The sequence below is a fragment of the Gossypium arboreum genome, chromosome 12 (assembly GCF_025698485.1).
Source record: "Gossypium arboreum isolate Shixiya-1 chromosome 12, ASM2569848v2, whole genome shotgun sequence".
In the NCBI taxonomy this organism is placed as follows: domain Eukaryota; kingdom Viridiplantae; phylum Streptophyta; class Magnoliopsida; order Malvales; family Malvaceae; genus Gossypium; species Gossypium arboreum.
The window spans coordinates 32547105-32619193 of NC_069081.1; the positions used below are offsets into that span (position 1 = coordinate 32547105).

Here is a 72089-nt window from a genome sequence, read left to right on the forward strand (position 1 = left end):
GTTGAAATTTGGTATGTAAACTTTTAGCCATGCGAAAATGGCATAAATGTTCGGTTGGAATTGGTTCTATGATGTTTGGACACAAGTCTTGGTAATTCGGTTTTGGTTGAGTATTGGTTGAGGCCTACTGATTATTATGCCATATGTCATGGCTGATTATTTTCGTGTTAAATTCATGATTTGGTAATAGTGTAGTGGGAGATGCTCGGTGATGATTAGCCTTTGGCATGGCTAGTCATGGTCATAAATTGTGACATGTATGATGAATTATTAATTAGATCAAGGAAAAATCATGAAATAGGCATAGTTTGTTTTAGTAACAGATGCTGACAGCAGCAGTGATGTGAGATTGAAAAATCACTAAAAATAGTAGAAATGGAATTAAATAATAAAAAAATTATGAAATCAAAGCTTGATGAGTCTATTTTCATATGGAAGAAACGAAAAGACCATATGAGCTGTATGTTAGGAGTTAATTAAATTCTTGTGAAACAGGGTCAGAGCGATTTCTGGATCCCCTGTTTTGATTTAGAAAATTGACCGTAAATTTTATCGAGATAATTAGAGGTCGTGCCTTATATGTACAAATTCATTATCGAGTCTAGTTTCATTAGAGACAAACGGCATAGGCATTGAAGCCCTGTACAGGGAGATATTTAAATCGTAAGGTACAGAGGTCAGTGTAGTCGAACCTTGAAACAGGGGAGACTTTAACAAATAAACTGTACTAATTGGCCCAACAAAAAAATTCTACAAAAATTCCCCCATATAGATATATGAGTCTAGTTTTGGGGAAAATTTACGGAATTGGATTTCGAGTTTCAGAACTCAAAATATGATTTTTAAAGCGACCACGATACAGTAGCCAGCTTGCCTGGAACAAAAAAAAATAGGGGGAAATAAATGAAGTAAGCCGGTAACACCTCGTGTTCGATTTCCGGTAACGGCCATGAGTTCGGGGTGTTACAGTAGGGCTGGTACGGGACAGTGTAGCGGTTGGTGGGTTGAGTAGTCTCCCCAGTTGAGCTTGCATTCATTACTACTATTGTTACTTATGTTATCGAATCGGGCCTATGGGCCACATTGTTATGTAAAAAGGGCTAAGGCCTTACATCAGATTCGAAAAGGGCTTCGTCCACTGTATCGTGATCTGAATAGGGCTTAGGCCCAATGGGCTCGAGCTGATTTGGGCTTTGGATGGGTTTCAGATACACCGAGTTTTCCCAAACTCACCCTTTTCTTCCATCCTTGCGGTGAGCCCTAGTTGGTGGACTTGGAGTCAAGGATTCGGAGTGGCCACACGTTTTCTGCAAATTCGTTTTCTTCTGGTGAACTAGATTTTCCATATTTTCGTTTATGGTTTTGGGTTTTTTTTTGTAATAAGGCCGCTTAATTATTTTTATGGTTTGGGTTGTTTCTTTATTATTTAATTCTATTATGATAAAACTTTGATAACTAACGAAATGGATTAGCTCTAGGACGCGTTTTCAAAAACATTAAGTGATTTCAAAATAACACGAATACAAGTAAGACTTCCGCTAAGCAAACGTTTTCAACCTTAATCATTTTCTTAAGATGGACATAACCAAACGGTTTTCTCAAAATTATACGAGATGTTAGAGTGTGGCAATGGCGGTGTGCATGTCTAGGATTGGATCCGAAGGGAGCTTGGTACTTAAGCAGTCCGACAGACTCACCTCCTCTTCTTCCTGGTTTCCTACCTGGTGCACAGCTTCCATTCACTTTAACCTACTTTTAAAAGTGTCTTTTACAACACCAACTAAGTAATATGGAATGTTTTGAACGCTTCGATGTGGCGCATCAGATCCGGTCATAACGTCTAGGCCGGGTTTAGGGTGTTACATTTTTATTTTGTCACGTGTCGAATTGTGAGGTTGCCGCGCATCACCATGCTATTAGTCATTAGTGTCATGTCAGTGTATTTTAACGGTGTTAGTCAAGTACCTAAAAAAGTAACAAGTTGGCTTACAGTTTTCAAGTTTAGGTACTAGTTAGGTCCCAAAAAAAGTTTAGGTACCAACTAGATACAAGTTACCAAGTTCAGGTTCCTCCGTATGTATTAACCCTTTCAGTTTCTTAAAGTTAAAATTTGACGGTGAATTTTTATTAACATAGCTACCTGTTCAATTAAATTGATCTTCGACGTCCTTTTACTTTTTTTTCTCCTTTTGCATATTATTACAACCCATTCACACTCCAACCTAGTTCACTAAAAACAACATCAACAAGATCGTAAACTCAATGCTTTTATTATTTTTTCTAGGTCTAATTGAAACTATTTGAATTATGACTCTATGATAGACCTGTTCATAGGTCAAGCTATCTACCCAAGCCTGAAGTCCCGTTCGAAATTTGGGAGAGTTTGGATAAAAATATTAGACATGAAAAATAAGCTTAAGCAAAAACCAAAGCTCGTTTAAAAAATGAGTCGAGCTTAGACTTAAACATTTAAAACCCGAACCCAACCTATTTTCTAAGGTTGTAATATTTTATATTATGTTATTTTTATATATTATGTCATTTATGACACAAATTAAATCTATAGTATAATATATAATAATAGTATAATGTAAACATTAAAAAGAATTCTTAAGATGGCTACATATAAAATTTCAATAAATAAAAATTATTAAATATTAAATTAAGAATAATATTAATATAATTTTTTTAAATTTTAAAAAATAATATGAGTGGATCTCAAATCGGCTTAATTTAGCCATTTACAAATATGGGCAAGCTTAGTCAAAATTTTAAACTCATTTTGGGTCGGGCCAAACTTGAGCAAATATAAAATGTATTAATACTATGCTTAGATCAGACCCCAACCTAAACTGGCTCATAAATAACTCTAGTCTACGAGGGCTTTTAAACAACTTTATAGGGTAATATCTTCTCTGAATGTATAAATTAAGGGCACTCGTTAGCAGCACCCGAATATAGGATTTTAGACAATACAAGATACGTTCAATTAAACATCAATACAGTGAAAAAGTAGTAGTAACTAGTATCTAAGAAGACAAATTAGCAGCCCAAAAGACATGAGACTATCTCCCACCATCAATCCTCAGCTGGGAGAACACACCACTTTCTGTTGTATCTGAACCATCATCGTTTTCCATAGGCACATCAACTTTCTCAATCGGGCAATTGTTTGAAGGCAATCGTTGGAAAGGTCTCGACGACATGTTGAAAGAAGCATCTATGGCACTGTCCTCGTGCGGCTCTCGGCACACCGCTGTCTGTTGTAGCTGCAATGTGTATTCCAAGTCCCAGCATATGTCAAGCATTGTTGGTCTGCTGGCTCCAGCTGGCTTCAGGCATTTCTCAACTATTTCACTGAACTTTCTCAGTGAATTTGGATTAATCTGGGAAGCCATTGAAGGATCAATGATCTTTTCGAGTTCCCCTTTGTTTAACCAAATCAGTCCCCACTCTGCTAAGTTTATCTCCTCCTTCCTATGTGAGTTAATGATAGCTGGTCTAGCGCAAAGCACTTCAAAGAGTACAACACCGAAAGAATAAACATCAGATTTTTCAGTGAACTGAAGGCATCTAAAATACTCAGGATCCAGATACCCGAAGCTGCCTTTGATGCCGGTACTGAACTCATCTGGATTCAGAAGGCCGGACTTTGAAAGGCCGAAATCTGCAACTTTTGCTACATATTGCTCATCAAGCAGGATGTTTGTGGACTTAACATCGCGGTGAATGATTCCTCCATCCGAACCAGTATGGAGATAATGAAGACCCTTGGCTGCACCGATACAAATTTCGAGTCTTTGCCTCCATGTCAATAAAGACAGTGAAGATGATCTCTCCGGATTCCCTCCCAACTTGTAAAGATGATCCCTGAGAGTCCCTCTCTCCATGAACTCATAAACCAGTATCATCTCAGACCCTTCATCGCAATATCCGATCAGTGAAACAAGATGGCGGTGTCGAATCTTGGATAGAATCATTACCTCAGTTTGGAATTCGGGAAGCCCCTGGCCATGTTTGGACTCACTTCTTTTGACTGCAACTTTGAGACCATTTCTTAGAATCCCTTTGTAGACTTTACCAAAGCCTCCTTCCCCAATCAACAACTTAGCCTCGAAGTTATTGGTTGCCTCTAATATTTCAGCAAAAGGCATCTTTAACTTAAGGTTTAAGTTGGGAACAGGGGGGGGGTTGACTGATTTCGAGCTTATTCCGATATAGGGACTTGCTCCTCCGAAAGGAAGGGTACCATATGAAGGCATTGGCTCAAAAGATCTAGCTTTTCTTCGTTTCTTAATCAAGTATGCCACTACCAAACTACAAAGAACAACAAACCCAATGACTGAACCGATTATGATAAACACTGAATTCTTCCCTTTTGGCTCACTAATGTTAGGTTCCAAACCTGGTTGAGTGATGAACTCCATGATCTCAAGTCCATTCAGGTAAGCAAATCTCTCTAAGTCTTCCCCAGGAACAATGCTAACACTAATGAAATCAGATTCACCTGAGTCAACCACAAACTCATTGTAGAATGGAGCAGCCGTGTTGATAGAATACTGGTAAGGATCGATTTGTTGGCTGAAGTTATTGTATATAGAGAGGCTGAAATTGACAATGTTGGGTGACTTACTAAGAATGTCACAGAAATGGAGTCGGACAAGATGCTGGGCGTTCCTACTGACATTGAAATGCCAAGTAATGTTAGTAGACTTTGAAGACTGCCCATGATTTAGGGTTACAGTTTTGCAACCCATATAGACACGATCGGGGATAAAGTTTTGAGAGGCTGCAATATAGGTATCATTATTCATATCTTCATCATCGTAGTGTAGCTTAATAGTCGATTGATAACTACAATTTTTGACCCAATTTCGAACAACTATGTAGTCATCATCAGCTACCCATTCTGATGCAACGACTGTTGAGTCATTAATGGATGGGGATGGGCTCCCAAAAGCAACTCTATAAAGTGTTCTAAGCAACTGAGAGGGCAAACCCTGGTAAAGACCCTTTCTTCCTGCAGAACTCAGATGAGTTCGGTTATCCCTTAGACTCGGAACAAGAAAAACTTCTATGGCGTTCACAAATGCAATAGATGATTGATGTGCGGGGATGAAGAAGATTCTAAACTTGGATGAAGTAATAGGCACTAAGAAATCCTTAATCACACGGGCAGAAGTAATGTTTCTTACACTGAAATTGGATAGCAGAGACTTACCTGAAGCTGAAACATTGAATAAAGCATCAGCTAGATTAGGAAAAGGAAAGAAATGAAGGCGTACCACATACAGGCCTTTGTCAGTGATATCGAGATCATAGGAAAAAGGGTGTCCTGAAAACCTTGCTGTTTGATACAGACCCGAGTCTGACGATGACTGCTGGCTGCTGTCTTTCACAGGTTTGCCATTTGCGACAGAGAAGGAGTTTGGGTTCATGTCACCAACAAAATTCCTACTACCCAGTCGGAGGGAAGAATCAGACCCACAGTTGATGAAGTATTTTTCAGGAAAAACATAGGGTTTTGAGACAACCAAAATAGGAAACAACTGAAAAAGAAACAAAAGCAAGAGTAGGTTGAGGAACCATAGATTTCCCATTGAAACTGGTTGATGGCCAAGAAGGTGGTTTGGTTTAGTGAAGGAAAATAATGGCTAAAAAGAAAGACCTTGGGCTTGGTTGACGACTTGAGTAAGATTCATGTTTTATGGATACAGTTAACTTCAAAAGAAGATAAGATTAAGGGCCTCTAATATTACTTGGCAAGCGAAATATCCAATTTCCTTGATACGTCTATTCTGATCACGGTGTTTACTGTTCTAAAGAACCCAACGTTTTTTGCTTTTCCTTAGTTCAACAGCAACACCAGTTAGTTGGTTTATAATGAATATATTTATTAATCACGCCGGCTGAGGGTTTCTTGTCGTTTTAAATCAATGACTTTTTTTAGCTGTCTTAATCCATTGCATTTAAGTCTGTTTAATAATTTCACTCATACTACATCAAATTCTGCATTTGAAGATTTTAAGTTTGTAAAGTGTGAAGAAATATCAGATTAAGTACAACATTAGCGCCAAACTTTGTATCCTTTCTGAAAGTAGAAAGTTAGAAATGGCAAATCCTTAAGACTCACCACAAAGAAGAACAAGTGTAGTTTATGCGGCTCAAATGGCTCCACTCAAGTTTCCTATATCCCCCACTATATTTGCAACCCAAATGCAATGTTTTCACTCTACTGTTATTGTTGTTTGAGCAATCTCGAAAAGTGCAATGCTTTTTATTCTGGATATAAGTCTTAAAAAATTGGATTGTACTCGTATTTAAATCCCGATATATATTGAAGTGGTTTTTCCTTAAATTAAATAGCAGTGGTTGTTGTGGCTCTTTCATGAAATTATATAGGCTTCTTCTTTCGAAGTAAATGGAATTATACAGTGTAGTGGTGGGGACGGTGAGATGATAAAATAATGATGTGGTGTTGTTTAAATAAATAAATATAACAACTTTCTGTATTTCCTTTTCTCTATTAGGTTGTTGTAATGATAGACTATACTCAAAGCTGGAAAAGATTGAATCATTTAATAAAGAAAAAATATTCATCCGGAAAATTTGTGCAACTTCTTTCTTTTCCCCAAAACTTGTATAACTTTTGCTAGGAAAAAATATTTTAAAATTTAAATCTAGCAAATAGGCTTGATGCATCAACTTTTTCTAAAAAAATCAATTAAAGATCTTTCAATTTCTTTTTTCACTTAATTAATCCTTAAATTAATAAAACTGGGTAAATAAATCATTTGACTAACGTTGACCATTATAGCGCTGACGTGGTCATTAATGGTATTGACATGGAACACAATAGTTATACTACCACATCAGCAAAAATAAAAATTTATTTATAAAATAAAAAAATAAATGAATGTGTTTTTTTCTGGAATAAACCATGTTTATTCATTCCAAAATTTAATTATTTAAAAAATTAAAAATATATTTTACAAAATTTTATAAATTGTAAAATATTATTAAAATTTATAAAATATTAAAGAAATTCAAAAGTCTTGAATTTTATAATTTTTTAAAAAGTAATTTTTTAACATCGTATTCTTATTCTTATTATTTTGTATTCGTAAACCTAATCGAACAATGAAACTAGATAATCGTAATCCTTAAATTTGTCATTATCACTTTTATTATTTGATCAACTCTATTAGTTGAATTATTTTAACAAAAATTAATTAATATTTATATAATTAAAACAAATATTATAATATAAATTTATTTTATAATGTGACATTGTTGGGGATAAATCCGGTTAAGGAACGAACAACAAAGAAATTGAAAAGATCGAACACTAATATTTTACGTGGAAAAACTTTTTCGAAGAAGATAAAAAATTATGGGCAAATATAATTTTACTAAAACAACAAAAACAAAGAGTACAAAAGATAAAGATAAAACTAAACCCCAAAACCTGAAATAAGAATCCCTCAAAACGTAAACACAAAATTCTTTGAAAGCTTGTAAAAGTTAATATCTAAATGTGTAATGGGCTCAATTTTTTCTAGGGTAGAAAATAATCTATTTATATTCTAAATTCGTAGGTCAAATAATATTAAAATAATCTACACTAATCATAGTTTAAGTGGGAAACTAAAAATAGAGTTTAACTGGGAGAAGAAAAGTCGAAAAATATGAGGCATAACTCCACAAATCTCTACCTTGACTTGCCACAACGCCTTCTTTGCCAAAGTCCGCCACGAGCTTATCTCGAACTATGTAGGATATTAATTGAGTCAAAGTTGTACTTAGAAGTTAAAAGTCTTCTAGTCTTCGACTTGTGCACTACCTAATCAAAACTGACTAGGGTCTGATTTCCACAAACATAGTGCCCTATCTTTTCAAAACCTACATCCAAAACAGAACCTCTCTTATATGAAACGGTTATATATTTTTCCCTCCTATGACCAAGTTGTCTTCGCTTTAAAGGAGTCGACTTCGAATTCTTAACAGACGAGGGACATCCTATTTCATCGGTCACCGTTGATACTTCCAGAACATAAAAACTATCAATCTTTTTACCTTCCATCAAAATGAGGGCCCCACGGGATACCTTAATGTCGTTTGACTAGATGTTAATTATACAACCCTTCAAGTCCAAATTTCCCAAGAAGATAAGATTTTTCTTTAAGTCAAGCACATGTTTGACATCTGACAGTGTCTTAATTGTCCCATCGTGCATCCTAATCTAAATAGTACCAATACTGATTACCTTACAGGGTGAACCATTCTTCATGCGCACAAGTCTTCCTTTAACTGAACTTTATGTGGAGAACCAGTCCTCATTGGGACACATGTGGAAAGAACACCTCGAATCTAAGATCTACTCAGATGTAAGCTCAGAGCTTTCACTTGTTGACACCAACAAGAAATTATCACCCTTGTCATTGGCCAAATTAACACTAGTTAAACCTTCCTCGTTGCTCTCTGCAACCTTTTTATTTCACAGTTTATAACAATCTGCATTGACGTAACCTAACTTCTTACAATAGCGACATACCTTGTCTTGCTTCCTTAGTGCTACCAAAATTGAGACTTGCCTATCTGACTTGCTATCCTAACCAAACTCATTGTCGAGTTTATCTTTGCTCAACATATGACCCTTCACATTCTCGAGTGAGAGATTATCTCTGCCATAAATTAGGGTCTCTTTGAAAGACTTGTATGAAGGGGGTAAAAAACACAATAATAGCATAGTCTGATCTTCATCGTCAAACTAAACCTCAATATTTTTTAAATCAATCAAAAGAGTAATAAATTGACTGATATGACCTTTAAGGTGCTCACTTTCATCCATGCAAAACATGTACAGACGTTGTTTCAACACCAATCGGTTAGCTAGAAACTTTGTTTTTCATAAGGTGAATGTTGTTTTATCCATCAAACCTCCTGTAACACATTATTTTTTAGATATAATTGAATCATGAATAGAGCATTTTTTATCTAACCTATTAGATTCTAATTTATCCAAGTCTACGTGTAACAGCCAGATTTTCAGTGGTGTTGAAAATAGTGGTTCGACACCACCAAATTTGACAAGTAAGCTTATAAATATTATTATTTAATATTTACGAGTCAAATATGAATTTTAAAAAGGTCTTTGAATTGATAATTTGTGTTTTATAATAATAATTTAGGTCAAGTGGTTTTAGAAAATAAAGTATCGAGACCTCGTTTCCATAAATCAAGCCGTAAATATTTTTATAAATATTTATGGAGTGGCATTAAGGTGGTAATAAATTTTCGTTGGAAAATTTTTACGTTTCGATAGTTAATTAATTAAAAATGACTAAATTGAAAAAGGTACAAAACTTACTAATTATAATAATTAAGTGATTAAATGACATGGTTAATAAATAAAGAAGGACCTAAATAGCAGTTATACCTAAATGAAAAGGATGAGGAGGCATAAGAGAAGAAAATAATAAAATAAAGCCATTTAATGGCAAAATGGTAATTAAAATGAAATTAAAACACCCAAATTGAATTTTAAAAGGATTTCTAGACATTTCTTCTTCAATTTCGCTTCAAACACGCATGGGGAGAGCTCCTTGAGCTGGTTTTTCATGTTTGCTTCATTTGAGTCCAATTTTTTCCCATTTCTTATAAGTTTTATGTTTTTGAGATTGTTACAATTAGGTCCAACTAAATCTTACCTTAGTTTTTTATTTTTTTTAAAGATTTTGGATACTTTCATTGATGAATCTATATGATTTTTATGTTAAATGATGAAATTGAGATATTAGTTATTAATTAAAAATATTTTATTAAGTGATTTTTGATGAATTTCCCGATTAGGGACTAAATTGTTGAAATAGTAAAAATACAAGAGTTGTTATGAAATTATTGCAAAAATGGGCTGTATTGAGTGCCATGAATATTCATCTAGCATAGATTTGTATTAAAAATGGTTAATTTGCATGTTTTGGGCTTAGGGACTAAATTGAATAAAAGTAAAACTTTAGGGGAAATTTTGTAAAAATGACCAAATTGCATGAAGTGAATTGTTTTATTGTATAAATTAATATATTGAATGAAATTATTAATTTAGATCAAGGTCGAGTGGAAAATCGAGAAAAATGAAAAATTTCCAAAATACCCCTAAATATTGGTATTTTTGCAATTTAACCAGGTAAGTTCGTATGAACTGTATTTTGTATAATTTTGATTAAAGTAAATGTTAATTGGTGATTGGTAATATATATATATATATATATATATATATATGTGTGTTCTGTTGTTGGAATTGAATTATTGTTGGAAAAATATTATCGAAATTAATACTCAGTTTGGATTGAACGCGGGATTTGAGTACATTCGTGATTTGGCGAATTGACAGCATTGGAGGAAAATGACAGAAAATCACCTAAGTAAACCGAGGTTCAGCATTTTTTGCGAACGCTTGTGTTTTACTTTTTGTTAAGCTCTTACGAGCTTCTGTTTAACTCATATGAGTTTCCGTTTAGCTCTTTGAGCTTCTATTCAACTCTTATGAGTTTCTATTCATCTCTTATGAGCTTCCATTCAGCTCTTACGAGCTTTTGTTCAACCCTTATGGGTTTCTGTCTAGCTCTTATGAGCTTCTGTTCAGCTTTCGAGCTTCTGTTAATGATGTACTCAAATCTGTAAGTCGTTCTTCGAAAGGTAAAATATCGGGAGTTGTCTTGAATGATATATGTATATGAAGAAATGGTAAGATAATGATATGTATTATGATATGTATATATATCAATATCTTGATATGTTGATACATGGAAATTATGTAAGTTGAGACGAGTAATAAACTCAAGTGTAACATGTTGAGATATTAAGGTTATTGATGTTGAAGTTATATGAAATATGTTCACATACGCTAACAAGTGTTGTTGTTTGATGCTTAGGCAAGTGCCAAACTATCGGTTGAATGATAATATGTTTAATTATAAGATACAATGAAATGGTAAGTGCTCAAATGAAAATATACTTGTACTCATGAAAGAGTGGTAAGTATTAAGTTATGCAATTTTTTTACGAAATGGCTTATTATGTTATTAATTTGAAAAGGGTTATGTTTGCATGCACTAGCTTGTGGGTACGGTGGTATGATATGCTTATGACTTGTATGTTATGCATTTGGAATGGGTGTAATAAGTAAAGAAATAAAAATGAGAATAAAAAAATTTGGAAGAGTATAATGTTATTTAAAACTCTACTATAAGTGATGCTATGGATTTACTCATTTTGTGAGTTGTTGAATATGGTTTCTTGAATCGTGTGGTATCAGTAAATGTTTATTCTTGATAAGTGTAAATTTAATAATGAAATGGATTAATTTGATTAAAGTTTATACGAGGTTACTATACGAGGTTACTAAGCATTCATTGCTTACGTAATTATTTTCTTTTACTTTTCAGATTATCGGAAGCTCGATTGTAACAACCCGATTTTGGGGCTAGTTGGAACAGTGGTTTCGGGACTATGAATCCGACATAGAAAAATCCATTTTTCTTATATTTTGATGGTCTACAGTTTTATAGAACTATTTTGTAAAAATCTCGTTCGAAAATTTTGACATTTGGGCACCTAATTCAATATCATCAACATATAATTCAATATAACCAAAGCAAGATAGATTTCAATTAATTTTAACAATAACATGGATAACATGCTTATTTAGTCACACGGACTTACCTCGAATGCAATTCCGGCTAATTACTCCATTTTAGTCCATAACCTCCTACTTTCTGATTTAAGCCCAAATCTCGATTTTCTTGATCTAACATGATGAAATTCACTCATTTAATCATTAAATTAATTAAAACATTCTATAATTCACAATTTTGCAAAATGATCATTTTCCCCTTAGACTTTACAAAAATTACGATTTTGCCCTTAGGCTCGTAAATCGATTTTTTTTGAATTTCATCCTTTACCAAGCCTAGTCAAATTCTTTTTATGACTATAGCAACTCACAATTTCAATTATTTCATACATTTACAACTTATTTTACAACTTTACAAAATAGCCCTTTTTAGGTGTTTTCATGCAAACTTCTTTCACAAAAGTTGTTTATTACACAACCAAGACTCATTTTCTTCCATAAAAATTCAGCAAACAACATAAATTCTGTCATGGAAAAACCCTAGATTATCAACCATTTCACAAAATAGTTCCTCCATTAGCTAGCTCATGCTACAAGGGTTCCAAAAGTACAAAATTATCAAAAATAGACATCTAAATCACTTACTTGCAGGAAGATAGCTTGGCTGAAATTTTAAAGCTTCAAAACCCTTACTTTTGCTGAAAATTTTGGTGAAGAAGAATATGAGAAAGAGATGATATCATTCTTTGATTATTTTATTTTATTTCTAGTCAATTTGGTTACCAAAATTCACCTAACCATTTTGACTATTTTAATTCCTTGTCTCATGGCCGGACATCACTCATTTAAAGGCTTAATTTCACTTTAAAGACCCCCAATTTTGGTTCTCTAGCTATTTGGTATATCTAACTAGTAAAATAAAACTTTTACCCTTTTGTGATTTGGTCCTTTTTCGAAATTAAGCCCCCAAACGCTACAATTAATTCATCAAATTTTTCATGCACTCATATAATCATGCTATAACACCAAATTAATAATAAAAAATTTTCTCCAACTTCAAATTTGTGGTCCCGAAACCGTTGTTCCGACTAAGGCTCAAATCAGGCTGTTACAATGCCCGATCGTCGAACGAGGAAGTATCATTCCAAACATGAAATATGTTTGTATTGGCTAAGTATGGAAATTAAGAATGAAGAATAGGCTTGAATTGGCTAAGTTTTTGTGGATTTAGGTTTGGCTAACCAAGAAAAAAAAATGAAAAGTTGATAGTTAGATGGGATGGAAATCGAACTTAAGTGTCAAGGACGAACCAACACTAAGAAGAGTGTTGACCCGAGGCTTATATGACTTAAGGTGGTTCGGTGATGAAAGATAGGGGACCCTAACCCATTACTTAGCAAGGTAAGAACCAAAGGTATAAGGTTGCGTGAACGCCACACTACGAGAGTGATAAGTTCGAAAGAAGAATCAGGTTGATGCCACTGACTAGCAGATAATTCAAGCTGAGTCTCGGATGAAACTTGAGAGAGGAAAACCTCACAAACAACTCAATGTTCATTCAAATTGGCAGAAAGTCCCTACAAATAGCAAAGAACAAAGTATTTATAGGAAAAACCTAAGGCTAGCCGAATAGGTACATTAGTGACTTAATGAATAAGTATTTCTGCTTTATATGAGCTAAAAAGTTCTAGAAGAAAACCATAAGAATTCCATATCTATATTCAGCCTTTGGAATGCCACTAGACAGCTTCTAGATGAAGGACATTCAGCTGAATGAACTTGGAAGAATTTGGAAATTGACTGGGCATGTCTAGGTTTGGCCATGAGCTTAATTGCTTTGCCTTGATCAGCTGAATGGATGGATGAATTAAATTAGCAGCTAGGCGAGTGCAATAGGCGTTAGAAATGTGAACACTGAACTTGAAGGGCCATCCATGTGTAAATGCACAAAACCAAATAGCTCTCTTGTGTGAATGGATTAATTCGGTTGATGTGAAATCATTCAAGTAGCTTGGGAAAGCTAACTAGCCAACTTGGGAGCTTAAATGTGCAGCTAACCTTTGGCCAAAAAGGTGCTTGGAGAAGCCAAATAATTAGCACACCATGTATTGAAGCCATCCATGCATGTATCTCTCTCTACATTGTAGCCCGCCATTCATGCACCTTGCATTAAATCTCCTTCATGCATTTGGCTACACATAAATCCAATTAACACATTAAATTGATTCATGAAAAGTTTAATTCGGATGAATTATGACAAAATATATTCATGCTTTACTTAGACACATTAATAACACATAATTAAGCTAACACAAATTAAATATTGACATAAAACATGACATATTAATTCGGCTAACATAAAACATATTAAACACATCTAATAAGCTGTAATGAGCTAAGAAATGTATTAATGAGCTGAAACAAATTTAACTATCTAATAGTAGACACTTAGTTTATTCCAACAAATAAGCAAATAAGCTAGAAAGAAATAAGGATGAGCTCAAACGAGCTGAGCTAAGCTCGTGGAGCTGAATGTGAGCTGAGGTCTACTTGCAAGAGATTGCAATGAGTCTTTGTTGAGTTGGTCCAAGCTCTCTCAATATGTTCAGCCAACGTTTAACCCCATACTTGATTGACTAAGGCCGAAATGGCCTCCTTAAATAGCTTGGCTCGAGCTCGTGTGATAGGGCCTTGGGGCAGCTCTAATGGATCCTTGCTCGAGTTAGGTGCACTCTGGGATGTGATCGTATCAATTCCGCATAGCCATATGCCCCTTGTTTTTAGGAATTTTTTGAAAATGACCCTAAACTTTCAGAATTGTTTCAAAGTAGTCTCATCTTGTATTTAAACTATTTTTAGTGTCCCATAAGCTCGAAATTGGGGCTATAAGAGTAACTTTTACTCTGATTTGGAATGAATTAGCAAACTTAAATTAAGTGCATTCTACTAACATCATCGAAGATAAAAAAAATATAGTCAGGGTGTGGACCAATACTCTAATGCTAATAATTGGAATAGTCTTGTATATATTCGACTTCTAGCATTCAAGAAGGAATAAATAGTGATAAAAGTGTAGACAGTGGAAGAACAAGTTTAGCATTGTATAGCATGATACATTATTCGATTTTATAAGATTCTAGTGTGAAAATATTAGATTGACGTTATTCGATGTTTATATGTATATATGTTATAGTTGAATTTAAGTTTTGATATATGTATTTAGTTTTAAAGCTTGATATCCTATGTAGCTAAATGTTAGTTCAATATTGGTAAATTTGGTATGGATGAAAGTTTTGAATGGGTGATGCATTGTTGAAATGTTTGAACATATAAATTGTGGTACCAGTGAGGGTTCATTGGTTAGGCATATTAGATGATGGATTTGGTATATTTTGAGCATGTTTAATCGTGTTTTGAGTAGGTCAAATGATTGTAAATTGAGTTGCTCAGTGTCCAAGTAAGTTAGAAATGGTAAACTTGAGTTTTAAGGTACATATAGGTGCACACGGTCCGCCACACGGTCGTGTGCCACACACGAGTAACACACACAGGTGTGTGCCTTGGGTGTGTTGAAAAATAATATAAGGGCGATTTTCACATGGGCTGACACGGCCTGAGACATTGCCGTGTGACCCAAGTCAGTGAGTTACACGAGCTGAGGGGCTAGGACATGACCATGTGTCTCAAGTCAGTGAGTTACATGGGCAAGGACACGGGTTGGGACGCGATTGTGTATCCTAACTTCGAGAGTCACACAGCGTGGGGCATTTCCATACGGTCGTGTGTCCCCTATTTTTAGAAATGTTTTGAAAATAGCCCTAAACTTTTAGAATTGTTTCAAATTAGTCCCTACCTATTTTTAAACTAATTTTAGGGGCTAATAGACTCGAAATAGGGGTTGTAAGAGTAACTTTTACTCTAATTTGGAATGAATTAGCAAACTTAAATTAAGTGCATTCTACTAACACCATCGAAGATAAAAAAATATAGTCAGAGTGTGGACTAGTACTCTAATGCTAATAATTGGAATAGTCTTGTATGTATTCGACTTCTAGCATTCAAGAAGGGATAAATTGTGATAAGAGTGTAGACAGTGGAAGACCAAGTCTAGCATTGCATAGTATGATACATTATTTGATTTTATAAGATTCTAGTATAAAAATATTAGATTGACGTGACCTGCCCCTATTTACTATAATGTTAATGGTTAGCTTACATGTTTAATTATGATTGATTATTTGTTTTGATTTGTTAGCAATGCCCGTGATCCTAATCCGACGACGAAAAGGGGTTAGGGGTGCTATAGAAAATGTTTAATAAATGTAATGCTAATCCTAGTAAGTATCCATCTAGTTTTATAAAATGAAGTGAGAAGTTAGTTTCCTATGTTATGATAAATGAATGTATGATAATGTCTCACTAGTTCTTGTTAACTTATTATGGATGCCTCTTATTGCAGGACATGTTAGAAAAATGGAAAGCGAGAGAGACGATACCAAAGCTACGCTAGGGGAGTAGCGACTCGTGTTGATATGCATACAGATAAGAGAAATATTGTGACGGGGTTATGATCCACACCCAAGGAAGAATTAGGAAAAACATATGACTAGTTAGAAGTATTGATAACATATGAGTTTATATGAGAAGTCTTATGGCAAAGATTATGTTTGCGCACAAAATTTAATATTCTATTTAGTGATAGAAGTGAGGCTAGAACAATGATTGTATTATTCATATCGTAAGCATGATTTTACACTATGCAAGGAGTTATACATAATAAGTAAAATGACGTATTTCAGTAAAAAAGATTAAAGAAATTTTATCAAGTCATACTCATCTCATTTATCGACAAATACAAAAGTCTAGGCTATATTTGTTTTAGGAGGTATGTAACACCCCTTACCCGTTACCGTCGCCGGAACAGGATACAAGGTATTACCAGAACATAACACATACCATTAAACATAACCGAAATATAAATATGTCATCCAATTTGATAGTGCATCGTATAATATATGTCTTGAACAATATTAGCCAACTTTAATGGCTTGTACAAATTAGCTGGTCGAGTACTGTAACTAATATTTTAAACCTAGACAAATATGACACGTAACAAAATAATTAAGCCTACTATACATGCCATAATTCAAAACGTTTAGTTCAAATACCCTAAAGTATGATAGTGCGGATAGATCTTCACGATCCTTAACTCCCGAGCAAGTCAAGAACACTATAAGACAAAAGAGAGAAACAAAGTAAGCTTATAGCTTAGTAAGTAAGTATGTAAATACTAATTAAAAAAATCTAACATGTTTACACAACAATTCAAGTATATCTACTTTAACTTCACTATTCATTCCACTTTGATTAAGTTGTCTCTGCTGCGTCATATTCACTAAATAAATCATAACTCGAGTTACAAAACTCGAAATTCAAATCCGTAAAATTTCCTTGAATCTAGACTCATAAAGCTTTTTTCTAATTTTTCTATAATTTTTGGTTCAGCCGATTAGTACAGTTTATTAGTTAAAGTTTCCCTGTTACACAGCTCGATCGATCGACCTCTGCTCACTACAAATTGAATTTCTCTCAGTACACAATTCAAACAACCTGAAGTCTGTTTCATTTAAAACTAGTCTCAATAAGGAATTTAGGCATGTAAACTATATTTATTAATTTGCTTTGTACAATTTTTAATGATTTTTCAAAGTTGGAACAGGGATCACGTATTCATCCTGAGCAAGTCACATACAATTGTAAATATCTCAAAATATAGAATTCCTTTGCTTGCTCTGTTTCTTTTATATGAAAGTAGACTCATTAAACTTTAATTTCACATCTCATTCAACCTCTAATTATATTCCTCCTATTTTTGGTGATTTTTCAAAATCACGTCACTGCTACCATCTAAAAACAGTTTTAATGCTAATTTCACTCTTTCACACATTCTTTATGCTAACCTCATTTTATCTTATATATGTATATACCACAATCATTTTCACCACATTTCATTCACCATAAGTGTAGGTCCAAACCACAATATCACCACAAAACCATCCTGTTGAACAATTCGGATCAATCCTCGATATTTAATGGTTTCAAAGACACACCCCACCATCATACTTCGCTTAGTTCGGCTCTCTTGTACACATGGTGAACACTTAGTACCACTCATGCGACCCAACCGATTTGTCTCGTAGCTCTCTTGTCTACATGGTGTCCTTCACTTGGAATCAAGCATGCGACCTAGCTACATTTATCTTTCACGTAGCTCTCTTGTCTACATGGGATACATCTCGTATCACACATGTGACCTAGCTACTCTGTGGTGTCTCGTAGCTTTCTTGTACACATGATGTGCACTCAGCATCATACATGTGACCTAGCTACGCCCTCTATTTCATTCGATCTCTCAGAATGTTCAACCGGATCTCTCTCTATATTTATTTCCATTCTTCCAATAGTCGATTTATATTTTAACATCAGCTAGTATATTTATATAATAGGCTGAAATATAAGAATGTACATGAAATTATTGTAATATTTACATACAAACTTACCTTGGTGCAAAATGTGGAAATTTTGCAATTTAGTCCAAAACTTTTTCCTTCCCTGCTCGAGATCAATTCGCGTCTTTCTTGATCTATAATAACACATTTAGCTCATTTAATACTCATACTATTTATTTTAATCCAAAATCACATCATGGAAAAATTACATTTTACCCCTAACTTTTCAAAATTACAATTTTGCCCCTAGGCTCTGGAATTTAATTTCAGCCCTTATTCTTATATTTTATGATATGCTGAACATTTTCTCTTCTACAACAACATCAAATTCTCACTCTATCATATAGTTATGAACAATAGGTATTTTTACCGATTATCTTGCTTTTACTCGTTTTCACTTAAAACCGAGTAGCACAAGTTATTTAACATAATTTAAAACCTCATATTCTATCATAAAACATCAAAATACACAAACTTCACCTATGGGTATTTTTCCAAATGTGAACCCTAGGTTAAATTATTACTAGCATAAGCTTAATCGAGCTTCCGGATTCCAAAAACGTAAAAAACATTAAAACGGGCTTGGAATCACTTACTATGGAGCTTGAAAATTGAAGAAACCCTAGCTATGGAGAGAGGGAGAATTCGGCAGCAACTAAGGAGGATGATGATCAATTTTGTGTTATTTTTCCCATTTTATTTCATTTAATATCCAAATGACCAAAATGCCCCTCCTTACTAAACTTTCAAAAATTCCTTCCATGTCCTAATTTTTCCATGAACTTAAAATTGGTCAAATTGCTATTTAAGACCTCCTAATTAATATTCCAAAACAATTTCATACTAAAAACTTCTGGGATGCAAATTTTGCAACTTATTCGATTTAGTCCCTACTTTCAATTTAAGTACTTTAGGCATAGAATTTCATCACGAAATTTTCACACAATCATGCAATCATATCATAAACCCCAAAATAATTATAAAACAATTATTTCTATCTCGGATTTGTGGTCACGAAACCACTATTCCGATTAGGCCCTAATTCGGGTTGTCACAAGGTAACACCCAATACTCAGATTTGGTTGATCAAATCGGATGGAGGGGGTTATAGAGTCAATTTGAAAAATAAATCAAGATAAGAAACATAAAAAATATGCTTTGGTTTTTCTAGGCAAATGACTTGAAACATGTTCTTCAAGTTCTAAGACATTATTAGAAAATCACAAAAATTTTGAGCAAAAATCATTCAAAAATAGTGACAAACAATCTATATAAGTATTATATAGACCTGCTCATGGGTCGGGTTACCCGGCCCGGCCCGAAGGCCCGCTCGAAATGTGGGAGGGTTTAGGAAAAAATATAGGCCTGAAAAATGGGCTTGGACAAAAAATGAGGCCCGTTTAAAAAATGGGCCGGGCCTCGGGTAAGGTATTTTTTGCCAGGGCTCGGCCCGGCCTGCCCCGAATTCACTAAATGACAAAAATTCTGCTTATTTTTTTTTTGTTTTTGAATGTTATTTTTCTTGTTGTTTTCTCTCTATTTTGCTACCATATTACTATTAGTTGCTCCTATTTTGTTGTTATTATTTGGATATTGTATAAAACTTATTTTTTATTAATTTTGTTATTATTTTAAAGACATTTGTTAATTTTATTATTATTTTAGAGGTATTTGCTTGTTAAGTTGCATCTATCTTAGTGTTATTTAAGTCTACATATTTTTTAAAATTTATTTTCAATTTGTTGGAAAATATTTGTTTTAATTTTTAGTATTTTGATGTATTATATATATTTAAAATTATATAAATAATATAAAAATAAATATGGGGGGGCCAGTCTGGTTTTAGTATTTTTATTTGGGTCAGGCTTGGGCAAAATTTTAAACCCATTTTTTGGGCCCGACCCGGCCCGAGCACAATGAATGGGCCTAAATTTTTAGTTGAGTCCGGCCCGAACCCAGCCCGGCCCATGATCACCTCTGGTATTATAACATGTTAAATAAAGCATAAGATATATATGTAGCGACATAAAAAAAATTTTCGCTTTTGGTCGCTAATTGAGGCGGTTATTTGAAAATTTGAAAACCGACTTTCGGTTTTATTAAAAAGGGAGTCGCCACTGATCCTTTTTCTTAGGTGTGATCGAACACCTAATAAATCTTCATTTTAACCAAAAGTTTTATTTTTGATAAAAAAAGACCAAATTTGGGTCTACGAAAATCCAGAGAAAAAATAGGGTTCGGGAGTCGGTTACGCACGAGGAAGGTATTAGCACCCTTGCGACGCCCAAAATTGGTATCTTTATTAAACACATGTTGTCTTGATTTTCAAAAATACGAGTTCAATGTAACATTTAATCGTGATCCGATTGAAAAGACGAGAATTTTTAAATTTTGATTTGTTAGAAAGGTGTTCCGTTTTTAACACGAGCCGATGTGATTCACCCAACATAGCGATGAAATCAACGACTTAGTGTTAAACCGATATGTTGCCTCATGTATTGAAATTAATTAGAAAACAAGAATAAGATTCTCGAAGTAATGCAAAGCAAATTGACATGAAATAAAAATAAATAAAAGAAAGAGCTAGAAACATATTGAAGCAAATAATAAATGTGACAATAATATTAAAAACGATAAAGATGTATGCGATATTAAACGTAATATGAGAATTAAACATGAAATGGAAGCAAGTGAATGTATATGTATACGCATATAATAATGGTATTAAGAGTATGTAAGTAAAAAAAAATATATATATATATATATATATATGAATAGTAATAGTGTTAGAAATATACTATATATAGTGTTTGAAGTATATATCTAAGATAGTAAAAATATAACTAGTAAGGTTAAAATATATGCATAATATATACATGTATATATAAAATAAATATTGAAAATGTATGTACATGACATATATGAAAAATATATACATAATAATATTAAAATAAAATGATAAGTGATAATAGTGAAAATAATAGGTATAATAATAAATATAATGATATACTGAAAATAATACTATATATAAAAGTATATATATACTCATATAATAAAATGTATGTACTAGTATTAACAATAAATATGATAGGGATAAAATAGATATAATAATAATACGTACATAATATGGTATTAAAATTTATATTATATATATATATAACATAGTATTTGTATACATACATAAGATGATATAAAAATACATACATGAAATAGTATAAAAATATATGTAACTAATAACATTAAAATACATACATAATATATAAAATATATATATAATATATATATTAGAAATGATAATAATATAAAAAAACTATTCATACGCTATATAAATACACACATATATATATAAATAATAATGATGTTAGAAATATACATAAAATAGTGTAAAAGATGTATAACTAATAATGTTAAAATATATACATAATAATATATATAAAATACAATATTGAAAACATATATACATAATATATACGAAAAATATATAGATATATATAATATAATATTAAAATATTTACATAATATATAAATATTAAGAATAAAACGACTAATAATAATGCTACATAAGTATATACATAAATATATTAAAACATATACATATATAAAAAAATTATACACTAATATATAGTAATCATGATAATAATAATGTTAAAATATAAAAACAAATGTAATAAAGATATTAAAATAACGTAATAAAGCAACACCATATATATAAACATGTATATACATATACGTACATAAAAAGTATACATTATTACATCATAATAATAATAATAATAATAATAATATTAATGACGACAATAAAAATAAAAATAAAAAAATAAAACAAAAATAAAGATAACAATACTAATGCATTAAATTACAAAAATAAAAGACAGGGAATGATAATATTTTAAAATAGTAATAGATTGATATTAACAACAATAATAATAATAGGAAATAGTCATATAAATAATAGCAAAATAATAAAATTAACTACTTTAATAACAAAATAGCTAAACAATTAAAAAGGATTAAATCGAAATTGAAAAAGAAAGTTTGGGGCAAATTTAAAAGAAATAAAAGCAAAAAGTACTAAATTGCACGTGCAAACAAATAAGAGAGACCAGATCGGTCAATTAACCACTCCTCCAAAACGCGCAGCATCACGAGGGACTTGATTGGAATCCAAGCATAATCTTCGGGGAAAAATTAAAACTAAAAAAAGACTTAATTGTAAAATAACGACAAAGCGGAAGGGCCAAAAGCGCAAATAGCCCTTCCGCACAAAAACACGCAGATCCTAGTGGGTCAAAGCCGGATCGGGTCGGGCAGAGTGAAACGGCGCCATTTTGGGGCTTATGAGTGCCAACCAAAACGACGTCGTTTTGTAACGTCTATATAAGTTAAAATTTTTGCTTTCAAATCATTTGTTATCTGTTTCAAAAAAAAAAACTAAAATTTTTTCTTTGTTTTCTCTGCAGGTCCAGGTTTCGGTGAGGTCCCCTGACCGGTCACTGCCGCAGTCTGCCACCGGCCACCGTCGCCGGCCAACGCGTGCGGTGGCCGGAATTCCAAAAGGTAAAATTTTTTCTTTTTTTTTTATTTATTATTTTTTTCTTTTCTTATCTTTTTCTTTTAATACTTTTATATGTACATATGCATAGAAATACAAATTCGAAAATAAATAAGAAATAAAAAGAATAAAGCACCTTAAACTTTTGATATCAGTATTTTGGTTACCCAATGGTGTTGTTCTTGTATTTTTCTTCCTTCAGATCACTGCTTGTATGTATATTAAGATTATTTTTTTGTATTTTTTCAAAGATCCAAAAAAAAAACCCCCTAATTCTTTTTTCATTCGGCTTTTATAGCCTTATTTACAAACTATTTCCTATTATTTGCTGTCTTTTCTTCTTCGATTTTGCAGGTGTAGAGGGTGGTGGATGTGATGGGGCGGTGCTGTAGTGGGCAGGTGATGGCAGAGGGCAGGTGGCCGAATGGGACAAAGTGGCTAGGGTTTTTGGTTTCTGACAAAAGGTTGTGGGATAATTAGTGTGTTAGGGTTTGTTTAATTTAGGCTAGTAGTTTAGGTTTTATTTAGGCTTGAGGATGGGTTAAATATTTGGGTTCTGGGTTTGGGTAGATTTAGTTTAAATGATTTTTGTAAAGTGGGTTAAGGGGTTTGTTATTCTATAGGCCAAAATTGGCCTACAACAATATATATATATATATATAAACAATTAAAGAGTTACAAATATGCTTAAAAATCAAAATCACTAAGCGACTTGTGAAAGTAGGCATAAATGCATTTTTCAACCAAATAACAAAATGCTCAAAATCAATTAATTAAGGCATGTACACTTAGTAATGGGCATATTTGGTTCACATAGCTTATTTTAAACATATTTACATAGAAAAATATCTTGAGACATTGATTTCGTGCATTTAATTCAGCCTGCAATTCTATGTTTTGAGACATTGAAAAAGATATCATAAGAGATTGAGAAAAATCTCTCGAGAATTTAAAGGAGTGTCTCAAGACACTGCACCCTTGCAGCAAAACTTTTATTTCAAATTTTTATGTCTCGAGACATAAAACACTATATCTCAAGGCATTGCTAAAAAATTGCAATATTTTAACTTCTAACTAATTTTAAAGAATTTAAATGTACTAAAAACCTTTTGTATATTTTCCAAGGCATAGATAAACTTGTTGTTGACTTTAGAAACACTTAAATTTTTAAGTGATTAAATTAATTGTTGCTAATTTAATTAAGGGAATTTTAAGAATTTATTTTTATTTTTTTGGGTAAATAAAACAGAGTACTAGAAAATTAATTTCTAGTCACATTATCAAAACTACATTCGTCTTTCAAGAGCACTTGGAGTTCCAAAAGGGGTTCTTCAAAAATCTACAAAGTTTCGCTCCTCATTAAAGCCATTTTTGTCAAAGCATCCGCTACCTGATTAGACTCTCTTGGAATATAATTTAAGGATCACTTCTCTTCAAATGCTAGAATTTGATGAATTCTCTTTATTAGGGAGCTTTTTGGACCATCAGGCTTGCTGTCACAAATAGAAATAACATTTTCAAGGCTATGAGACTGTATAATGACCTCATCATATCCTTGTTTCTGAAGGAGCAGAATTTGGGCCTTGAGCATAGGAGCGGTTGAAGGCAGCTTATAATATTTTGTTGTGCTTGTAAATTTCGTTAATGAAGGCTTGTTTTAATGGTTAAGTGTGCTGAGAAGTGTTGGAGAAGTCCTGAGTTCAAATCTGGACTCTAGCAAAAATTTTGGTTTAAGGTGAATCAAACCTTGGGTGTAGTAGGTAGGCCTTAAGAATATTGTTGGGGAAATTGTGCCACAAAAAGCCTTGTGGTCTAGTGGCAAAGTAGCGCCACATAAGAGGCAGGAAGGTTGCGTCATAGAAGTGGCAAAGAGGTCCAGGGTTCGAATCCCATGGCAAGCAAAGAGTATTTATTTTGCTAACAGGAGACGGCAAGAGTTGGTGTTGAATTTAAACTCTGATGATGGAGGGATCCCACATCGGGAAGCTAACATAAGGAGAGTAAAGGTACCTTTCTTGGCTGATCCCATTCGCTTTATAGCGTGCTCGTTTGGGTTAGGCGTCGACTAAGAGTGCTCGGAGCGTGGATTAACTCCAATCTCCAATCAGGTGTGTATTTCTCGCTACTCTAGCTGTAGGATGGCTACTTCGGGCCGCGATGAGCCGAAAAGGGCCATGTGGGCCCAATGGGCCTACGAGCCCAATTGGATAAGTTGTTTGATTGTGTAGTAAATATTGGACTAGGCTAGGTGAATCTCATATCTGTGGCTAGATTTGGGCTAAAAGGGCCACACGAGCGTGTGGGCCCATTTGGGCCGAGAATAGGCTTTAGGGCCATTCGTATTGTTATCCTTGTTTAGAATACTTTAGTTTACCAAATTACCAAAATACCCCTGGTTTGTAAAATTATTAAAATACCCTTGGTTTATGAAATCACCAAAATACCCTTGGTTTATAAAATCAACAAAATACCCCTGGTTTGTAAAATTACCGGAATACCCCTGTAGGATAGAATTACCGAAATACCCCTGTAGGGTAGAATTACTGGAATACCCTTGTAGGGTAGAATTACCGAAATACCCCTGTAGGGTAGAATTACCGGAATACCCCTGTAGGGTAGAATTATCGAAATACCCCTGTAGGGTAGAATTACCGGAATACCCCTGTAGGGTAGAATTACCTAATATTCTCTAGGAATACCCGTAGGTAGAATTAGGAATACCCTCGTAGGGTAGAATTACCAAATACCCCTATAGGGTAGAATTCTTGAAATACCTCGTAGGTAGAATTATCGCAATACCCTCGTAGGGTAGAATTACCGAAATACCCCTGTAGGGTAAAATTACCGGAATACCCTTATAGGGAAGAATTACCGGAATACCCCTGTAGGGTAGAATTATCGCAATACCCCTGTAGGGTAGAATTACCAAAATACCCCTGTAGGATAGAATTACCGAAATACCCCTGTAGGGTAGAATTACTGAAATACCCCTATAAGGTAAAATTACCGAAATACCCCTATAGGGTAGAATTATCGCAATACCCCTGTAGGGTAGAATTACTGAAATACCCCTGTAGGGTAAAATTACTGAAATACCCCTGTAGGGTAGAATTATCGCAATACCCTTGTAGGGTAGAATTACCGAAATACCCCTGTAGGGTAGAATTACTAAAATATCCCTGTAGGGTGGAATTACCGAGATACCTTGTGGGGTAAAATTATAATTTTGGCCCTAAGGTGTTAAATGACTGTTTTGCCCTTGTGGCCAAGTGACTAACTTGGACTGTGTGGTTGACGAATTTGATTATGAATATATGTTGGTATATGAATGACTTGACTGTGATTGTTTGATTCAAATATGGGCATGACATTCTGCATACATAACATGTTGCATGGGTTGGGATTTTGTACGGAGGAAGATCTGATCTGTTAGGATCGCATGGTTGTTTGACGACTATGGGTCCACCGAAGGCTTAAGAGCCGTATATTCGTACTGATTTGATAAGGTCGCACGGGTCGCCCAAGACGATCGTGGACCGATCAATGGTCGAAAGTCTTGATCATATTTACTCGAGGTCGTGTGTCGACTATATTACCGTCGCCGATGGCTATGTGCCTAACATGATACTGACTACCGATGGCTTAAAGCCTTCGATTATGGCTTTGTGTCAACCTACATATGGCTCGTGCCAACTTTGATTATGGTCGTGTGCCAAACGTATTTGCCTAAGGCTATGTGCCAATATATGGTTATTGACGACTCTGTGTCGATCACATTTACCTATGGCTGTGTGCCGGTTATGTTACTCTAGTTGATGGCTATGCGCCTAACATAATGCAATTATCGATGGCTTTGTGCCAAGTATTACGTTAAGTGGCTTTGCCACATTATTCGCTTTCGTGGCTATGCCACAAATATCTGCTCGTGGCTCGCCACAATATTCATATCTGGTGACTCTGTCACAATATCGATAACCGAGCAAGAATGTCAGAATGTGGAGTGTAGGGAAATTTGGGTGGGTTGAGCTATTCCCACATTGAGTGTAGGGCTGGTACGGGTGAAGTGTAGCGGTTGGTTATAATTTGGATTGGGTTGGGATTGCATTCACATTCGATTTTTGATTACATTACGATCATCGATTCGATTTTGATTACATTACGATCATCGATTCGATTCGATTCGTCACCTAATTCGATTCGATTCGATTCTAGTTTTGATAACGTTTCTTATTCGTAATGGGTTAAAGCCCATCGGTATTTTCGTTAAAATGGGCTAAGGCCCAATTGATCTTGAACTCGTAAGTAGGGTGGGGCCAACTTTTAATTCTTTTATATGACCGATCGTTCCTTTTATATAGTAGGGGATTTCACACTGAGTTTTCATAAACTCACCCCGTTTATTAACCTTTCAGGTAATTTCCAGCCTTAGACGGATCGGGGCTACGAGAGGCTCGGAGGAAGCCACACACACTGTTTATGTTATAGTTTTGATTATTACTTTTAAATATTTTTATGTGGGTTGTAGTAAAGCCGTTGTAATTTCCTGGATTTCAAATTTGGAATTTTATTTATTGTTCTTATAATTGCTAGTATTAGAACACGATTTTCCAAAGCAACTATTGTTGTTCAAAACATCACGTAACCGCAATTTTTTTTAAATTAAGCTTCCAGAATCGCCAGATTTTTACAAAGTTGTTAAGAATGTTATTCAATTGAGGTTTTCTAACAAGGTTTAAAAGGGTACAGGTTTTTAATTATTAAGAAGGGTTTTTCATGGAAACATGGTTTCCGAAAAACACTTCAATGTGACACGCCAGATTCGAGCCAAACTTTCAGGCCGGGTTTGGGGTGTTACACCCCACAACTCAGCAACCGCTGTTGTACATTTTCCCAAATGCCGGTTATATCCTAAAGAATTTATTTTTATTATATGAGAATATTTGAAAAAAAAATCTAATATTAATATTAATAAAATTATATAGATATAAATAATAAATAGTGTTAATCATATTTATCTATATTATAATATTATATTTGGTACTTTAAATATTAATCATTATTTACTACATATTATTATTCGAAAATATTTTAATATATTTTAATTATAAATTATCTTATAAATTTTATTAATAATTTAATCATAATATTTTATTTTATTAATAAATATAATGCTTTTAAAAATCTATAAGATATTATATTATAAATAAAATATTACTTCTAATCCAAGATCACATTTGTTATTTGTCGTCTATTCATTTACTGTTCTGTAATATTATTTGTTGTCTATTCTATTCAACCGAACAAACAAAGAAATATCTATTACTTCTCTACTCCATTCACATCGAACAACTATTCAGTTCTGACTCTATTCAATTAGAGCAAATTAAACTTGTCGTTAGTGTTTGGTAGCTTAAAGTGAGTGGTGAGTAACGATTTTAGTTGATGAGAGGTGATGCGAAAGGAATTGATAAGAATAGATTGAGGAGAGGTGATAAGTAGTGGTTCGGTAAAGGTTTCGAAAAAAAACTAAATTTCAAGGGTTTGATTGATTGCTAACTTTCAATTAATGACTTAATTGATTACAGTTTTTGTTTAGAGACTTAAATGTTTTCTTTTAATTATTTAATGAAGGTTTTTTTGTATTTAAAATGTGACCTAGATGTTTAATCTTTTTTATTAAATATATATATTTCTAAGAAAATGGTTAAAACGCTCTGTTAAATTCAAAATGTTTAATACATCATTTGGTATCTGAGTTTGATAATCTTTTTCTAACGTGGTATATGTGTTTTTGGTCCAATGTGATACATGTATTTCGCATAAGTATACATTTTGATACTTTAAAATAACAATGTTAATTTTTAGTGTTTAACTTTCGAGTTTTAGGGTTGATGTAATGAAAATTCATAATTAACTAATATAATATTAACAATTAGTTTTCATCAAATCTACCCTAAAACTTGAAAAGTTATGGTAATCATATTATATTCAACAAAATAAACAAATTCACAATTAACACTTAATTTATTCTATTAACAAAATCATAAAAATCAAACATAATAATATTAACAATTATTTTTATCAAATCAATCTTAAAACTCAATTTAACAAGTAAAATATTAACACGTTATCTTTCAATATTAAATATATAACTTTTGAACAATACAATTACCACAATGAATAAAAGAACATAAATACTATATTAAAATGTCAAACTCGAGTATAAGTTGATTTATTGAACAAATTAAAAAGAATAATATAATTATTTGCCCTGAACTTGACAAGTAAATCCATTTTGATCCTTAAACTTGGATTTCATCAAGATTTGATGATGTGACAAGTATTCTTGGAACATGACTGGATTGATCGGCCAGATCGATTAAACCGAGAACCAACCCCTATATTGGTCCAAACAAATAGGTTAAATTGACTGAATCAGAAATTACTCAAAACTGGTAAAATTGAAAATTAGGACAAAAACTAGTAGTTGAACAGGTTGAACCAGTTTAATAATTTTTTAAAAAAATTATGAATTTTTAATTATTTATTTAAATATTTTTAGTCTAGTAATTGAACCGATCAAACTGGTTGGATCGAGAACTAATGGTCAGACTGATTCAACTATAGGTTCGGTTATTAGAACATTGTATGTAACATTCTAAGCTTGTATTATGTCATCACTTGAAAATTTATATAAAATTTTGAGTAAACTACACTATAGGTCACCCGATTATGGATACGTTTTCTTTTTTTTTGTCACTTAACTATAATTATTTTTTTATATTGGTTACTCAACTAATCAAGTTTTTTTTTTAACCATTTCCATTAAGTATCGGATTAGAGGATGACGTAACCGTTAAAAAATTGATATGATAACAAATCTAACTCTTAACTTTTACTTATTATATTAAGTTAATAATAATTTAAAAAATTAACTCTCAAAATTACATTTCATCATTTTGATATTAATTCTTAAAAATTAATATATATAAATACATAAATATTTTTATTTTTATATATATTTTTACAACAAAACACAATCTCATCTAATGAAAATCCTCAATCTCTCTCTCTTTTCAACAAATTTTAAATTATAGCCATGGAGAAGCTGAAGCTTTGACCGATGAAATTGAAGAAGACTATATGATTGTTGGTGAAGCGTTTAGGATCAAAGAGATCCTTCACAATTGTCAAGATGAGGCGACGTTTGCTTAAAATTTTTAATTTTTAATTTTCAAATGAAAATGATATTATAAAAGAAAAGGTAAACTTAAACATTCGGCCTGTTCTAGTAAGAAAGATGGTGGGTTCGACATGTACCTGGTATTTGTAGCCCATAGTTTCGATTTTTATATTCACTCTATATTAATTAGGTTGCTGACCCTTTCCACCACCAAGAGTCTCATTCTCATTCAATCAATAACATCAACTGTAAAAATAATCAAAGATCAAGATGGTGGGTCAATGGACGGCGACTAAACCAAGCCGGAGCGATGAAGTTTTGGACTGGGATCAACAACAACGAATCACCAATCAGGTGAGAGCTCAGTTCTATTCGATGGTCCCAAAACGACCCACCAAACCCAACCGGAGTGAACCATATTTGACATCCTCCAATCCCCCTTCAGATGTGGACCAAAACATACCCGAGCTTGACAAGTTACGGTCCCTTCAATCTCAATCTCAGGTACGCAATTCCTTAACCTTGTCCCCCGTCATCTTTGTCTTTCAAGTTTTGGGTTCAGTTCTTTGCTTTGCTTTCATAGGTGAAGATCTCAGAGGGGGGAGCTACAGTGGAACAAGAGGAGTTTGTGGAGACACAGTATTACAGGGAGATGAATTCCATTGACAAACAGCATCACACGGTTGTTGTTTTTTGGCTGAACACTGCAGTGTCTTTGTGATTTTATTTCTCATTGGGTTTTGTTTTTTGGTTATGGATGACAGACAGGAAGTGGATTCATAAGAATGATGAAAGAAGGAGGTGAAGGAAATGGATATGATATTCAACTGGAAAGTGGGCAGGGTGCAATCAGCAAGCCTATCTTCAAAAGCAACCCAGCAACTAATGACTGGATTCCGACCCTGGAAGATGATCAGGTATTCATTTAGGGCTTAATTCTATCAAATAGAAAGAATTAAAAGGGCCATCTGTTTAATGATGTGCATATGATCAGGTGTTTGTTTCATCCAAGCCAAATCGAAGTGAAGGTTGTTAGATCAACACGTGATGTTGACCAACTTTGCTTATATTATAGTAAATGTTGTAGTCCTGGAATAACACAGAAATTGGATATGGTTTGTAATGGTTTAAACATTGTGTTTATTTTTTCTACCTTGTTCTTTGCTTAATGTAAAGGTAAAAATTAAAATCCCCAACAATTTCAGAAGCCAAGCAATTTCTTCATGAGCTGACTTGCTTTACACATGGCAACTTTAGGCATAGTTTTCGGTTCCTGCTGTTCAAATTATATGCAAATTTGAAATTCGAACTAGTAAGAATGTAATTTAAATAGATTTACAAATAATATAAATAATTTCTTAATAATTATAGTAATTCAAAATATAATATGTCAAAAACAATAAATTTAGTCTATTTTTAGAATTTAGTCTTTACCTAAATAATAACAGATAAATTTAGATCATTTTAAATTTTATATTTCTAAAGATTAAAATTTCAATTTTAAGCAAATTACAATCACTATCTATTAATTAGGTTTTTAGTGAGCAATACTTGAAAATTACAAATTGATATAATATTATACATATAATAATATATTTATTGTATTTAATTTTGAAAAAATAGAACTTAACTTAATGAATTTTAAAGTTATTGTTTAGTAAAGATTAAGATTTTAAAATTTGAAAAATATAAGAGTAAAAATAATAGTAGAATTTAAACTTTTAAAACCTCAAATTTTGTTAAAAGATGAACAAATTATGTTTCATATTTAATCCCAAAAGAAGGAATTTCTCAAAAATCAGGCTTGAAAAAGGCACAACTAAAAGATTATAAAGCCATGTCAAATACACAAAAGTAAATATCACGTAAGGTAGGTGTTGTGGGAAAGTAAATATATACTTTTAAGAGAAGAAGGAGGATTAAATTTTGAAAATGATATTATTAAAAGTTATAAATATAAATTAAAATAAAAGGATGATGGAAGAATAATAAAATTTTTGAAACCTCCAGAATTTCTCCTTCATTCAACGGTGACTAGGTTTTCTTTAAAGCAAAGACATTTTTCTTAAATCTTGAAAGCTTCAATTCTTGTATTTTTAAAAGTTTTATTTATATATTTAATATTATTAGAATAACCTTTTACTTTTTAATAGATTTTAATATTTTCAAAGCTTGAATTTTCTAATATTAAATTAGAGTGTGTAAATATTAAAATTAAATTATTATAAATAATTATCAAATTAATATAATAAATAAACGTTGAGTCTGAAATTTTTATTATGTAAAATTTAAAATTATTAAATCATCTCTTGATGGTAAATAATTACGATTAGTTAAATGATTGCTTTGTAATTCTTTATAGTTGATTAAGATGTTTTATTTTTTTGAAATAAAGCTGACTGTTAATTAATAGAAAAGAGATGGTACCCAAAACCGGGTGCCATTAAAAGAAACAAGCTGCACTATTATCCCCTTTCACTAGAACTGAAAAAGGAACAGTCAGCTCAACACACTATCCTAGTTCAAGAATCCACGAGTGCCTGCAGCTAAGCCCGCCAGTAGCCTCCGGAATCCCACTCAGCACCGCCTTGGCTCAAACGCAGCAAAAAAAAAAAAAAGAAGGGATAAGGAGGAAGAGATGGGCCTCAGAAAACAACATCGCCATCTCCTCCATGCTTCAACAATGTTATTCACAGCTAATCAGGTGGGTCCACCCACCACCGGTTCCACACCAGGATGGACCTCCTCAACCCAGAAAACCCTTTCCCTCCGTCGAAGCCTTCTAGTGTCAAGAGGTGAGCAACTCGATTTCCTTCTCTGTGAATATGGTGGAATCTGCAACTGCTAAAGTTCTCAGAAATACTTTGTGCATCTGCAATATAAGCACCCTGTTTGGTTCAATGTAATGGCATAACCATTACAATTCAATTCCATGGGCCCACAATAAACCCTTGTTTGGTTCAATGAAATGTCTATTACGGATGTTGCTGTTTAGTTTTCTATTCCCACTAACCACCGAATAGAGGCTGTATAGCATTCTTTGCCTCACCCTCTGAATTGCCATTCAGAGCACGGTAGGAACGCTGAAAGATTATTTTTTTCATTTTTGCCCTCATTGTTTCATCATCATCTTCTTTTCAACTACAGCCTCCATGTTCACTAACTTCTCCATTTACAAAGCCCTAAACACCATTGCCCCTCACCAACTGTCTGCATTTCTTTTACTTTGTATTTCATTTTCTTCCTTCCTAAAGTTTAGTTTAGTAACTCAAGTTTTTTCTGGCTGTGATGAATAAACATCCTCATCTATTTATTTTATGATCGTCTTTTGATATTGAAGAAAGCATTACCTCTTTTTCTTCTTTGTTTGAATTTTGTTTATTTTTCATGCTTTAATTTTGGCTTCTTTATCTTTGATCTAAGCAGGACCAAACAGCTTACCTTCCCAAATCCGAGCTAGTGCCTGAAAACCTTGAAAAGGTTAGAAAAAGAAAATCAAATAAATCAACAGCCCTCAGGCCTCAGTACCGCCGAACCCTGTTAATAGCCTGCTTCCCCTAAATATTTAGACTGTGGAACAACAAAGATAATTCATTAGCTTAATCAAATTGGGTATCTCTTATATCAACCTAAAATGAAGGCAAAAGTTGTGTGCAGGAAGCTGTATGACTACGTCTGATACGATCTCAAAGAAATAGCTTTCCCTTCTTCATTGACTGGTCCTCCCCACATGAAAAAGCGCCGCAAATTGACTTGGCACGAGCGTTTCTTGGTACTTCTCTTTTCCATTTTCTCTTCCGCAGTAAGAGTTTTGTTTGCTTATGATTTCTGGGTTTTAATGAATGAATGCTGTTAGATTCTGGGTTTCCCCCCTTTATATAATTGTATTTTTTTGATGGTTTATGATGGAGAAGTTATATTAGTACTGGATTGTAGTTTAGATATTACTTTCAATTTAAAGAGCATGGCTCTTTCATTTCTTCATCATGGTAAAACATTACAGTGAGCTTGGTTTTTTTTTTTTTTTTTGCGTGGTTGCTATTGCTGTAAGCAATAACATTTTAGAATTCTGAAGCCCTTTTTTGGAAGAAAAAAATGCATGGTTTTTTTACTTTAAATCAAGAACGTATGTCTGGAAGTACTTTATGTTTGAACTATTAGCAATTTCTACTCAAATATGATGATTTTGCCACTTCCTTTCTATAATATATTTTTTTGCTTTTGTTCCATTTAACAAATTTTAAAGAAGCATAATGGAAATTTGAAATCTCACAGATGCTAGCTGGTGATCAGGGTGAAAATTAGATCATTGGGATATTGAAATGATCAAATGACTTTTATGTACTGTTCTACTTACTTGATGGTTAACTTAACCACTTGAATGTCAAATAATGCTCAAGAGCCTATTATTTGCCCATGCGTTAGGGAATAAGAGGCATTTATTTTTAGTATATAATTAGTAAAAACCTGTCATCCTTCTTTAGGTCTTGAAGGAGGCCTCTAGGCTTTATGCTGCAAGTTGGGTAAGGGATATTGGTCCTGATCTTAGACCAAACGATTATAAGAAGGATGATGGGACTGAAGATAAATCCAATGGAGATAAGGGTAGGAGTACAGAGATAGAACCTTCGACCTTGGAGGATATTGGTGAGGAACTTTACTTTGTGGTTTCTTATCTTGAAATGTTCTGATGTATAAGTTGTCTGTAATGAATCAAGAAGTATATAGCAGGACCTGCAAAATATGCAGCATATTATATGTGCAATAAACTGTTAGATTCGTGCTTGAGACATCTTATGGAGGTCAAGGAACAAAGTCCCGTAATGCTTGAGTTCAGTTAGGTTTTCATTTCAATTTCCTTTTTCAGTAGAACTTGTCTGGAGGTAGAATGGAATTTATTCTTTGATTTCTTTTTCCCCTTGCTGCTCAGAGTCATCTGTGACTGCATTTTGTTTTATTATGTTGTTGGCACCTGTGTTCAAGTCTTATATTTTATGCTTCCATTGGCATATTTTTGGTGAATCCCTTCTTCACCAGGCCAAGGTTCAGTTATTAAGGAGATATTAAATTACTATTTATCTCCAAGCAGTCTTAATTTTCTGGGTTTCATTGTCTAGAGCCATTACTGTAACGATCATACCGTTTTCTTATGCTACATAGGTACCTTTTTTTCTTCTTTTTGGTATCACTCTGAAGAATGATAGCATGATGTGCCATCTGCCAACATTCTATTTTCTGAACATCTTAATATATTTCTTTAATTGATTTTAGAAAGAAAATTTTTAACTCATGATAATTTTCTACTTTTTCTGTCATCATTTACCTTGCTGGTACAGCTTCTCTTTTTCAACTAAAATTTTTTAGGCCAGATTTCTCTAAAGCACATATCATGCAGCATCATATAGAGATGCTCTTAAAGAGTTTCATAGAAGGATATCAAGAAGGTATCCAGCAGATCATGGAGAAAAAGGAATATTCTTCTAAAGCACAGCAAGAAGGCAATACTGATAAAAATTCAACTTGATGGCTGATAAGTGCATAATCGGAGATGCATGTGAGTACTTCTCCAGCATACCTATTGTAGATACAAGTTTAGAGATTTGGTGGAGCTAAAATCTCAAGAATGATACGTCCTGAGAATTTTCCTGTATTGAGAAAGTGACCTTTAGAAACTACAAATGTAATGGGAATCTCCATTGACAATGGTGATGCTCTTTCCTTCTTATCATTTCATGTTTATTAGTTTTTGTTGTAGTTTAGTATTCGACGTGCTTGAGCTTGGAGAAATGTAAAAGAACCTTAATGCTTTATGTCTTTGTTAAGTGCAACTGAAGAATTACTTAGATATCTGCTGCCAGCTGCTTAATGGAGGCAGTTTGCATATAATACCTGATTTGCGCTTTTGCATTAGAGACCAATATGGTGCTCTTACACTGAAGAAACCAAAAACATGATTGACTGTGGAAGAAAAGATTGTTGTAGTCTAGGGGCTCTTTTAACTTTTCAGATCATTCGGCTGTAATTAGTTAGTTATTATTGTTTTTTCACCAAAAAAAAAAGGAAAAGATTGTTGTAGTCTTAAGTCGTATTAATTGAAGTAAAATTTGATTGCTGCTTTTGCTATTTTTTTCTTTTTCATTCTGCTTTTTCCCTTCTGGTTTTAGCATTTATTCAAAATAGCTAAAGCGTTATTAGCATTTATTCTTTTTCATGAGTTTTGATTTTTTTTTATTTCATTTTTGAAGGTTTTTATTTTACCAAACATTGCTATAAATAATTAATTTATTAAAGAGTATATCTTGTAATTAATTGTTGTTGTCACGTTATTATAAGGGATAAAATAAAATATAAAAATTTGCCTTCTATTAAAATTGATTATTATAATAAAATATTATTAGAGGATTGTCATATTGTGTAAAATTCATTTTATATTCATGATTGTGACTTGTTTGCAAGAGAAGAGGTGAGAGGCTAGATTGAAGCAAATATATTAGGCATTACAATATTCTTAATAATATTATTATATTAAAATTATTATTAAATATTATTAATAATTATATTAAGAATGTTATTAAATTATATATTATTTTTATTAAATTGTATTTAATAATAATTATGTTAAAATATGACTAAATTATTTATTATTTATTATTAAATTATATTTAATAATAATCTTATTAAAATTTAATAACAATAACAATAACAATAATCATTTACCAAACAAAAAATTCTGCTAAGGGTAATTTGGTCATTTAAACCTTTTTCCTTATGCTATTATAACATTTATTCTATTCAACCAAACAATATAATACTATTATAGCCCTATGTCATTCCATTGAACCAAACAATTGAAATATTGATTACAGCTCTATTCCATTCACTCCAACCAAACGTGGCCTAATATTGGACCCATCTTCTCGTTCTAAGGTGAGTTTAGTAATCACCGTTTTGGAGTTACCCTTAACCAACACATTAGAAAAGCCCAACTCCAAAGCGAAGCGCGCGGCATGGACACATGCGAGGGCCTCTACAGCAAAAGGGTCCGAACTGTTTTGATCAAAGTGAACACAAGATCCCAGAACCAAACCATCACCGTCTCTCACCACAACACTTGAACTAAACTCTTTTGTAGCCCTCTTGAAGCCTGCATCAAAGTTAACCTTCACTGTCGGTGCTACCAGGGGAGATCATCGAACTTGTGCATGTGCACCTGAACCTAGGTAATGAAATCTCCTCCCTTTCGCCTTCCAATGTGTATGCTCGGATTGAATTGACTAAGGATTAATTTGTGGTACGTTTAATTTAGGTGACGTTAAAAATAGTGGATTCAAACGACAATGAGATTGGATATTGTAGTAGTGAGATTAGAAACGATAATGAAGTATGTGTTTGGATTGAAAAGTAGTTATAGCATTGAGATGAAAATAAAAAATGACTTTTAGGTACATTAGATTGAAAATGATATATAATAGAATTTTTTAAAATTATTTTACCTTTACAAAATTAAAATATCTGAATTTATAAATTCATTTAATAAAATTTTAAAAAGCATCTTCCGTAATTTATTATAAATATTTTAATTATTTATACAATCTATTTAAATTATTTACTAGATAAAATGATAATTATTTTAATTATTATTTTATAGTTAGTTATTTTTATAACAATGATAAATATTATTTTCACAAATAATAACATTATCTTTGAGTCAAATTTTGAAGTATTTACCTAGATAATTTTTGGTTTAAAGATGCAAAAGTTCTCAATTTTTCAAAAAAAATCTCCTACTTTTTTTTATTCATTTGGGTACTTAAACTTTCATAATACATAAAAAGGCCTTCAAACATTTTCAAAAAAAAAAATAAGCCTTTATTTTTTTTTTCACTCAATTGGGTACTTAAATTTTAAAATGCATAGAAAAGACCTCGAACTTTTTCAAAAAAGCAATTAAGTCCTCGCTTTTATTAAAAATTATAAAAAATGATAAAAATTAAAATCAATAAAAGCTATAAACATTATTAAATTTTAATAAAAAATTCAAATATTAAAAATTAGAAAAATCGTAAAAATATAAAAATTGTAAAATTTTATAAAAACATAAAAATTATAAAATATACGTAAATATAAAAAATATATTAATTTTTATAAAGTCGTAAGAAAATTATACAAAAGGTATATAAATATAAATTTCAGTAATAAAATTTATAAAAATTATCATACCAAAAAAACATTTTATAATTTTTCTATAACTTTTATTGATTTTTTTTATCATTTTTACGACATGTAACGTTGTGTTGCAACATATGATAACTTAAATTGAAAAAAAACTAGGGTCCTTAATTTTTTATGATTTTTATAAAATTTTATTTTTGACGATTTTTATAAAAAATTTCCATTTTAATAAATTTCAAATTAAAATTTAATAATTTTCTAAAACTTATTATTATTTTTCTAATTTTTAACAAGAGTAAGGGTTTAATTGCTTTATTGAAAAATTTTGAGGGTCTTTTTGATGCATTTTGAAAGCTCAAATACCCAATTGAGTGAAAAAAGAGAGCAGGGGCTTAATTGCTTTTTTTTTGAAGAAGTTTGAGGGTATTTTTGATTCATTTTGAAATAAGTGCTCAACTGACTGCTAAAAAAAAAAGGAGCTTAATATTTTTTTTATTTTGAAAAAGTTTGAGAGCTTTCTACAAAAAAAAATATAATAACATAAAATATAACAAGTTTCATTAATAATAGAAATTAGGTTATGATACAAAATTTCTTTACAAGGATGAATTCATTAAATTAGTCGTAATGGTTTCTCTTAACATTGTGATTTCAAGGTCATCTTTATTGTTAGGAGAATTCGATTCACTTCGATCATAATGGCTTAAAGAGATTGAAATGTCAGGAATATTATCAAATTGTCGAAAATTCTTATCATTTGACCAAGTATGTCTTTGAATGTAATTATGCAAAACCATTGTTGTAATAACAATTAAAACTTGCTTCTTGTATGAATAACTTGGAATATCTCTTAATATTGACCATTCTTTTCCACACTCTAAATATTCGTTCAATCGCAATAACGAAGAATGGACATGATTACAGTTTCTTTTTTTTTTTTTATTCTAGATACTTGATGATTACCTTAGGGAAAATTAGGTAAATGATATCGTTCCCCTTTATATGGTCCTAGAAAATCTGCCATTTGTGGATATCCTGAATCCACAAGATAATATTTTTCTATAAAAAAGTAGAACATAATATCAAGTTTAAAATAATAAAAAAATTTAATATTGTTTTTATGTAATGATTAATTAAAAAAATAAACTTCAACCTAGTAGAGGGTATGAAAATTTTAATTCTTGCTTTTTAAGTGTTTACAAAAAAAAAAAATTACTGTCGTGTTGTTTCTTCTCAACCAGGAAATGCAAAAATAAAGCACATGTTGAAGTGAAAAACTGTTATAATATTTTGAGTTGGTTCACCTTTCTTTCCGATATAAGGTATTTGACAAGAATACGAAACGCATGTTTTTATATGTATTCCATCTGTGGGCCCAATACAATTTTTGAAAATAAATACAAGCAATGAGATAAAAATTAGAAATAATTTATATTTGAAAAATTAAACATGATTGAAATTAAATTAAGTTGTTATTATTGTTATATTTTGCATAGATGGACAAAATAAGTGATTTGAACTTTGGGGGAAGTGATAGTAATGATACAAGAGGTTTTTGTAGGACATATAATGTAGAGGTAGAGAAAGGTGGGAGTAAGTATGTAGGTGGGCCTAGTGGGGTTAATGAAGTCAACATTACTGGGTTTCATGGTTAGAAAATGAGGTAGAAGTGGCTGGTAGTGAAATAGGCATATCAGAAGATGAATTAGATGATGAGGATGAAGAGATTCAAGAAATTAGGATAAAACATAAAGAGTTTAGAGAAAAAAATATTGTTTTGGCTTCTAGCATACATCTTGAAATTGATTTCGATAGCCTTCCTAGTGTGGGTAATCTACAAGAAATCCAAACATGTCTTTTTCGATTTATAAAACCCAACACATATTTTTTAATTTGGGATGATCTTTGATAGTGCTCAGCAATTCAAGAAAGCCATAGCGGCGAAGAGATTTGATTTTAATTATGAAAAGAATAAGATGATTAGGACTTGAGCAAGCTGCAAAGTTGAGGGATAACAAAGATGGGTTCTTCAAGATTAAGACATTAGTTAATGACTATTAGTGTTTTGTCACTTTTAGAAATAGAAGCACCAATTATAAATTTGTACAGTGTAAATATATACAATGTAACTAGTAGAAATGAATTGGAATGATTGAAATGAATTGAAATGATTGATTATTGCTTAGCTTTGCTATAGTTTTAACAAGTGTATTTATACACAATTATTGAGAAATAACTGCTACTAATTACTTAAGTAACAATTCACTAACAATACTAACAACCTAACAAACTCTTTTACAAATAATGTACTCTAACATTCACCCAACTTCCCAATCGGTAAAAATTGAAGAAGATGATGAGAACGAGCAAATCTGGACGTGGACAAAGGTTTTGTGAGAATATCTACAACTTGATCGCATGCTAGAACTTCATCAACAACAAGAGAACCATCGATCACTTTTTCTCGAATAAAGAATAAGTCAAGTTCAACATGTTTAAACTTAGAATGCAAAACTGGATTAGCGACTACTGCAACAGCATTGGAGCTGTCAAACTATACAATCGGAGCATTAGCAGAGCATAACTATAATTCTTTCAATAAAGAAACTAACCAAGTAACATCTGTAACATCTCGATTTTGGGCTTAGTCGAAACAGTGGTTTCGGGACCACAAATACGATGAGGAAAATTTCATTTTTATTATATTTTTATGGTCTACGATTTCACGGAATGATTTTGTGAAAATTTCGTTCAAAAATTTCGAGGTTTGGGCACTCAATTTAGTAAAAAAGACTAAATTGTAAAAAATGCAAAAGTTGAGTTTTACATGTTAGAGGTGTCTAATTGTCATGAAATTTTAAATGGAAGGTCCTTAAATGATAATTAAACCATTGTATAACTTGTTGGACAAAAATGGCCTTGGTTGGGTAAAATTTGAAAGAATAGTAAAAAGGGCATTTTGGTCATTTAGGGATAAAATAAATTAAAAGACAAATTTTAAACCCCAAATGTTAAAGGACAAATTTTAAACCCCAAATGTGTCCCTTTCTTCTTGCTACAGCAAAATATACCAAGAGCAGCCATGGTTAGGGTTTGGCCAAGCTTCCAAGCTTAATAATCAAGGAATTCGAGATTTGAGTTTAAATCAGGAAAATACAAGGTTATAGACTAGAATGGTCAATTGCCATTTCTAGATCCGAGGTAAGTTCGCGTGATTTAATAAGCCTATTATTCATGTTAGTATTGATATACATGAAATATAATTTGTTATAATTGTATTGAATTTGATGTTAATAGAAATTTGATGGAATATGATATTTAAAAGAAATGGGTGATTACCGAGAATATGAGATCTTGCATATGATTGTCCTTTTTGCATGAGTGGTTGTGCAAAGAGATAGCACAGGTACGTACTCGAAACTTATGAGTACATGTTTGACATGTGAAATGAAATGGACTTGCGAAGAGAGTGCAAATGAAATAAGTTTTAGTATTGTTCAATTAATGGACACAAACGGTGATTTGTGGTTGATGAATTGAGATTAAATGAGGAAATCTCAGTTGAAGCTTCAAAATGGAAAAATGTGGTGCTAAGTGGATATACCACGATTACACATATTGATACATGTAACGTGGTGCTAAGTGGATATGCCACGGTTACATATATTGATTCATTAACGTGGTGCTAAGTGGATATACCACAATTACACATATTGATACATGTAACGCGGTGCTAAGTGGATATGCCACGGTTACATATATTGATTCATTAACGTGGTACTAAGTGGATATACCACGGTTAAACATGTAACGTAGTGCTAAGTGGATATGCCACGGTTACATATATTGATTAATTAATGTGGTGCTAAGTGGATATAACACGGTTAAACATGTAACGTGGTGCTAAGTGGATATGCCATGGTTATACATGTTAATTTGTAACGTGGTGCTAAGTGCGTATGCCATAATTACATGTTAGCCCAATAGTGTGGAGTTATGTGCTAAAACCACCGGATATTGTTACTTTCCGAAGTGTTCACAGGGAGAAACAAGTTTGCTAAATGAAATTTAACGTGAAAAAAAATGTGGGATAATACCGTAATATGAATATATGAATTTTGAATTATGAGTTAGATATGTGATTGAATTTTTGATAAGTATTATCTTGAAAGTTGATAATAAGAAATTTTAGTGAAGGAATGAAATTTGGGATAAACAGTCTAAAACAGCAGCAGGGGGTGACTTTGAAAAATCACCAAAAATAGTATAAGTTAAACTAGAAGTGGAATGGATATGGAATTAAAGTTTATTGAATCTATTTTCATATAAAAGAAACAGAGCAAACAAAGGAATTCTTTATTTTTAGATATTTGTATTTTTGTAAGACTGGTTTAGACTGATTTCGTGATCCCCTGTTCTGAATTGTAAAAATCATTAAAAATTGAAAACAAATATTTAAGGAACATAATTTATATGGTTGTATTCATTATTGAATTTATTTTCAGAATAAAGAAATAAGAACCTTATTTGAATTTGGTAGCAAAAGATAATTAAATTTTAGTGAAGAGTGGTCAAAACTGTCAAACAGAAAAACAGGGGAGACTTTAAATAATAAACTTAACTTATTGGAAGGACCAAAAATTCTGAAAATTTTATTGTGGAAATAAATTTGAGTCTAGTTTTTGGAAAAATTTACGGATATTAATTTTGAGTTTTGTAGCTCCAGATATAAATGATTTAATGACCGTGACACAAGAAAATAGTTTAACCAGAACATGTGTAAATGTAAAATTGGGATAGTTTTACTATGGAAAGCATGTTAGTAAATTGTTTACTATTTTCATGCGAGCTTACTAAGTGTAAAGCTTACCCCCTCCTTTCCATTTCTTTTAGTGTTGTCAGGTTAACTCGGGGTTGGAGATTGTCGGAGGCAGCATCACACTATCAAGCCAACACCTTGACAATATAAACACATATGCTAGAATTATCAAGTGAGTGGCATGTATAGGGACCTTGTAACACCCCGTACCTGAGTCCGTTACAGGAGTCGAACACAAGGTGCACACAAACTTGACTTAATCATTTTCACAGTCCATTTAAAATTTTCCAGACAAGCTGGTAACTGCGTCACTGTCGCCTTAAAAATCATATCTTGAGTTTCAAAGCTCGAAGATCAGTTTCGTAATTTTTCCCTGAAATTAGACTCATATGTCCATCCACAAAATTTTTTCTAGAATTTTTGGTCTGGCCAATTAGTACAGTTTATTAGTTAAAGTCTCCCCTGTTACAGGGATCGACTACACTGACCTTCGCGCATTACGACTTGGATATCTCCCTGTACAGGGCTTCAATACTGATTCCGTTTTTTCTATAGAAACTAGACTCAAAGAGGAATCTATACATGTATGGCATGACTCCTAATTATCTCTGGTTAATTTACAATGAATTTCCAAAGTCGGAACAGGGGATCCAGAAACTGTTCTGGACCTGTTTCACGAGAACTTTAATATCTCTTAACATATAACTCATATGACCATTTTGTTTCTTCCATATGAAAGTAGATTCATCAAGGTTCATTTAAATAATTTATTCACTATTTAATTCCATTCCTACTATTTTTAGTGATTTTTCACATCCACATCACTGCTGCTGTCAGCATCTGTTTTCAAGGTAACCTTTACCTACTTCATAATTTCTTTGATTCAACTAGCCCTTTTAGCATACATGGCACAAGGAATGATCATGATTAACCATTCCAATGGCTAATCGTTTCCAAACATTTCCATACCTCTTAATGAACAACATACAAAATGATTATGATACCATGCCAAAGTGTATATAAGCCATTTTCGCATGGCTATCCAAATTTATACAAAATCAAAGGGGTCTATGACCAACAAACGAAAGAGTAGTCCTATACATGCCATTTCAAAGTTCAACCAAAATTTGTACCAAAAAGGGGGCTTTGATAGTGTGGATGACTTCGACTTCGATGATCCCGAATCCGATAGCTAACGAGCAAAATCTATAAAACAGAGAGCCAAAGCAACGGGTAAGCATTTTAATGCTTAGTAAGTCTCAAGTAATGAAATCAGCTTTGACTAAAGTATTACATTCACATAGCTAAATGAATCACTTTATTAATACACATTCTCATAATCATACTTACTTCACACTTCATCAACATATACACACAAGGTATCAACCTATCTAAGAGCCGAAAGTTCGTTAGTCGATTGAACGAATACTATTTCAAACGGATCGACTTTTCCGATGCACATGTAAACATACCTTATCGTATGGGTTTTTCGCGTATTAATTGAATTTATTACAGCACCAAAACGCTCTCCTTCAAACCGAGTCTCTTGAATTTAGCGGATATAACCACAAGCACAATTGCCTTGGTCTTAACCCGGATTTGGTAACTTGCACAAATGCCTTGGTCTTAGCCGGATATAACAACTTCATACGAATGCCTTGGTCTTAGCCGGATATAATCACTAGCATAAATGCCTTCGGACTTAGCCCGGTATCATTCAAATGCTCATGTACACATATATCAATAATCACGACACTTCCATATTTCATTCTCGTTACTAAGGCTCAAACACAAAACATTTATCAAACCTTTCCAATTTCGGCTCAATAGCCGCACACAAAGAGTATGATTTCAATTGACTTTATAACTTAGTCCCTACGCACATTCGGCTGTCCGCCATAATATGACAAATCATTTCAATATAATTCAAGTAGGGTCATTACTCAAGACTTACCTCGGATCTTTGTCGAGCGATTTCGACGGCTATTCGATCACTTTTTCCTTTCCCTTATCCAACTGTGGTCCTCTAAGCTCTTGAGCTAATTCACACAAATTTAACTTATTAAAATCTCATTATGATAGCTTATGGCGAATATGACAAGGAGTTTAAATGGTCATATGGCCATCCTTTAGCTCAAATACACAATGGTCATGCACAATTTTAATCACAACAAGCAATTCAATACAATTCATTCAAACATCAAAGTGAAGCTCAAGGTACTTAGCCCTTATATACATTAGACATTAGAGTCACATGTATACGAAATCACGAATCGAATTCAACACATTAGTTAGTACTCTCCTTAGCGAATTTTCCAAGCCAAGAATAGGCATCAATATGCTTGCCTCTAACCGAATGCATGCACACTAACCCCCTTCATGTGGCCGAATATGCATGTCCATGTTGAGGCCAATTATACACTTAATACCACACAAAACAGCATACATTTTACTAACTAACGCATTCCATATTGTAACTCAATACGCATCCATCATTTATTTCATAACCGAAACATCATCATATGCAAATATATACCTTGAGATAGTATATATGTCATACCAATACATCATGTGCAACATATATACATGTAGGTGCAAGGTAGAATCTCAAGTTGATTATAACTATCTCATATATTTTCATCATGGCGAATGCTCCTTCCACACTATTTACCTTCACAAAGCATGAATTTCATCATCCAACTTACAAGCTTACAATCTCATGAAGTTTAACCTCATAGTATCTATCAAACTCTCACTCATTAGCTTCTATCATAATCTCCAACAACACCACATAAACATATACTTCGTGGGTCTATGGTGTGACAACCTTAAAAACGACCCTAGTCAGAATGTGGTTTCGGGACCACAAAACCGAGGCATAAAAATAATTTAATATTTATTTTATTGCCTATAATATGTGTTAACTCATGTGTGACATTTTTGATGTTTTGATTTAGAGTTATAAATGTGAATTTCACTAGAAAGGACCTAGTAGAAAACTTTGGAAGTATGATGGGGAATGTGTAATGACTAATTAAAGCATGCATGCAAAACAATGGCCTTGCATGTCAAATATCCCTCTTTTATAAGAGGTGGCGGCCATGACAATGAGGGATGGGCAAAACATGTCATAGACATGTTTTGTTGGTGCATTAGGGAGAAAAGAAATAAACAAATAAGCATGGGTAATAAAGAATGAAAAAAAATGTGTGTGAGTGAACCCCTATTGCCGTGTATTGAAGAAAAGAAAAGAAAAAATTGATCATCCTTTCATTCTCTCTTGACCGAAAATTCTAAATAAGAAGAGGGAATTTTGCTTCATGTTTGGTTTGGAAGAGGATTAGGAAGGGTTTGGCTATACTTGCATCAAGATTAAGGTATGTTTGAGGTTGTGCCATGAGATTCATGCATGTTTTTAGTTACTAGCTTGATGTTCTTATTAGCCCATGGTTCAAATCTTTGTTATATCATGGGGATGGTATTTGGCCAAGGTGGATTTTGTGTTAATGCCATTGCATGTTAAATATGAAGCTTGTTAATGGTATATGTGATGGGGATTGATGGCTCTTGGACTTTCTTTTTAGTATTTTTGAGTAAGACATTAAGTTCTTTGCTTAATCATGACCAAAATTATGGTGTTGTGATGTATTCGGTCATGGTATATCCATAAGTATGATTCATGCATGTTGCATGGTAGGTAAGATTTGAGCTTTGGATATGTGTTTATATTTGGATATAAACAACTTGAGATTCGCCCTTGCACCTACATGAATATGTGTTTGCACATGATGAATTGGTATGACATATATACTATTTCAAGGTGTATATTTGCTTGTGATGATGTTTCGGTTATGTAGTAAATGAGAGATGTGTATTGAGCTACAATATGTAATCGTTAGTTAGTAAAATGTATGCTGTTTTTTTGTGTGGTATTAAGTGTAAAATTGGCCTCAACATAGACATGCATATTCGGCCAAATGAAGTAGATTGGTGTGCATGTATTCGGTTAGAGGCAACCGTATTGAAGCCTTATCTTGGCTTAGATAATTGACTAAATGGGTAATAAGTGAGGATGGTTGCGAATATACAAACATACATATGCATGTGTAATTGAATTATGAATGTTTAGCAAGATGGTTAAACTAGTTGATTTATTGATTAAGCTCAAGGAGTTAAAGAAGGAGAATCAAGCAAGGGAAAGACGAAGGTCATCGAGTAGCCGACTTGGACTGTTTTACCCAACACAAGGTAGGTCACTAAGCATATATTTTGTATTGATTTAAATAGACATAATGTCTATGTAATTATGCCGAAAGGAATGATAAATTTATATACATGTATGTATGTGGTGATGAAAGTATTGAATGAAAAGAAAAGAGGTGAGAAGTATTGAGTTGTTGATTTGGCACTAAGTGTGCGGGTATAAACATTTGTGATCATGAGAATGGCACTAAGTGTGCGGGTTTAAAATTTGTACAGCACTAAGTGTGCGAGTTTGATCATATAGCACTAAGTGTGCGAGTTGGTTATATAGCACCGAGTGTGCGGACTCACTATATGCTTTTGAATCACTATTGACACTTGAGTGTGCGACATTATTGAGTTGACCACGGATAGCGGGTCGGGTAAGTACCTTGAGTTCATGGCTAATAGGCGCTATGTTTATATTTGGAGTTGAGCTTGGTAAGTTTGAACCTATGTGACAATGTAAATTGAAGTCACGTACATAAGAATTATCGCGGAATGAGTGAAAGGTCATGTAGATGTATGATTGAATCGAAGGTCTAAGGAACTATGGTATAGTTCGGTTTGAATGGAGTAATTAGCCTCGTTCCATTTTGTTTCCTCTTGCGATAATGTTATTAATGGTTGTTAGTGCATTGCTTATGACTTACTGAGTTATATACTCATTCGGTGTTTGCTTGTCACCTATTTTAGGTTTCTTGGACTTGACTTTTTGCGTATTCGGGACCGTCATCGAAGTCATCACACCGGCTAACAACTTTTGGTATTTTCTTCGTAGTTGGTCTTGGAGTACATTACGGCATGTATAGGCTATTATGTTTTGTTTGAACTTGGTATGTAAAATTTTGAGTAGCCATGCGAAAATGGCGTATAAATGTTTTGAGCATAATGTTATAATCATTTGGTATGTATATGCTCATTAAGAAGCACGGAAATGTTTGGAAATGACCAGCCATTAGAATGGGTCATCATGATTATATTTTGGACTATATATGAAAAAGGGGTGGTTGAATCATAGAAACTATGTGTTAGAGAAAGTCTACCCTAGAAATAGATGCTGGCAGCAACAGTGACGTGGATGTGAAAAATCACTAAAAATAGTAGGAATGGAATTAAATAGTGAATAAATTATGTAAATGAACCTTGATGAATCCATTTTCATATGGAAGAAACGAAACGGTCATATGAGTTGTATGTTAAAAGATATTTGGGTTTTCGTTAAACAGGGCCAGAACGGTTTCTGGATTCCCTGTTCCAACTTTGAAAATTCATTATAAATTAACCAGAGATAATTAGGAGTCATACCATATATGTATAAATTCCTATTTGAGTCTAGTTTCTATAAAAACAAACGACATCAGTATTGAAGCCCTTCACAGGGAGTTATTCGAGTTGTAACGCACGAAGGTCAGTGTAGTCGACCTCCGTAACATGGGAGACTTTAACTAATAAACTGTACTAATTGGATTGACCAAAAATTCTAGAAAAAAATCTGTAGATGGAAATGTGAGTCTAGTTTCAGGGAAAAATTACGAAACTGATTGTCGAGTTGTAAAACTCAAGTTATGATTTTTGAAGCGACTAGTATACAGATTGGCAGCTTGTCTGGGAAATTCTCAATAAGTGGTTTGAAGTCTGTTAACACCTCGTGTTCGACTCCGGCGACGGTCTCGGGTTCGGGGTGTTACAATTTTATTGGTATCAGAGCTATGGTTTAGTCGGTTCTAGGACTACCATAGCACGTATGAGTCTAGCTAAACATGCCTTAATGTTAATGTTTAAATGTGTGATGACTTCTGACGGTTAAAATTATTGTTTTGATTAGTAAATGGATCCCGGTGTAGAGAGAACCTTGGCGGATGACGTTGAAAGTGTAGCGGCTGCTCCTGCACAAGGGACGCCGTCTGTTGAACCTCAGTCATCTGCGAATAATCAGGGTGAGGGGGCTAGACGAGCCTTCTTTACCATGATGAATGAGTGGGTCGCGCAATATGCCCGAACCAATCCGGCTGTCCAACAATTCCCGAATTTGAATAATCCACCCCAAGAGCCCGTAATGCCATCAGTTACTAACCCTGTGAGGCTGAGTAAGCCACCTGTAGACTTGATTAGGAAGCGCGGGGCTGAAGAGTTCAGGGCCATAGTTACCGATGATGCCGAAAGGGCCGAAGTTTCGCTTGGTAACACCATTCGGTGTTTGATGAACTGTTATGCACACCGATGAATGTCTAAAGTGTGCTATATCCTTGTTGCGAGACTCACCTACTATTGGTGGAGGACCTTGATTTCCATAGTTCCAAACGAACGAGTTACTTGGGATTTCTTTCAAACGAGTTTGAAAGAAATATATTAGTCAACAGTTCATCGATCAAAAGCGTAAGGAATTCTTGGAACTCAAGCAAGGCCAGTATGACAAGATCTCGAATCGAACATGAGTTCGTAAGACTCGATCGGTATGCCCGGAGTGTGTGGCTGATGAGGTTGCTATGTGCAAGAGGTTTGAAGAAGGATTGAATGAAGATCTAAAGCTACTAGTGGGTATTTTGGAGATAAAAGAATTGTAACACTAGTTGAACGAGCTCGCAAGGCGGAGGAACTTGGAAAGGAGAAGAAGAAGGCTGAATTTGAAGCTAGAGACTATCGCAAAAGATCGACGGGTAAAGCTCCATTCTCGGCTGTAAAGAAGTTCAGGGAGGACACCAATAAATCGAGGACGACTGCGGGAATTTTCATTAGAGCACGACCATTGACGGACTCCCGAGCTACTTCGGTAGCTAGTGTGGGCAATAACCGTCAAGAGAAACCTGAATGCCCCCAATGTGGGAGAAGACACATAGGTGAATGTTGGGGTAAGTCTACCAATAGGGCTTGTTACGGATGCGGTTCGAAGGACCACTTCATTAAAGATTGCACGGAGCTTGATGAGAAGAATAGGATGCAAGGTGCAAGACCTAGTGGAATGACAGCTAGAGGTAGACCACCAAGAATTTCAGGAGGTAGGGGTGGTAGTCAGAGAGGGGCCACTGATACGGCTGTTCGATCTGAGACCCGTACTCCTGCTAGGGCATATGCCATCCGTGCACGAGAGGAAGCATCCTCCTCTGATGTTATCACTGGTACTTTCACTCTCTTTGATACTAATGTGATTGCTTTGATTGACCCTGGTTCTACTCATTCTTATATATGCGAAACCTTAGCATCCAGTAAGACTTTACCTATTGAGTCTACTGAGTTCGTAATTCGGGTGTCAAATCCCTTGGGTCGTTACGTGCTTGTCGACAAAGTGTGCAAGAAATGTCCCCTAGTAATCCGAGGGTCCCGCTTTCCGCGGACCGATGCTTTTGCCGCTTGATGAATTTGATGTTATTCTTGGTTTGGATTGGTTGACCGTGCATGATGCGGTTGTGAATTGCAAAAGCAAGACTATTGATTTGAGGTCTTGTGAATAACGAGATAATCCGAGTTGAGTCTACGGACTTAAAGGGTTGCCACCGTAATATCAACAATGTTGGCCCGAAACATGTAAGAAAGGGATGCGAAGCATACCTTGCGTATGTACTTGATGATAAGGAATTGGAAAAGAAACCGAATCGGTGCGGTGGTTTGTGAATACCGGATGTTTTTCTGAAGAATTACCGGGTTTACCACTGCTCGGGAAGTAGAGTTTGGTATTGAGCTTGTACACGGACTACGCCAATTTCGATAGCTCGTGATCGTATGGCACCAACCGAGTTGAAGGAGTTGAAAGCTCGGTTGCAAGAGTTGACGGATAGAGGTTTCGCTCGACCAAGTTTTTCACCTTGGGGTGCACCGGTGTTGTTTGTGAAAAGAAGGACGGAACCATGAGGTTGTGCATCGACTATCGTCGACTTAATAAAGTGACAATAAAGAACAAATATCCGCTATCACAGATCGATGATTTGTTCGATCAACTGAAGGAGCCTCGGTGTTCTCAAAAATAGATTTGAGATCGGGCTATTATCGGTTGTGAATTCAGATTCGGATATACCCAAACCGCCTTGAGCGAGATATGGTCACTACGAGTTCTTAGTGATGCCGCTTGGGCTCACTAATGCCCTGCGGTATTTATGGATTTGATGAATCGGATCTTCGACCGTATTTGGATCGGTTCGTAGTTGTGTTCATTGACGACATCTTGGTCTATTCAAGAGATGAGACCGAACATGTGGAGCACCCGAGATTAGTGTTGCAAATTTTACGGGATAAGCGGTTATATGCTAAGTTCAAGAAGTGTGAGTTCGGTTAAGAGAGGTTAGCTTCTTGGGTCATGTGGTATCCGATCGGGTATTCGAGTCGACCGAGCAAAATTTCAGCCATACTTAACTGGAAGCCTCCAAGAAATATTACCGAGGTTCGAGCTTTTTGGGACTTGCGGTTACATTACCGACGGTTTGTAAAAGGATTCTCGATGATAGCCACACCCATGACGAAACCGCTTCGAAAGATGTCAAGTTTGAATGGACGGAAAAGTGTCGAAAAGTTTCGACCAATTGAAAACTCATTTGACGAAAGCTCCAAGATTAGTAATACTGACCGAATCGACAAAGAGTTTGTCATCTATAGTGATGCCTCCCTACTTGGGTTAGGTTGCGTATTGATGCAAGAAGGTCGAGTTGTGGCCTATTCGTCGAGACAATTAAAGCCACATGAGAAAAATTATCCGACCCATGATCTCGAATTAGCTGCCATCGTGTTCGCCTTGAAAATATGGCGACATTACTTATTTGGTGAGAAGTGCCATGTATTTTCGGATCACAAAAGTCTCAAATATTTGATGACTCAAAGAGACTTAAATCTGAGACAAAGACGTTGGCTTGAGTTGTTGAAAGATTATGAGCTGGTCATTGATTATCACCCGGGAAAGGCTAATGTGGTTGCGGACGCCTTAAGCCGGAAATCATTGTTTGCTTTACGAGCAATGAATGTACACTTGTCTATCCTACCCGACAATGTGTTAATAGCCAATTAAAGGCCAAACCATTATTGACTCATCAAATTCGCGAAGCTCGTAAAGTTGACGATGAGTTGGTTGCAAACGGGTGAGTGTGTTCGAACAAGGAATCGGAGTTTCAAATTGATGATGACGATTGTTTGAGGTTCGTAAATCGTTTGTGTGTTCCAAGAAATTCGAACTCATTTCGATGATTACGAACGAAGCTCATTGTAGCCGAATGTTAATTCACCCGGAGTACGAAGATGTACAACGATTTGAAATGTCGGTTTGGTGGCATGGTATGAAACGAGACATCTCCGACTTTGTTTGAGATGTTTAATATGTCAACAAGTGAAAGCGGAACATCAAGTGCCTTCGAGGTTACTTCAACCGATCATGATACCCGAGTGGAAATGGGATCGAGTCACAATAGACTTTGTGTCCGGCCGCCATTGTCACTAGTAAGAAGGATGCGATTTGGGTTGTTGTTGATAGACCGACTAAGTCGGCTCACTTTATCCTGTGCGCATTTAATTTTTCATTGGATAAACTAGCTGAATTGTACGTTTCTCAGTTGTGAGATTACACGGGTACCAATTTCGTTGTGTCGGATAGAGATCCGAGGTTCACCTCGCGATTTTGGAAGAAATTGCAAGAAGCTTTGGGTACCAAGTTGCATTTCAACACCGCTTTCACCCCCAAACCGATGGTCAATCCGGCGAATAATTCGGATACTTGAGGATATGTTGAGATGTTGCATCCTCGAGTTCGTGGTTCATGGAACGGTATTTCCTTTGATTGAATTCGCTTACAACAATAGTTTTCAATCAAGTATTAAGATGGCGCCTTACGAGGCCTTGTATGAGCGTAAATGCCGTACACCATTGTTTTGGACCAAGCTCGGTGAGAGCAAAATTTTGAGTGGATTTGATTAAAGATCTGAATGAAAGTAAGAGTAATCCGTGAAAATCAAGATAGCCTCCGATCGTCGAAGTCGTGACGCGGATCTGAAACGAAAAGACATTGAGTATCGTGGGAGATAAAGTGTTTCTTAAAGTTTCGCCTTGGAAAAAGATACTCGATTTGGGTGCAAGGGCAAATTGAGTCCGAGGTTCATCGGGCCATATGAGATATCCGAACGAGTCGGTCCGATTCGCGTGATCGTCTGATTTTGCCCTTGAACTTGAAAAGATTCACGACGTCTTTCATGTTTCGATGCTTGACGCTATAGATCCGATCCGTCGCACGTAATTAGTCCATCGAGGTTGAAATTCAAGCCGATATGAGTTATGAAGAAGAACCGATTCAGTATCCTAGCTCGTGAAGTGAAGGAGTTGCGAAACAAAAGGGTTCCATTGGTGAAGGTGTTATGGCTCAAACACGGATAGAAGAAGCTACTTGGGAACCCGAGAACTCTATGAAAGAGCGATACCCAAATCTATTTACCGGTAAGATTTTTGGGGACGAAAATTTCTTAAGTGGGGGAGAGTTGTGACAGCTTTAAAAATGACCCTAGTCGGAATGTGGTTTCGGGACCACAAAATTGAGGCATAAAAATAATTTAATATTTATTTTATTGCCTATAATATGTGTTAACTCATGTGTGACATTTTTGATGTTTTGATTTAGAGTTATAAATGTGAATTTCACTAGAAAGGACCTAGTAGAAAACTTTGGAAGTATGATGGGGGAATGTGTAATGACTAATTAAAGCATGCATGCAAAACAATGGCCTTGCATGTCATATATCCCTCTTTTTATAAGAGGTGGCCAGCCATGACAATGAGGGATGGGCAAAACATGTCATAGACATGTTTTGTTGGTGCATTAGGGAGAAAAGAAATAAACAAATAAGCATGGGTAATAAAGAATGAAAAAAATGTGTGTGAGTGAACCCCCTATTGCCGTGTATTGAAGAAAAGAAAAGAAAAAATTGATCATCCTTTCATTCTCTCTTGACCGAAAATCCTAAGGAAGAAGAGGGAATTTTTGCTTCATGTTTGGTTTGGAAGAGGATTAGGAAGGGTTTGGCTATACTTGCATCAAGATTAAGGTATGTTTGAGGTTGTGCCATGAGATTCATGCATGTTTTAGTTACCACTTGATGTTCTTATTAGCCCATGGTTCAAATCTTTGTTATATCATGGGGATGGTATTTGGCCAAGGTGGATTTTGTGTTAATGCCATTGCATGTTAAATATGAAGCTTGTTAATGGTATATGTGATGGGGATTGATGGCTCTTGGACTTTCTTTTTAGTATTTTGAGTAAGACATTAAGTTCTTTGCTTAATCATGACCAAAATTATGGTGTTGTGATGTATTCGGTCATGGTATATCCATAAGTATGATTCATGCATGTTGCATGGTAGGTAAGATTTGAGCTTTGGATATGTGTTTATATTTGGATATAAACAACTTGAGATTGACCCTTGCACCTACATGAATATGTGTTTGCACATGATGAATTGGTATGACATATATACTATTTCAAGGTGTATATTTGCTTGTGATGATGTTTGGTTATGTAGTAAATGAGAGATGTGTATTGAGCTACAATATGTAATCGTTAGTTAGTAAAATGTATGCTATTTTTTTGTGTGGTATTAAGTGTAAAATTGGCCTCAACATAGACATGCATATTCGGCCAAATGAAGTAGATTGGTGTGCATGTATTCGGTTAGAGGCAACCGTATTGAAGCCTTATCTTGGCTTAGATAATTGACTAAATGGGTAATAAGTGAGGATGGTTGCGAATATACAAACATACATATGCATGTGTAATTGAATTATGAATGTTTAGAAAGATGGTTAAACTAGTTGATTTATTGATTAAGCTCAAGGAGTTAAAGAAGGAGAATCAAGCAAGGGAAAGACGAAGGTCATCGAGTAGCCGACTTGGACTGTTTTACCCAACACAAGGTAGGTCACTAAGCATATATTTTGTATTGATTTAAATAGACATAATGTCTATGTAATTATGCCGAAAGGAATGATAAATTTATATACATGTATGTATGTGGTGATGAAAGTATTGAATGAAAAGAAAAGAGGTGAGAAGTATTGAGTTGTTGATTTGGCACTAAGTGTGCGGGTATAAACATTTGTGATCATGAGAATGGCACTAAGTGTGCGGGTTTAAAATTTGTACAGCACTAAGTGTGCGAGTTTGATCATATAGCACTAAGTGTGCGAGTTGATTATATAGCACCGAGTGTGCGGACTCACTATATGCTTTTGAATCACTATTGACACTGAGTGTGCGACATTATTGAGTTGACCACGGATAGCGGGTCGGGTAAGTACCTTGAGTTCATGGCTAATAGGCGCTATGTTTATATTTGGAGTTGAGCTTGGTAAGTTTGAACCTATGTGACAATGTAAATTGAAGTCACGTACATAAGAATTATCGCGAATGAGTGAAAGGTCATGTAGATGTATGATTGAATCGAAGGTCTAAGGAACTATGGTATAGTTCGGTTTGAATGGAGTAATTAGCCTCGTTCCATTTTGTTTCCTCTTGCGATAATGTTATTAATGGTTGTTAGTGCATTGCTTATGACTTACTGAGTTATATACTCATTCGGTGTTTGCTTGTCACCTATTTTAGGTTTCTTGGACTCGACTTTTTGCGTATTCGGGACCGTCATCGAAGTCATCACACCGCTAACAACTTTTGGTATTTTCTTCGTAGTTGGTCTTGGAGTACATTACGGCATGTATAGGCTATTATGTTTTGTTTGAACTTGGTATGTAAAATTTTGAATAGCCATGCGAAAATGGCGTATAAATGTTTTGAGCATAATGTTATAATCATTTGGTATGTATATGCTCATTAAGAAGCACGGAAATGTTTGGCAATGACCAGCCATTAGAATGGGTCATCATGATTATATTTTGGACTATATATGAAAAAGGGGTGGTTGAATCATAGAAACTATGTGTTAGAGAAAGTCTACCCTAGAAATAGATGCTGGCAGCAACAGTGACGTGGATGTGAAAAATCACTAAAAATAGTAGGAATTGAATTAAATAGTGAATAAATTATGTAAATGAACCTTGATGAATCCATTTTCATATGGAAGAAACGAAACGGTCATATGAGTTGTATGTTAAAAGATATTTGGGTTTTCGTGAAATAGGGCCAGAACGGTTTCTGGATTCCCTATTCCGACTTTGAAAATTCATTATAAATTAAAAAGACATAATTAGTAGTCATACCATATATTTATAAATTCCTCTTTGAGTCTAGTTTCTATAGAAACAAACGGCATCAGTATTGAAGCCCTGCACAGGGAGTTATTTGAGTTGTAACATACGAAGGTCAGTGTAGTCGACCCCCGTAACATGGGAGACTTTAACTAATAAACTGTACTAATTGGCTTGACCAAAAATTCTAGAAAAAAATCTGTAGATAGACGTGTGAGTCTAGTTTCAGGAAAGAATTACGAAACTGATTTTCGAGTTGTAAAACTCAAGTTATGATTTTTGAAGTGACTAGTAGACAGATTGGCAGCTTGTCTGGGAAATTCTCAATAAGTGGTTTGAAGTCTGTTAACACCTCGTGTTCGACTCCAGCGACGGTCTCGGGTTCAGGGTGTTACATATGGTAGAACCAAGAAAGGAACTCATAGATATCAATATGTAAGCAAACTACCATTATTTATCTAAGTTTAGCATGAAACACAACCATCAGCCTTATTAATCTTTTATAGCCGAAAACCATACTCACCCCACTTAATCAAATTTCAACATGGTTTTCAAAAATCACTTAATATCTCATCAACACAACATCAACACCAAGCAAGAATGATACATCCATGGCCGAGTATCATCTCTATCACATAGCAAGATTTAGACCATGGGGCTAGGTAGAACTCAAGCTAACAACTAAAACATGCATGCAACTCATGGAACATCATCAAACATACCTTAACTTAGATGCAAGTATGGCGAATATCTTCAACCTTTCTCCTTTCAAATCGGCCAAAAGAACCCAAGGATGAAGCTTTTCTTTCTCTCTTTTCCTTCCTAGTTTCGCTAGCAAGAACATGAATGATGATCTCTTTTTTTTTTCATTTCTTTTTACTAACTTTTTATTTTATTGTTTCCTCCCATGATGCACCAACAAAACATGTCTATGACATGTTTTGCCCATAATCTTTGTCATGGCCGCCACTAGGCTTTAGTTTAGGGAAATTTGACATGCAAACCCCTCATTTTGCATGCATGATCAACTAGTCATCACACATTTCCTATCCTATTTTCAAAGTTTACTACTAGGTCCTTTTTAGTGAAATTCACATTTAAAACCCTAAATCAAAACATCAAAAATGTCACACACGAATTAACACATATTATAGGCATCAAAATGAATATTAGATTATTTTTATGCCTCGGTTTGGTGGTCCCGAAACCACTTCCCGACTAGGGTCAATTTTGGGCTGTCACAGACCTAGTTTTATAACATGTGTTATTATAATTTGGCCAAATATATTGGTCTTTAGTGAGCTAATGATTCTGACTTATAAATCTAGCTATTCATGTTATGTCTGATATTGGTGATGTGCATATGCTTGTTTGCCATGCATGGTTGGTAATATGTTATGTGTTGTTGTAAGAATGCCATGCTTGTGTCTTGATTGTGAATATTTAATTACTCAAATATGCCATGTCAATTGCTATGAAAATGTATAAGTGTATGTAGGTAATTAAGGGTGACAATTGGCTTGGAAATAGCCTTGAAATTGACCACACGGCCCAATCTACACGGGCATGTGACTCTCTGAAGCAAGAAAATTAGATAAGTTGCCCAAAGATTTTCAAAGTTCTTGGTTTAGTCTCGAACCGCCCCAATGTATGTTATAGGTTTCGAAGACCTATATAAGGGACGATATGCATGTGTTCGAGATGTTTTAATTTTTGATGAAAATTTTGTGGCCCGGTTCTGCATGTTGTGAATGTTTAAGTCCGGTAACGCCTCGAACCCTGTCCCGACGTTGGATACGAGTGAGGCGTGTTACATTTAGTGGTATCAAAGCTCTGGTTTAGTCAGTTCTCGGACTAACCTAACATGTGTAAAAGTTCAAATATACATGCCCCTAATCCGTGATAGTGTGATGTATCCCGATGCGTATGAGAGCCACTTTGTTTAGACAAAGGTACTCTCCAACCGAGCTACACCGACCATGTTGAATGTGATGAGAAAATATTCGAGTAAAGTATAGTTATGACGAACTGAAACTTGAAAAGGTACGAATGAGGATTCATGAAATATGTACATGGTGAAATGAGCTTATCTATGATTAATAGATAATTCCATGATGTATATGATCGATTTATTTGAACAAATGCATGTGTTTGAGTAACTAATAAAAAATATTGATAAGATGAATATTCATGTATATTTGCTGGGATGATTATGATTGGTAAGCTCGTATAACTTGAGTAAATGTATTAAATTGCTTGGACTGATATATATGATTGTAATGATATGTATATGATGATGTGTAAGATGAAAGTTTAGACTGTGATGTACTTATCCATGTTTGTTTGGCCCTTATATGATATTATGTGCTTGACTTGTCTGATTTAATGAATGGATAAGTAAGATTATCTACGAAACATGGAAATACATATATAAGTACACTTGTTTAAATAAGATAACTGGAAAGTGAGTGTAAAATCAATATGAATGTTAGTTACTCGAAATGAATAACATGATTGAAATATGATTGCTATGATGAAAACTGTGTTACATGTATATGAGAGTTGAGTCGTAGGCCCTATGACCCCCTCCCCCTTACCAAAGTGGTGTTTTATAATGGAAATTCCTGAGATTTATGTTGAATGAATTTCCAGGTGAGAAACCAAAGAGTTCAATGATGGAATGGTTATAAGCATGATTAGAGATTGAGAATGGGTTGATAAGTACAGACATGACCTAGAAAGATATCGGATTGACCGAAAGATTGTTTAATTTTTGCAACATCGCAGTTAGCGAAAAATGTTAATTTTGGTAAAACGATCTATCCTAGTATGATGTCGAGAAATGTATCAATTGAAATTACCTCATGAATTGGTTTTCTTAGTAAAGGGAATATTATGGAATTTGGGACAGCAGAAATAGTTAAAGGAATAATGTTCGAAATATGAAATTTCCAAGCATGGTAATTACAGTGAACAATTTGTGATTGTCTTTATTGAGATATGGTATGAGACTATCTGACACTGGAAATATCATTAGGGCTATCTAATCCCTGATGAATTCTTATATTGTGAAAATGTTCCCTGATCTTAACGTTAGACGAATGTGTTGTCAGTTCGATTGGATTATAATCTACATGGTTCTATTTTTCTCTAGTATTTTGTTATATTCCGCCTGTTGGGAATCGATGAGAAATTGTGTATGGTGCCATGATTCTGTTTCTACCGATCATTGCTCTGATTGATTTTATATATATGAGAAGCATACAGTTCTGGTCGTATATGTTTTCAATGGTTTGGAATGATGTTATTTTGGATTTCTTTTCTTTGAAAAAAAAATTGGGGTCTTTTATATTTTTATGAGTCTGGTTCTCGGTCTTCTGATGCAGTGCTGTAAATGATTTATCATGGATTTCTTTATCTTGAATTTCCTTATTCTATGCTTCTCCGTTTCAGATTTCTCTATCTTGGGTTTTCTGGATATTTTATCTTGTAACTTGTTGATCATGACTTGCACTTAGAGCATGACCTCCAACTTGTGATTGATGTATATAAAGAACAAGTATGACTATACCTCTGAATTGATCCTGATAATGTGGTGAAATTTGAAGTCCCAATGTGTATGGTGGATTTCCTTTCTCAAGTAAGTTAATCAGAGTTAATGTATTCAGTTGAGGTATCAGTAATACTTATGTTAATGCATTTGTTATGGTCTTCGATTGGCATGATGAGTGAATTTGGAATGATGCATGTTCAATCGTTTTGTTGACTAGAAGAGAGAATTTCTTGAAATATCAATTACGGATGAATAAGGTCAACTTGATTGTTCAATCTGTATGGAATATATGTCTAGAATTTAATGAGATGTGCATGCTTGAGAATAAGATTTTATTTCTTCACGGGTAAAAAAGACGACTAGTCTAATTAAGAAGTGCATGTTTCCTAGAAGAATCGTATGCAATAAGAAGATTTGATATTGATAATATGAAGATAATCTGGTTATTAAAAAAATGTTGAAACGATCATTGTTTATCTTTGAGTACAAATTCTTGAAATGTTTAAAGTTTAAAGATGTATAGCAAGAATCATCAGAATTATTTTTTTTGCCGTTTGGGAATTAGAATGGAAATAGAAAAGGTTAATATGGATTTTCTTGTCTGGATCATTCCTGTCCTTGGAAGAGGAAAGTGATATGTAGCGTTGTTAAACGTTATGAGATCTGTAAATTATGCTGGTATACCCGAATGTCTGCTTACCAGATTCATAGAATTTCATGTCTTTATGAATTTTGGATATCATGGTATTTTAATCTCCACTAATCGAATTGAGATTCGAGTTTCATATCATGATTTCTTTGGAAAGCCAGAAGAGGCTTGAAATAAAAAGTAGATGAGGGTTGAATTGACAAATAATTGGACTGTGTGAAATTATAAAGAGTATAAGGTTGAGATGAACTGACTAGTTTTACTATTCGAATCTGAAAAGATTCGGGTGCGAATGTATATGTAACATGATGGTATGGATCAGACTTTTGAGTACATGAGCTTTCTGGTAGAGATTAAGTTTCAGTAAAAGTATTGTAAAGTGAATACCACTTATGATTTTTGTGTGTAAAATTTAAAAAGATAGGTAGTAAAAGTTTAGCTTGAGTGAAAGTTCTTTGACATTGGTTATAGGATTGAAGAATCCAAGTGAAAAACCAAAATCACTTTTCTGGTGAGATTTTCGGGGACGAAAATCCCTAAAGGGGGGAGAAATGCAACATCCCGATTTTGGGCTTAGTAGAAACAGTGGTTTCGGGACCACAAATCCGATGAGAAAAATTTCATTTTTATTATATTTTTATGATCTACGATTTCACGGAATGATTTCGTGAAAATTTCGTTTAAAAATTTCGAGGTTTGGACACTCAATTTAGTAAAAAGGACTATATTGTAAAAAGTGCAAAAGTTGAGTTTTACATGTTAGAGGTGTCTAATTGTCATGAAATTTTAAATGGGAGGTCCTTCAATGATAATTAAACCATTGTATAACTTGTTGGACAAAAATGGCCTTGGTTGGGTAAAATTTGAAAGAATAGTAAAAAAGACATTTTGGTCATTTAGGGGTAAAATAAATTAAAAGACATTTTAAACCCCAAATGTGTCCCTTTCTTCTTGCTACAACAGAATGTACCAAGAGAAGCCATGGTTAGGGTTTGGCCAAGCTTTCAAGCTTAATAATCAAGGAATTCGAGATTTGGGCTTAAATCGGGAAAATACAAGGTTATGGACTAGAATGGTCAATTGCCATTTCTGGATCCAAGGTAAGTTCGCGTGATTTAATAAGCCTATTATTCATGTTATTATTGATATACATGAAATATAATTTGTTATAATTGTATTGAATTTGATGTTAATAGAAATTTGATGGAATATGATATTTAAAAGAAATGGGTGATTACCGAGAATATGAGATCTTGCATATGATTGTCCTGTTTGCATGAGTGATTGTGCAAAGAGATAGCACAGGTACGTACTCGAAACTTATGAGTACATGTTTGACATATGAAATGAAATGGACCTGGGAAGAGAGTGCAAATGAAATAAGTTTTAGTATTGTTCAATTAATGGACACAAACGATGATTTGTGGTTGATGAATTGAGATTAAATAAGGAAATCTCGGTTGAACCTTCAGAATAGAAAAACGTGGTGCTAAGTGGATATACCACGGTTATACGTGTAATGTGGTGCTAAGTGGATATACCATGATTACACATATTGATACATGTAACGTGGCGCTAAGTGGATATGCCACGGTTACATATATTGATTCATTAACGTGGTGCTAAGTGGATATACCACAATTACACATATTGATACATGTAACGTGGTGCTAAGTGGATATGCCACGGTTACATATATTGATTAATTAACGTGGTGCTAAGTGGATATAACACGGTTAAACATATAACGTGGTGCTAAGTGGATATGCCACGATTATACATGTTAATTTGAAACGTGGCGCTAAGTGCGCATGCCACTATTACATGTTATCCCAAAAGTGTGGAGCTATGTGCTAAAACCACCGGATATTGTTACTTTCCGAAGTGTTCACCGGGAGAAACAAGTTTGCTAAATGAAATTTAACGTGAAAAAAAAAATGTGGGATAATACCAAAATATGAATATATGAATTTTGAATTATGAGTTAGATATGTGATTGAATTTTTGATAAGTATTATCTTGAAAGTTGATAATAAGAAATTTTAGTGAAAGAATGAAATTTGGGATAAACAGTCTAAAACAGCAGCAGGGGGTGACTTTGAAAAATCACCAAAAATAGTAGAAATTAAACTCGAAGTGGAATGAGATATGGAATTAAAGATTATTGAATCTATTTTCATATAAAAGAAATATAGAAAACAAAGGAATTCTTTATTTTGAGATATTTGTATTTTTGTAAGATTGGTTCAGACTGATTTCGTGATCCCCTGTTCTGAATTGTAAAAATCATTAAAAATTGAAAACAAATATTTAAGGAACATAATTTATATGTTTGGATTCCTTATTGAATTTATTTTCAGAATAAAGAAACAAGAACCTGATTTGAATTTGGTAGAAAAAGATAATTAAATTTTAGTGAAGAGTGGTCGAAACTATCAAACAGAAAAATAGGGAGACTTTAAATAATAAAATTTACTTATTGGATGGACAAAAAATTCTGAAAATTTTATGGTGGAAATAAATTTGAGTCTAGTTTTTGGGAAAATTTATGAATCTTAATTTGGAGTTTTGTAGCTCCAGATATTAATGATTTAATGAATGTGATGCAAGAAAATAGTTTAACCAGAACATGTGTAAATGTACAATTGAGATAGTTTTACTATGGAAAGCATGTTAGTAAATTGTTTATTATTTTCATGCGAGCTTACTAAGCGTAAAGCTTACCCCCTCCTTTCCATTTCTTTTAGTGTTGTCAGGTTAACTCGGGGTTGGAGATCGTCGGAGGTAGCATCACACTATCAAGCCAACACGTTGACAGTATAAACACATATGCTAGAATTATCAAGTGAGTGGCATGTATAGGGACCTAGTTTTATAACATGTGTTTTTATAATTTGGCCAAATATATTGGTATTTAGTGAGCTAATGATTTTGACTTATAAATCTAGCTATTCATGTTATGTCTGATATTGGTGATGTGCATATGCTTGTTTGCCATGCATGGTTGGTAATATGTTATGTGTTGTTGTAAGAATGCCATGCTTGTGTCTTGATTGTGAATATATAATTACTCAAATATGCCATGTCAATTGCTATGAAAATGTATAAGTGTATGTAGTAATTAAGGGTGACAACTGGCTTGGAAAATAGCCTTGAAATTGACCACACGGCCCAATCCACTCGGGCGTGTGACTCTCCGAAGCAAGAAAATTAGATAAGTTGCCCAAAGATTTTCAAAGTTCTTGGTTTAGTCCCGAACCGCCCCAATGTATGTTATAGGTTTCGAAGACCTATATAAGGGACGATATGCATGTGTTCGAGATGTTTTAATTTTTAGTGAAAATTTTGTGGCTCGGTTCTGCATGTTGTGAATGTTTAAGTCCGGTAACACCTTGAACCCTGTCTCGACATTGGATACGGGTGAGGGGTGTTACAACATCAGAAGCTGCAGCAGCGAAACTTCTATACTCAGCCCTAGTAGTGGAGCGAGACAGAACTTGTTGCTTCTTAGAACACTTGGAGATAGGAGTAGCTCCAAAATACACACATTAGCGAGTAGTCTATCATCTATCATCAAAGTCTAAGCACCAGTTAGCATCAACATAGCCAACCAGTGATAGTCTTTCAGAGGGTTGAAAAACCAACCCATAATCAAATGTGCCACATAAGTGCCGTAAAATCCGTTTTAGAGTAGTCAAATGAGTATTAGTGGTCGTATGTATAAACTGACAAATATGATTGACAGCATAAGCAATGTCAGGTTACGTGAAAACCACATATTGCAACGCCCCAACAAGACTTCTATATTTAATAGGATCATCAAGAAGAACTCCTTCATTCTTAGAAAAAATAGAAGAACTAATCATGGGTGTGTGAACACCCTTGGCATTAGCTAAAGAACTTCTGTCAAGAAGATTAAGGATATACTTACGTTGGCAGAGATAAAGACTCCCATTTGTTAACCGAGTAACCTCAATGTTCAGAAATAATGAAGGGATCCCATGTCCTTAAGAGAAAACTCATCGTGTAACTATTGAACAAAATCATCAATACTTTCAGGTACATCTCCCGCAATGACAATATTGTCCACATACACTAACACATACATACTAAACTCATTAGTAACCCGAACAAATACTGAAGCATCAAATTTTTATAAAACAAAACTAGTGAGATAAGAAACCATTTCAACTTATCAAACCATGCTCGTGGAGTCTGGCGTAGCCCATACAAAGCTTTCGTCAACTGACATGCCAAAGACTCTCCATTCACACCATATTGAACATATCTGAGGGGTTGTTGCATGTACACTTCTTCAGTAAGATTACCATTAAAAAATGCATTATTAACATCAACCTGACGCAGCTGCCAATTTTTTGACAAAACAACAAATAAAATAGTCTAAATAGTAGCAGGTTTAGCAACTAGAGTAAATGTCTCTTTAAAATTACACGTTGGTACTTGAGAGTAACCCTTTGTTACTAACTGAGCCTTTCATCAAGACATATTACCATCGGGATTATTTTTTACTTTGAACAACCAATCACCTTCTGTCTCGGCGACAAGGAAACTAGTTCCCAGGTGGAATTTTTAAACAATATATCATACTCAGCCTGTGCTGCGAACAACCATTCTTCACTAGCAAATGCTTCAGCAATAGTGTGCAGCTCATGTTCAAGAACTTCAACAGACAAAGCTTTGGGTTTAAAAAATCCTTCTTTGGATCATGTAGCCATGTGATGTGTATTGCCCATAGGCGAAGATATGAAAGGAACAATCAGAGTGGTATGACTTAAGTCCTTTGGTGTAGTAGACAGAGTGTCTTGATTACAATCAGCAACACTCAAATCAATCTGTAAATCTATCAGTTCTATTGTGGCATGAGAATCAGTGTTAGCAGACGAGTCATAGGACAGAGGACTGGGACTTGAGAATTCAATCAGCCTATTAGATAGAGACTGCATAATAGGAACATAAGTGGAGACACACCTACAGGACTGGGAAGGAACCACAGAACTTTCAAGATATAGAAATCGACGTCCATCAAACACGTGTCAAGAAACAATAGCCTTACCATTCGATGTAAGACATTGATACTGTGACAGCCCTAATTTGACCCTAGTCGGAATGTGGTTTCGGGACCACAAAACCGAGTCAAAAATGTATTTAAAATTTATTTGCATAACTTCTATGTGTGATAGTGCATATGTGAAAAATTTGATGTTTTAATTTAGTCTTATGAATGGGAATTTTACTTGAAAGGACTTAGTCGAGAAACCTTGAAAATGGGATAGGCAAATGTGTAGTAGCCAAACATTTTATGTTTTAGTATTATGGGGGACTTGCATGTCAAATAGACCAATTTTGAATGCAAATGGCCGGCCAACATGCATGTAATCATGGGTTCTATTATTTTTATTTTAATTGGTGGGAATTATATAATATAGAAATAAGCATATTAGGAGAAAATGTTTTTTATGGGGAGAAGAACATTCGCCACTTTGTTTTCATGCCTTAGAGCTGAATTTGGTTGAAGGAATTTATGAGAGGAGAGGGAAGAGAGCTTGATCTTCTTCTTTGTTTTTTTTTGGCTGTGATTGGAATGGAGAGGGAGACCATGACACCGGCTGCATGGAGGGAAATCCATTTTCTTTTACTCCTCCATTGCCGTAGCTTGAAGTGAGGGAGAAGGAAATTCCTTTGCTTAAATTTTCAGCTTAGGTGATGGCTATAATGAGAATAGCGGAGGTGGCCGGTTGCATGAGGAAGCTAAAGGAAGTGAGGAGGACATGGGCAAGAAGGGGAAGGCAAAGGTTGGGAGCTAGTTTCGGCCTTGGGAGAAGAAAATTCGGTGAGTTCCTTGAGCACTTGTTTATTGATTGCATACTTAAGATTTTCCTTCAACAAGGGTGGTTGTTCCGTGAGGAAGAAAGTAATTAAATGGCTTGACTTCTATGCTTGAATTCGGGTATGTTTGATCATGGTTTAAGCTTATTTTGGTTAAAACGCTACATGCCATGCATGAATGGTATTTGTGATATGCTTGGTATAAATATGTTCTGGCATGAGATAATTGTATATGGCTTATGATTAGTTCTTTTAAAAATAAAAGCTTGACATATATATTTGTGGTTGATGAATCTGTTTTGGATTATTGATTGTTTATGTACTTATGTATTCAGTTACGTGATAAAATATAAGTGATGGTTATGAGCTATTTTTGATTCGGCATGAGTAGCTAGTTGTGATTCGGCATTTATATTCATGAAATATGATGAATGGTTTGATATTTGATTCGGTTTAGTAGGGTAAAGAATGTTATACTTTAAATGTTATGCAAGGAAGTTATTAAGGACGGTTGAATATATATATTGAAAGATGAGTGGTTTTGTGTATGCATTATTGAGCATGAAAAGTAACATATGAATTGGGTATATTTATCATTGTTAAATGTGCTTAAAAGGGTTCATTTATAATATGGTCCTATGCACATAAAATATGTAATAAGAGAAGATGTACAATTGGTATAGTTTTAAAGTCATTTTATGTGTAATATATAGGATAAGTGTATATATATATCTTGTATATCGTGTATGTGAAATAAAATCTTTGGTAATCCGTATATTATGAATCTATCAATTGTGATCGAAAAAGGTGGTTGGAATAATAGTCGATGGATATAAATTATTGGTTAAATTGTTGGTTGTTTTTGTTCATAGTAAATGGATAATAATGGATATGACTTGTGCTTAAAGCTTGATTGGTGTTTTGGTTATGTGTTTGTCTTTCAAATATGGTAATTTTGGCATGTGAATTGGCACATGGTTTTGTGACTTAAATAAATGTGTAAAGTATTCTTGTTCATAAAGACCATTATCAATGCCGCTTATGATAATAGATATAAAGATTGATATGTGATTTGTTTGGTTTGATGAGTGCATGAATCATGAAATAGGCATAGTTACTCTAGTAACAGATGCAGACAGCAGCAGTGATGTGAAATTGAAAAATCACTAAAAATAGTAGAAATAGAATTAAATAATGAATAAATTGTGTAATCGAAGCTTGATGAGTTTATTTTCATATGGAAGAAACGAAACGACCATATGAGCTATATGTTATGAGGTGTTTAAATTCTTGTGAAACAGGGCCAGACCGATATCTGGATCCCCTGTTCTGACTTAGAAAATTCACCATAAATTTTATCGAGATAATTAAAGGTCGTGCTTTATATGTACAGATTTTTCATCGAGTCTAGTTTCATTAGAGATAAACGTCATAGACATTGAATCCCTGTACAGGGAGATATTTAAGTTGTAATGCACAGAGGTCAGAGTAGTCGAACCTTGAAACAGGGGAGACTTTAAAAAATAAACTGTATTGATTGGCCCAACCAAAAATTCTACAAAAATTCTCTCATATAGATATATGAGTCTATATTCAGGGAAAATTAACGAAACTTCATTTGGAGTTTCGTAGCTCCATTTACGAATAATTTAATGACTGTTGCTCAGGAAAAACATCTTGTACTGAATTTGTGATTATGTTGTAAACCTTAATAAAACTATTTGAGTTGCTTATAAGCTATCGATTAAATATTGGGAATCAAAGTACCAAATCCGTATTAAAGTGAAGCTATAAGCCGTAAATGACTAGTATACCTAGTCAATTTTGTTATGATGAAATTGATGAATGTGAAAGTGTATATATGTGATAAGGCCGAATGGCCAATGTGATGAATGTGAATGTGTATATATGTGATAAGGCCGAATGGCCGATGTGATGGATGTGAAGGTGTATATATGTGATAAGGCCAAATGGCCAATGTGATGGATGTGAAAGTGTATAAATGTGATAAGTCCCGAAGGGCATTTGTGTCAGTACTATATCCGTGTTAAAACCCCGCAGCTTTATGCGAGAATATTATCTTGATTAATGTCCGTGAGGCCGTTGCTCGTACTATATCCGAGCTTTAAAGACCCGACGGCTAAATGCTAGGATTCAAGTAAGACTTTGATATTGAGTATCTGAAATAAGTTACCATCAAATAAGTGTTATGTATTTAAGATGTTCAGGTACGTATTACTAACTCATCGGTGGAGTGATTTCGAGGTGGATTATCAGTATCAAAGAGGTAGGTGAATGTGATTAATATTATAACTCCAAATATGATAATGATCTAATTGGTAATGGTATGCTTGTATAATGAAGTATGTGATGAAATATTCTTATGAATTAGTGCATATTCTGCCCAAAAGCCTTATGATTTGAGTATGGGTTGGATTCAGCTAGATGTGCCAGTACGAGGTAAGGATTATGTTTTGTAAGCTTACGTATATGTGATAAGGAATATGTTTGGTTCTTTATGTGCCTACGGTAATTTAGTACTTGTCATGTTGAAATACTTAAAAATATGGATGTGATTATGAACAAGTGGAAAGGATTATTGAAAGTTGAAAATTGATGAAGAATGTGCTTGAAATATTTGACCATCTAGGTCATTATTATTCGAAAGTATATATGTGATGACCAAGTGATACGTTTATTGATATTATAGTTCGAGATGAAGCTCTAGATTAACTTCATCGAACGGTTGAAATGAATGACCAATGATAGTGAATGAGAACACTTTGTTTTGCTTAAAACTTACTAAGCATTGTAATGCTTACTCTGCTTACTTTGTTTTCTCTGCTTTATAGATCTCATTTGAAGCTACTGTGCTCGGGGATCGTCAAAGAACTAGTCACACTATCACTATCCACCGCTTGTTACTGTTATGTTTTGAATTATCTTATGGCATGTATAGAATAGACCAGTGGCCGAAGAATATTTCGGTTAATGTATATAAGCCATGCGAAAATGGCATCTTTTGAATGTGTACTTATAGAAGTTTAAATTGTATCACTGACTGTCTTTAGTACTTATTTAGATGAATGATCTTTATTTCAAGAAAAAGTTCAAAAATTTTACTGTTCTGATATGAGTTTCAAGTCCGGAATGCCCCTTTTCCTATTCCGGCGATGGATACGAGATTGGGGTGTTACAGATACCCTTTATGTTGAGGATTGTATCCTAAAAACGTGCACGACTAAGGTCGAAATTTTAGCTTGTGATTATTAAATAGGCGCAAATATGGAAAACAACATCCAAAAATTGCAGATGATCATACGTTGAGTCCTTACCATGGAGAATCTTGTAAGGAGATTGATCTTTTAAGACTGAGGTAGGTAGTCTACTTATTAAATGCACAGCACAAGTAAAACCATAACCCCAAAATTTCATAGGCAGATTCACTTTAGCTAAAAGGGTAAGACCTATTTCAACAATATGTCCGTGTTTCTGTTTGGCCACACCATTCTACTCTGACGTATGTGGACACGAGACCTGATGAACAATACCATGCTGAGTTAGAACCATTGTGAATGCCCTAAACTCGCCACCCTAATCGCTTTGAAATTATTTGATATCTTTCCCAAACTAAGTTTTAACCAACTTCTGAAATTGAGTAAAACAACCAATGGCCTGAGACTTTCGCTAAATGAGAAATAACTAAGTAAAGTGACTAAACATATCAACAAATGAGACATAGTACCAATTACTACTACATGCAACAGACGCAGGTCCCCATAAATTAGAAACAACCAAATCAAAATGACAAGTATATTCAGTAGTAGATTTCAAAAAAGACAACTTATGAGATTTTCCTTTTTGAAAATTATTACAAACATTATCAAGAGAACCTTTATTTGTAACAATATAACATTTATCTAAAACTGAACGAACAATGCGAGCAGAGGGATGACCAAGTCAACGGTGTCATAATGCAAAAACGTCATAGCTAGTGGAGTTGGTCTAAAGTCCAGTATTATGAACAGAAGGAAAAACATTGCTTCTAATAGGAGAAACTGGTGAAAACTAATAGAGCCCATCACAAGTGTGGCCCTGTAACAAAATTCCCCAAGTCTAAATGTCCTTAACCACATAGTGAAACGGGTAAAATTCAAAGAAGACATTATTTTCTCTAGCAAACTGTGAAACAAATAAAAATTTTTTTCGTATATTTGACACACATAAAATATTAGACAAATGAAGCAGCTTATTCTTTGTAGTCAATGTAGCATGCGACCCATCACACATTAAAGGAGGAGTTGTACCTAAGTATGGTGAGGATTCATTCAGGGCAGAGGCCTTCTTGTAGACATGATGTGCATCTCCCGAATGAGGATACCACGACGAAGTTCCCACAGGCATAGTGTAACACCCCTCGCCCGCATCCGACGCCGGGACGGGGTTCGAGGTGCTACCTGACTTTTACTAACACTTCCATACTAAACAGGGCCATGAAATCTCAAATAATTAAAAACTTTTCTTTTCACATGCAATTTGTCCCTTATGCAAGCTTACGAGGCCCAATACATGCATTGGGGGCGGTTCGGGACCCAATCGAGAACTCATGAAAAACTTAGAAAAATCTCTTGCGTTAAGGCTTCACACGCCCATGTGCTCAGGCCGTGTGGCCAGAAATAGTCTAATTATCAAGCCTTTTGTCACTCTCACACCACATGCATAGATACATACTTATCCAATAACACACAACGTGGCATAAATGAGCTCTTAAACATCTACAAACATGATATGCTCAAGTTATTTTCTTATGTAATAAATATTATAGAATTTGCCCATATCATTACCACATACTAGACATAACTATCATTACATCACAAACCATTCATGAAGCATTATTAACTATTTACCAATCACTTAATCCTGCATTAGTTACTAGCTCATCAATGAATCTCAATTCAATCTCTAGGCATACATGTTGGAAGCCACATCACAAGAAATAATAACATAAATGCATAAGAATAATCATATGGGCCCATAACGTCATTAGCTGACATAGGCCAATTTACATGACTAATACTACCTTAATAACAAGCCAATGCCTTTGGCTAAATCATAATATTACATACTCACATTAAAACCCTATACATGCCATAGACTCGAATCACTTGAGTTTACTTACTCCGATAACGTTAACTCGATAGGGTGATAATATCTCGACGGCCTCCAACCCGAGCTAACCTGGAACTCTAGAAAACATGGGAAAGAAAGGGTAAGCCGCTTAGTAAGTTCATATGAAAACAATAAGCAACTCATTAACTTGTTTTATCAATGTTTACAACATATTTTCAAGTTCACTACAAGCTGTCTTTCTGAGCAAAGGTCACTAAATTATTTATATCTGGAGCTACGAAACTCCGAATTAAGTTCCGTTAATTTTCCCTGAAACTAGACTTATTTTATTTTTTTCCATAAAATTTCCAGAATTTTTGGTTAAGCCAAATAGTACAGTTTATTAGTTAAATTCTCCCATGTTTCAGGGTATGACCACTCTGACCCCTGTACACTACAAACCGAATTTCTCCCTGTAAAAAATTCCAACGACCATTCCGTTTATTCTCCGTAAAAATAGACTCAATAAGGAATCCATTCATGTAAGGTATAACTCTTAATAATTTTTGTACAATTTTTGGTGAATTTCTAAAGTTAGAACAGGGGATCTCGAATTCATTCAGACCCTGTTTCACAAGAATTCAAATATCAAACA

The 72089-nt window shown here is 34.1% G+C and overlaps 3 protein-coding genes across 8 annotated transcripts; 2 read left to right on the plus strand and 1 right to left on the minus strand.

The window, feature by feature from the left end:
• Nucleotides 1-2895: 2895 nt before the first annotated feature.
• LOC108479767 (probable receptor-like protein kinase At2g23200) lies at nt 2896-6068 on the minus strand. The gene has a single exon (XM_017782544.2). The coding sequence runs from the start codon at nt 5598-5600 to the stop codon at nt 3066-3068; it is 2535 nt and encodes an 844-aa protein (XP_017638033.1). The 5' UTR covers nt 5601-6068; the 3' UTR covers nt 2896-3065.
• Nucleotides 6069-29963: 23895 nt separating this feature from the next.
• Nucleotides 29964-31078, plus strand: LOC108478241 (uncharacterized). The gene is made up of 4 exons (XM_017780679.2): nt 29964-30383; nt 30463-30561; nt 30644-30796; nt 30874-31078. The coding sequence occupies exons 1-4, from the start codon at nt 30150-30152 to the stop codon at nt 30913-30915; spliced, it is 528 nt and encodes a 175-aa protein (XP_017636168.1). The 5' UTR covers nt 29964-30149; the 3' UTR covers nt 30916-31078.
• Nucleotides 31079-32249: 1171 nt separating this feature from the next.
• Nucleotides 32250-35850, plus strand: LOC108476764 (uncharacterized). Of its 6 annotated transcripts, none has more exons than XM_053022486.1 (5): nt 32250-32674; nt 33306-33359; nt 33527-33651; nt 34364-34526; nt 35216-35850. In XM_053022486.1, exons 3-5 carry the CDS (start codon nt 33610-33612, stop codon nt 35401-35403), a joined length of 393 nt encoding a protein of 130 aa, XP_052878446.1. In that variant the 5' UTR covers nt 32250-32674; nt 33306-33359; nt 33527-33609; the 3' UTR covers nt 35404-35850. The 6 variants fall into 6 exon arrangements, with proteins under 6 accessions (XP_052878446.1, XP_052878445.1, XP_052878443.1 ...); XM_053022485.1 differs by having other exon boundaries at nt 33537-33651; XM_053022487.1 differs by lacking the exon at nt 32250-32674 and adding an exon at nt 32681-32953.
• The last annotated feature ends 36239 nt before the right edge of the window (nt 35851-72089 follow it).

Bases quoted from the DNA above. Each gene is read 5' to 3' on its own strand.
- LOC108478241 (XM_017780679.2), top strand. From the start codon at position 30,150: ATGGTGGGTCAATGGACGGCGACTAAACCAAGCCGGAGCGATGAAGTT. The intron at 30,384-30,462 runs GTACGCAATTCC...TTGCTTTCATAG, and splicing joins CCCTTCAATCTCAATCTCAG to GTGAAGATCTCAGAGGGGGG. The intron at 30,797-30,873 runs GTATTCATTTAG...GCATATGATCAG, and splicing joins CGACCCTGGAAGATGATCAG to GTGTTTGTTTCATCCAAGCC.
- LOC108479767 (XM_017782544.2), bottom strand. From the start codon at position 5,600: ATGGGAAATCTATGGTTCCTCAACCTACTCTTGCTTTTGTTTCTTTTT.
- LOC108476764 (XM_053022483.1), top strand. From the start codon at position 33,610: ATGAAAAAGCGCCGCAAATTGACTTGGCACGAGCGTTTCTTG. The intron at 33,652-34,363 runs GTACTTCTCTTT...ATCCTTCTTTAG, and splicing joins CTTGGCACGAGCGTTTCTTG to GTCTTGAAGGAGGCCTCTAG. The intron at 34,527-35,215 runs GTGAGGAACTTT...TTGCTGGTACAG, and splicing joins TTCGACCTTGGAGGATATTG to CTTCTCTTTTTCAACTAAAA.